Below are 64,665 nucleotides of genomic sequence, written 5' to 3' on the forward strand. Positions count from 1 at the left end.
ATTGATATACTGTAAATATTTATATCAATTTTAGGTGATCTCATTTACACATTTATGTAAAAAAATAACATTGAAAAGACTGAACAGACTAAAAAAATTCTTCATTTCAGGATAGAAAGGCCTTAAAAGCTTTTCCTTTTACCATCTTTTTTTGTTTCTTTGTTTGTTTTTAATTCAGTGCATGTTGTTTTATTACTTATCTTTGCTAAAAAAGTATTGTGTAATCATATTAACATGTAGGGTCACGTCTTTATCTACTTCAATACAGGACACTTTCACCTCCCTATTGCCCAGGGCAATTTTCAGAAGTCAGCACTGTCACACTTTGAATTACAATTACTCAGGCATGCAACACTGTACCCAAATGAAAGTTTTATCATTTTTTGAGACAGATAGAGATTTCTTTTGCTATATAGATTAAAAAATTGCAAACATTTTGAAAAAAAAAACAATTTGTAGTTTCTGTTATAAAATTTTGCAAATAAGTAATCTTTTTTCATAAATTTAGGCCAAAATGTATCTGCTACATTTCTTTGTTAAAAATAACCCAAATGGGTGCATTTATTTAATCTGTGTGAAAGTTATAGAGCCTACAAGCTACAGTACATACAGTATATTTGAACATTGATCAATCCTAATGTATTGACAATTACACCCCAAAACACACTCTGCTATCCCTCCCGAACAAAGGGACACCACATGTATGAGAATTTTTCAAAGCCTAGATGCATAGAGGGGTCCAAAATCCAAAGAGTCTAGGGGTTTTCAAGAAGCATAAATTATGCATCTCATTCCCTGACTACCTATCACATTTTTTAAGGCACTGGAGCACCACGACATTGGAAACACCCACAATATGACCACACTTTGGAAAGCAAACACCCCAAAGAATATTTTCCATGAGACATATTGGGTCCTTTGAACATATCATTTTTGCCACAGGTTTTTGGAAACGCGCAAAGAAAATGAAAACTTGCTTTTTTTTACACAAAGTTGTCAATTTAAAATATATTTCTGACACACAGCTTGGACATAGTCAGAATTACACCCTAAAATACATTCTGCTACTTCTCCTGAGTATGGTATGCTATGGGTTTGTACTCTGAATCTCTATCAGAAAGCGAGCTGCCTATATCTGTCATGCTGAGGTTTTGAAATGCCTTCTCGTGTAAAATTTTTGTGGACATGGCTGGCTCTGGTGACACCATACTGCTGTGATGGTGACAGTGGGACAGATGTGGCTGAATCAGCTACACTGGTGTGCTTGATCAGGACACTAATGAGACTGCACTGGCTGCTCAGGAAACTGATGAGGCTGCACTGGTGTGGCTGGTCAGGACACTGATGAGGCTGTACTGGTGTGGCTGCACTAGTGTGGCTGATCAGGATAATGATGAGCCTGCATTGCCATGGCTGCATTAGCATGGCAGATAAGGACACTGATGAGGCTGCACTGGTGTGGCTGATCAGGACACTGATGAGGTTGGATAGGTGTGGCTGCACTGGCATGGCACATTAGGACACTGATATGGCTGCACTGGCGTGGCTGATCAGGACACTGATGAGGCTGCACTAGCATGGCTGGTCAGGACACTGATGAGGGCGCACTGGTGTAGCTGATCAGGACACTGATGCGAATGCACTGGCATGGCTAATAAGGACAGTGATGAGGCTGCACTGGTGTGGCTTATCAGGACACTAATGAGGCTGCACTGGCGTGGCTGCACTAGTGTGGCTGATCAGGACCCTGATGAGGCTGCATTACATGGCTGCACTGGCGTGGCAGATCAGGACACTGCTGATGAGTCTGCATTGGTGTGGCTGATCAGGGCTCTGATATGGCTGCACTGGTGTGGTAGATTAGGGCTCTGATGTGGCAGCAGTGGTGTGGTAGATTAGGGCTCTGATGTGGCTGCACTGGTGTGGCAGATTAGGGCTCTGACGTGGCAGCACTGGTGTGTGACACTGTAAAAATGACAGTATGTAAACACACTCTGTGCTCCTGCACAAATTGGCTCTCCTTTCTTCACATGCTGTCTCTGTGTGAGGAAAGGAGAGCCGGTAACCGGCAAAGGAATTTTTTTTGTTTACATTGTGACAGCCGTGATTGGACACAGCTGATCACATGGTAAAGGTATGCTGTGATTGGCCCTTTACCCCGATGTGATCCGCTATTTCCAAGGCACACAGCAGTCACAGAGCACTCCCGATGCGCGTACATGGTAGGACATCCAGAGACGCCCTCCCAGAACTTGGGAGCAGCTGTATATTGACTATATGGCAGGCAGCAAGTAGTTAAAGTGTAAGTTCACCTTTAGCAACATTTTAGGAAAAGCCCCCTATGCAATTCCAGATCCCCTAAATAGCATATACCAGTGGTCCTCATTTTCACATGCCACTCCTGCTTGCCATTATATTTGGTGTCATGGGGGACCCTCTCCCAAGAAACTATTTGGCTCTTGATTCCCTCCATTCTACTGTTTACTGATCTCAGCTTCTGCAGCTAGTGAAAGAGAGTGTGTGCAGTTTGAATGGACCTGAACATGAGCTAGGAGGTGTACATGTGTAGCATCCAGCCCACCCTGCAAACAATAGGACAGAGGTAGATCCAGGGGCCAGCATTTTCTGCAGAGAGCCCCCCCCCCACATGGCTGCATATGTAATAGCAAGCAGGAACAGTATTTGAAAATGTGGAGCACTGGTATGTATTATCCAGTCGATCTGGAATTGCATGGGGGGGTGTAAAATGTTGCCAAAGGTGAACTTACTCTTTACGTTTTCCCAGATGATGTAGAGTATAAGACAGGTGAGGTTTAGGTGTCACTTATTAGAGACTGGTGAGAATTGGGTGCCATGTGGTTTCAGGAAAGTGAGGTATTTTTTTTTTATTGAATTGCTGTATTAAATGATACTAATTTGCCATATGCCAAGGGCTCCGTTCATAAGGCAGTAGCTGAAGTTCATAAAGTCACTTTAATTTTCTTCCATAGTTGTTTGTGTGAGAATAGTATGATAAACGACAGGTAACAAATCATTTGCCTTGGCAGTGCAGTACATTGAGCTATATCCTTTACTAAAGTGATTGGTAGAGTGCTGAAGTGCTGGATGCTGCTCCTCTTCTTGGCGGGGACAAACAATTATTTCAGAATACAGGTGCTGTTCTTCAATGTCTTTGTGTGCCACTGAAGGTGAGGAATCACTGTCAGCTTGTTCTGATGTACGTGGATGGTTTAAAGGGTTTGGAAAGTCAATTTCTGAATACAAGTGATGTTCTTTGACAAAAATGCATGATGGAGGAAAAGCTGTTGTATCTTCAGAGATATGGCTTCCAGGTTTGCGTCTTATCCCCTAATAATAAACAAAATATCCTCATGATAAAGAGTTACAATTCTGATTAGTCATAGTTATATTATTGGAAGCAGTGTTAGTCCTCATGCACACTGGACGTTTTTACTGCTACTGTTTTTGGCGTTTTTTTCTACAGCCAATAAACTCCCCAGTATGTTATCCCATGTGTCCATGCACACATAGACTGTAATCAGCGTTTTTTGGCAGAGGCGTTTTTCGGCTGGAAAAACAACCCAGAACTAGTGGGCTTCTAGAGTTTTTTAGCTGTAAAAATGCTGAAAAATGCATCAAAATACGTCAAACCAGAATTTTTGTAAAAAAACACTAAAAATGCAAATGCGAAAAGATACGGCAAAACGCTGCTAAGTGCTAATGCAAAAACACAAAAAAATGCAGAAAAACTCATGATTTTAACGTGACTTTACACAGCTAATGTTACCAGTGTTATTGAAACGCCCAGTGTGCATGGAGCCTTAGAGTAAAAAGAGCTCTGCATAGCTGGACTGCTGACTTACAGGTCCATGGGATTCTGGCATTTCCTTTAAGTTGTTTCCTAAAGAAAACATTGAATAAAGTATTCTGTTCCATAAATTATTTTATTGCATTAGACACATTTATATTACATCGTATTTATCAAGTGAGCTTTTATTGTCACATAGTCTGGACTGGGATTAATGGTTTACAGAAGGAAGATAACATTATTTTATTTATCATTTAAAGGATAATAAAAATAACAAATGTACATTTTTTTGCAGGTAAAAAAAATGTGCATTTACTTTGTTTTGTAGGAGCCTGGATAGCATTTCACCTGTGATCAGCAGATCGTAGGTGCAATGCAGGGCTCCTGCAGACTGTCAGTGTAAGTTGTCTGTTCATACCTCATATGGGCAGGCAGTTACACAATGACAGAAAGAACTACTTAGAACTTTCAACAGCACCCTGAGAGTTAATTGAGAACTACAAGCCGTCAACTGAAAAGGCTGCTGGTACTTGTAGTTCATTTATTCACAGAACTCTGTGAATGAATAACATGGCCATGTGGGCAGAGCCCTGAATGGCCACACTCTTTTCAAATAATGACAGTGGGTGAGGGGAGAAGATCCCCCAGCCCGTTGTCACAGGGAAAGGGGGGGGAATCAGGGAACAGCTTCAGGAGCAGAAACATGTTACATGTTCCACCATACAAACTTGCCAAAGATGAACTTATCCTTTAAGGAAATTACAACAACACTGGATTTATGGCAAAATAAAGAGGTATTCTCTGTACTTACTGTAAGTGTTCTTAGAGCCGATTCACACATGTGCGGTGCGGATTGAAGCTCAGGTTTCACAGCTAATTGATACAGTAATTGTTGAGTGGTTCAGAACAGGTTTAGATCAGGTTCAGGTCAGGATTTTATCTGTTCACACGTGTGGTTTAGAAACGGTTCCCATAGAAGTCAATAGCCTGTAATCCGCTCCTGAACCGGACTGCACTGCTCAGAAATCAAACATGACTCTTTTTCAATCCACACTGAATCCGCACTGCCAGTGCACCGGACATATGTGGACAGGCGCCATAGGAAGCAATGTTATTTCACATGTCATGAGGGTTGGATGCGGTTCAAACTGCATACAATCCGCATATATGTGAACCGGCACTTAATCTGAAAAATAAAAACTAATGCAACCACCACATTAAAAGACTAGTAAGCTGCAATTTATAACATTTTTGTTCTTGGGTTTAGATATCATTTAAGAGTGCCTGGTTGAGAGGTGTAACTAATCTAAAATCATACTTACTTTTCCTTTTTTTTTTGAACAATAGAAATGCTATCATAGAAGTTATAAGGATGATGCTGCATCCTAATATATAATACATCCAGGATAATGCAGGATCTAAACAAAAATATATAAAATCGTATACTAAATAAAACATAATTTTTTTATGCTTACATGTTTATAACATCAACATTCAGGGCATGTGCTGTTAAATACATTTAAATGGTCTATGGTATCTGTTGCAAGCATTGAGATTATTTATTTAGCAAGTATATTTGATAAATTTTGAACCACCTCAAAGAAAGCCTGGACTTTTAAGGCACCCCAAAAAGGTAAAATCTCTTTAGAACTAATTATTCACCATAGTTTATTTGAATCATTATAAAATAGTGAATGCACAAATAAAAAAAACACAAAATTACAAGACCCATAGCAAAATATTGCAGAGTTTAACAATAATCTTTACTGCCTCACCCCAGTGTCACTGGTTAACCAATATTACAAAAGCCAGTACAGTCAAGATTAAATACGTGAGACAAAAATCCTCAGATGTTGAATCCACAATGACTAGAAGGGGGGGTCGAATCTACGTATTTTGCAGCATACAGTGCTGCTTCATCAAGGTACAAGGAGATCTACAACCAACACAGATAATAAGAGATCTACAAGTTGCATAAAATAAGTAAGTTTTGATACATAAAAATCATAATGTAATAACAGATGAGGAAATACAACAACATTGATATCTGGATGAAGTGCAAAGCTCCCGAGAGGTATTTTTTTGGAGAGGGGTATAAGCTTCTTATATTGATGGATATTTTCAATTTGCTAATATATATACTGTATCTATAGGTCGCTGTGCTGCTTGTTCTGCTTGTAGGGTGACAATAAGGATAAGGATCAAATATCATGATCAAAACAGTTCTAAAGTTAAGATTGAATAGAAACATAATCTGTTTTTTCATTGTGTTATGTTAATAATCAATTCACAGTGGACTGTTCTACCACTGTGGCCATGATTTTTCTCGCACTATCTCTCTGACGTCATCACGTACAATGCAAAACCAGTGATCCTGCATTGTATGTGTTAAGGCTGAGGGCACGCCCACGTCCAAGGAGCATAGGAGAATGTAGAAGAGTGCTGGCTGCTCAGGGAAATAAGGTAAGCATTGTGGTAGCCAAGAATTGTATGTTGCATTTCCTCATCTGTTAGTACCAGGGCCATCTTTAATGTGGGGCAAAAGGGGCAGCTGCCCAGGGCCCAGTCATTGTTGTGGGGCCCAAAGCAGCTGCCCCCTGAGCCCACGCTGCCCACCTGAGGTTTTTTTTTTCAGTCTTCCTCCCAGGGGCGGATTGACAACTCATGGGGCCCTCGGGCAATAAGAGATAATGGGGGCCCCTGTGTCTCCACCTACACTCAAGCCAAAGCCATACCCACACAACACCCCACCTACATATTGCAGCTCAGCTGCATAGAAGGGGCATTAAAAATTATTTAAAAAATAATAAAACAATGTCATGGGGTCCCCCCCCCTCCATCCATACCAGGCCCTTCGGGTCTGGTATGGGTTTTGAGGGGAACCCTCACGCCAATATAAAAAAAAATGGTTTTGAGTCCCCCCAAGATCCATACCAGACCCTTATCCCCCCAAAGCACCTCCCCATGTTGAGGGTATGTTTCAGGAGGGGGGCAGCGCTCGCTCGTCCCCCCTTTCCTGACCTGCCAGTCTATATGCTCGGATAAGGGTCTAGTATGGATTTTGGGTGGGACCCCACGCCATTTTTTTTAAATGTTGGCATGGGGGTTCCTCTCAAAATTCATACCAGACCCAAAGGGCTTGGTATGGATGGAAGGGCGGGGGGGAACCCCATGCCATTTTTTAAATTATTTTTTTTAATTGCCGGCAATTCTTTTTTTCTCATTCAGCTGTCAGCCAGGAACCCCGCTGACAACCAAAACATTAACACATGGTTTTCATTACTAAAATACCGCATGACTTGATAAAATAATTCATGCAGTATTTTAGTAGCGTTTTTTGGTGAATTCAAACTTTTTTAAAAAAATTGCTATGCGTTATCCTATCATACTCGGATGCAGTAAAATACCGCTTAGTGAATTGTGCCCAGTGAGCCTCTCACCGGGCCCCCTACTGACCCCGGGATCTCGGTCAATGCCCGAATGGTCAGTCTGCCCCTGCTTCCGCCACCTGCTGCACTGTTACAAGTGACAGGTTGTAAGGAGCTCTCCCGCTCTACACATCGATCTCCATAGGAGAGCAGAGGAGGGAGGGGGTGGGGACTCCACAAAGGCAGAAGCTCCTCCTAACTGGCAGCCTGCACAGGCACACTGTAAGTATTCCTCTGCAGCCCCACTCTGAAAATTGTGTGTGTGTGTGTATGTCTGTCTGTGTGTGTGTATATGTCTTCTGACTGTCTGTGTGTGTGTGTCTCTGAGTGTGTATGTGTCTGAGCGTGTGTACATGTTATGTATCTGTGTGTGTTTCTGAGTGTGTGTGTCTGAGTGTGTGTGTGTCTAAGTGTGTGTATCTGAGTGTGTGTGTGTATGTGTTTGTGTGTGTGTATGTGTGTGTGTCTGAGTGTGTGTTTCTCTGAGTGTGTATGTGTGTGTGCGAATGTGTGTGTCGGTGTGTGAATGTGTGTGACGGTGTGCATATTTATATGTGTATGTGTGTTTCTGAGTGTGTGTGTGTCTCTGTGTGTGTGTGTGTTTTCGGTGGGTGAGTTCTGAAATGAAATCTGTTAGGAAGAGAGCTTTGTACTTGTGGGGGGGGGGGGGGGGAGAACTTGGATGTACACAGCACACCCCTCAATCCTGCACTCTGTACACAGCGCACCCCCTCAATCCTGCACTCCGTACACAGCGCACCCCTGACCCCTGCACTCCATACACAGTGTAAGCCGAACTCCATACACAGTGGTTCCCTCAACCCTGCACTCCATACACAGCGCACCCCTCAATCCTGCACTTCGTACATAGCATTTATATGTGTATGTGTGTTTCTGAGTGTGTGTGTGTCTTTGTGTGTGTGTGTCTGTTTGTGTGTATGTTTTCAATGGGTGAGCTCTGAAATTAAATCTGTTAGGAAGAGAGCTTTGTACTTGTGTGGGGGGGGGGGGGAGAACTTGGATGTACACAGCACACCCCTCAACCCTGCACTCCGTACACTGCGCACCCCTCAATCCTGCACTCCGTACACAGCGCACCCCTCAACCCTGCACTCCATACACAGTGTAACCCGAACTCCGTACACAGTGGATCCCTCAACCCTGCACTCCGTGCACAGCTCACCCCTCAATCCTGCACTTCATACACAGCGCACCCCTCAATCCTTCACTTCGTACATAGCGTTTATATGTGTATGTGTGTTTCTGAGTGTGTGTGTCTCTGTGTGTGTGTCTCTGTTTGTGTGTGTGTTTTCGATGGGTGAGCTCTGAAATTAAATCTGTTAGGAAGAGAGCTTTGTACTTGTGGAGGGGGGGGGGGACTTGGATGTACACAGCACACCCCACAACCCTGCACTCTGTACACAGCGCACCCCTCAATCCTGCACTCCGTACACTGCGCACCCCTCAATCCTGCACTCCATGCACAGTGTAACCCTGAACTCCGTACACAGCGCACCCCTCAACCCTGCACTCCATATATAGCGCACCCCTCAACCCTGTACTCCATACACAGGGCACTCCTCAATCCTGCACTCCGTACACTGCACATCCCTCAATCTTGCATTCCATACACAGTGTAACCCTGAACTCCGTACACAGCTCACCCCTCAATCCTGCACTTCGTACATAGCGCACCCCTCAACCCTGCACTGCATACATAGCACACTCCTCAATCCTGCACTGCATACACAGTGCAACCCTTAACTCCAAACACAGCGCAACCCTGAACTCTGTACACAGCACACCCCTCAACCCTGCACTATGTACAAAGTGCACAAATAAACCCTGCAGTTTGTACGTAGTGCCCCCTTCAACCCTGCACTCTTTATGTACCCTGACAGCCCATCCTCGGAGATGCTGCTCACTTTGGGTGACTGACAACTCATGGGGCCCCCGGGCAATAGGGGATCATGGAGCCCCGGTGTCCTTGCCCAAACTCAAAAAAGCCTATTAAAAAGGTACCAGGGGCATCTCATGGGGCCCCCTACTGACCCCGGGCCCTCGGGCAGTGCCCGAGTTTCCAAATGGTCAGTCCGCCCCTGTTGCCATGCTAAAAATACATTTTCAATAAAGTAACATGAATACAATCATATGTGTAAAGTCCTCCACTAGAACAAAAAGCAAAATTAAATATACATAAAAGTGAAAAACATAAATAAAAAAAGGCCCAGTGTAGCTGTGCAATTTGATACAAAGATCTCTGTGTGTCCACACGTCTTCTAAAAACCAAAGTGCACCATCACTATAAATATAATGGACTCTTACCAGAGCATATGAACTCTTTTCAGGCAAAAAAAAGAGTCGAAAAGGCATGTAGTTAAGCCCAGGTTCACACTGATGTGCTGTGGCACATCACATGTGATTCGCACAGGAACCGCACCACATTCCTGTGCAAATCACATGCGATTTCTGTGCTGTGCAATTTGAGCCATACATTTTGTATGGCCCAAAATAGTGCAGGACCCTTTTTTTTGTCTGTGCCAGAATTGGATCGCATGGTTATTCACACCCATGAAATCCAATTTTGCACATCTCGCAGCGTTTTGCGAACCAATTTTGGGGTTTTGTTAACATGAACGGGGTGTGATCATAATGCGGTGCGGAAATTGCACACAACCCGGTGCAAATTTCACACCACATCAATGTGAACCCGGGCTAAATCATCTAGACTGGATTCCGCCATTCCTTCATATCTCCATAAACATCATCAGCAATAATGATTCAGTTTTACATCTCCTCCACAGTTCTCCTCCAAGTTAATATAATACCACCTCCGATAATATTAGATATCATTCATATCATAAATGATCATAATTTTATTTCAAATCAATTAAATCCACTCACATGTCAATCTATACAATAACACTTATAAAAATATATGCCAGTCCCAGGAGCCGATCAAACTTCCAACAGCAAACCAAACAGCGTGATTACATCACGAGCACAAGCTCCGACTTACGCATTTCATCACAAATGATGATGTCTTTTGTCATCAACACTTTTTTATGTTTTTCATGTTTATGTATATTTAATTTTGCTTTTTGTTCTACTGGAGGACTTTATACATATGATTATATTCATGTCACAGTGAAATCTTTTTTAGCGCGGCAATATATTTCCACCAAACTGTGATGAATGGTACGCACTAAGGAGATTTTAACTCGTTGTGGTGCACGAGTCTTTGTGCTCATTGTATGTTATTTTAGATATGGCAGCCCTCACCAGCTTATATAATCTATTTATGTTCCATTTTTGGTAAATTGGTTCATCTGAGTTCAGCAAAGAGTACAGGAATACAATCAATATGATTGAATGACAATACTAGCAACCCTCATCTGATTATTGTTGGTGTGCCTCTCAGGGAAAGAAGGAAAGAGGGAAAGAAGGAGGGAAAGAAGGAAAGAGGGAAAGAAGGAAGGAAGGAGGGAAAAGGAGGGAAAGAAGGAAGGAGAGAAACAAGAAAGAAAGAAAGAGGGAGAGAAAGAGAGAGAGAGGGGGGGGGGGAGAGAGAGAGAGGGGGGGAGAGAAGGAAAGAGAGAGGACAATAAAAATAAGGAAAGAGAGAGAGAAAAATAAAGAAAGAGAGAGAGAGGGGGAAGAGAGCGAGGGAGAAAGTGGGGAGAGAAAAAAGAAAGAGAGGGGGGATAAAGAGAAAGAAAGAGAGAGAGGGAGGGGGCAGAGAGAGAGAGAGAGGGGGGGGAAGAGAGGGAAAGAAAGAGAGAGAGATGGAGAGAGAGGGGGGAGGGGGGGGGTGAGAGAGATAGAGAGAGAGAGATGGGGGAGAGGGAGGCAGATAGAGAGAGAGAGAGAGAGAGAGAGAGAGAGAGAGAGAGAGAAATAAAGAAAGGAAGAAAGAAAAAGAAAGAAAGAGAGAGAAAGGGAAATACAGAAAGAGAGAGAGAGGAGAGAGGGGGGGGGGAGAGAGAGAGAAAGAGGGAGAGAGAGAGAGGGGGGGGGGAGAGAGAAAGAGGGAGAGAGAGAGGGGGGGGAGAGAGAAAGACACAAGTGTAGCGGGGAGTATGGGCAGCTTTCATTCTCCTCTCCCATCTGTGGTGGGTGGGAAAGTGTCAGCACTGGGGACAGAATATGGGGGAGATCCCCCACAGCAGCTGCAGGGAGATGTAGGGGGAGCACACAGGAGCCCACAGCATGCAGGAGATATATAGGAGGGGCAGCCTGGAAGAGAGGAACCAAGAAATGCACAGTCCAGTTCCTCTATGTGCCATCCGGTGGCCCCAGCCCACCAGACATGTAGTCGGTGTGCCCTATGGCCAGTTCAGTCCTGGTTCATTCTTGTATATCTAGTGCCCCTCTAGTGAATCTGTGCTGCACATACAGTACTTACCTTTTCTTCACTTGCCTGACACTTCTTTTTGCCACTAGGTGTAAAGAGAGACAGCCCTGTACAAGTCCTCAGTCACCTGACTGGGAGCATAAATACAACTGAGGAGCAGTGTTTCCAACCTACCAGATTGAAAATCACTGACGCGACACCCAAATATTACTGGCACTGTTCTGTTAGTCGATCCTGCTCAGATGCTCACACACTGTAGTTCGAAGCAGACATTTTATTAGGTGCTCATAGCTGCCATTAAACATGTGTATATCCCAAGAACTACAACCAAAGAGAGGCAATAATACAGTTGTATCAGTATCTAAGTAGTGAGACCCCTAGAGGCCATACACAGCATATAACATATTGCTACAGGCACAGCCAAGGTTTTACTGGCATTTCCAAAAGTTAAAAAATTACAGTTTTAAGTTCAAATCTCAGTACAAACAAGTACCATATGTAATTAGCAATGTGATTTAAAGATAGATGTTAAGGCAAAAAATTATATTTTTTATGTTATTTTTTTCGATATAGTAAGTAAGTAGCTCAGGGACAGGATTCAGGAGGGCAGGAATTAGAATGGGTAGGCACACACATGAAACTGACTCTCACAGTGACACTGACAGTAGTGTGCAGCAGCACAGATGATGATGACACCTCACTGACATGACACATTCCCTCCTGAGTCACAGTGACAGTCTCTCTCCACACCAGGTGGTCATTCAGTCCACTCCAGTCCAAACAGCACTGACAGTACCGCTCCTGGCTTGCCTTCCTTCCGTCCTGCAGACCTGCATACGAGGCTCTGGCTGCTCCGCCTGGCTCCCTTGCACCATGACATCACATAACACACTCAGGCATTGCCTCGGCCAGACCCTTTCCCCGCCAGTGCCGCCCAATTACACTGTAGCAGGCACTCAGATGGTCTCCCATGCGCAGTTCTGTGCCGAGTGTCACAGCCATATTTTTACTGGCAACCTTAATGCCACTGGCATTTACTGGGAGGAGAAAAGTGCCCATTTTTTACTGGCTGCCAGTAAAAGTACTGATGGTTGGCAACACTGCTGAGGAGCAAATCCTCTGTCACAGTCACATGCTCCTCCAAACCCAGAAGTACCTTCTTTGCTTCTAGTGACCTCTTTTTATTCTGGAACTTTCTGACACTGGTATGAAATGTACTGCAATAGAGGAAATCCATATATCAAAACCTCAAGACAGATATGTTTTTGGATCGCCTTGCTACAATAATGATTGTGAAGATTACTGATAAGAATTAGATTTACATAGCAATATACAGTAATATAAAATTACCTGATATCCTGATATCAATCCACTCACTTCCATATGATAGAACTGATGTTTCATTTATCATTTCCACATATCCACAGGAATAATTGCCCTCATCTTTCTTGGTTTTAAGCACGACTGTAAGTGTTTCTGTGTAGAGTTCTTCTCTGTGTATTTCATTTCCATTCTTGAAATATCGTATATTCTGTACTCTATACTTATCTGGCGCAGAACATGTCATAGTGATCTTATCACCTGTCCTGTATGGATTCCTTGATGGGCTCACAGAGAACGAGGGAGATGGAGGATAAGCTAAAATGTAGATGAACAGTGTGTCAGGTTATATATAGGAAACTGAAGCATAATAGAAAGTAACCAATACCATGATCAAAAGCAGTTCTAAAACTAAAAATAAAAAAAAATGTAATTTGTTTTTTTTATTATGTTCTCTTAAACACTTCAAATCTGGACACTTTTACCCCCTTCCTGTCCAGGCCAATTTTCAGCTTTCAGTGCTATCACACTTTGAATGACAATTGCACGGTCATGCAACACTGTACCCATATGACTTTCTTGGGCATTTTTTGAGACAGATAAAAATTTTTTTTTTTGGTATTTATCCACCACTGGGATTTTTTTTTTTTTTTGCTATATAAATGAAAAAGTCCAAAAATTTTGCAAATAAATAATGTTTCTTCGTAAATCTTGGCCATTATTTATTCAGTTATCTTTTTAGTAAAAAAAAAAAAAAACCCAAATTAGTTAATAACCAAAATTATAATTTTTCACATTTTTTTTTTACATTTTAATTTAAATTTTTTTATATTAATATTTATGATTTTTTTTTTAGTGAATAAAACACATGAAAAAACACTCAACAAGTGATCAAGTAGCGCATAAATCTTATACGTGAAAAGAATATAAAAAATTATTAAAATGAAAAAATATAAACAATTATTAAAATGAAAAAATATAAAAAATTATAACAATTTAAAATCAATGAATAAAATAAAATAAAGTGTATATTCCCCCAAAAATCCAAATAATATTAATTCATCCACCAAATGGTTTTTCAAACTTCTTAAAAGATGACCACCTCGTTAAAAAATTTAAAGAAAGTGTTCCCCTTCTCAGGTGTACACTCACCAGCAGGTGTTGCCTCCCACTCTCATGGTTGGCAAAATTGGCTTAACCACTTCAAGTCTGGACACTTTCACCCCCTTCCTGTCCAGGCCAATTTTCAGCTTTCAGTGCTATCACACTTTGAATGACAATTGCGCGGTCATGCAACACTTGCATTTTTTTTAAACAGATGCAACTTTATTTTGGTATTTATTCACCTGTGGGATTTTTATTTTTTTTTTGCTATATAAATTAAAAAGTCCAAACATTTAAAAAAAAAAGAGTTTTTCTTATAAAATTTTGCAAATATATAATATTTCTTCATAAATCTTGGCCAAAATGTTTTCAGCTATCTATTTATTAAAAAAAAATAGCCCAAATTAGTTTATAACCAAAAATTATAATTTAAAAAAAAATAAAAAAATATATAACATACAATAGAAAAAAAAAGGCACATCTGTAATTTTCATTCCAATAAGGTACAGTTATGTAGAACATAGAAGTTAAGTACATGAGTAAGGTAGGCAGGAAGGTAGGCAGAGCATTAAGGCCACCAACAGAAAGACACCAATTTTGAATGTTCATTGGTCAGACAGTAAATGTCTATGAGTTTTCCAAACATCCAATTTTTTGTCAAATAAGTGCATCCTATCCAATAATATAGTGAATACATTCCATGAGCATCACTGTATCGATTCTTCGTAAAACTGAGGTCAACGGTACAGTGGGCGATCTCCAATAAAGGGCAATGGCCAATAGTGCCGAGACACACATGGTGTGAATCAGCCTCATAGTCCCAGTCTGCATTCCCGATATCTGGGCTTCCAGTAGGCAAGTCTGCATAGACAAATACACTGGGGCATCAGCTACCGCAGAGGACACTACAGAGATCTGGACAGGCCCAAAATATATGTACAAGGTTGCCAGCAAGGCCACAACCCTGGAAGCAAAGGTGGGACTTCTATGGGAACATTATGTGTAGTCTAGAGGGGTTATAATACCAGCGGGTTAATACTTTAAGGGCCGTCTCATTATTATTATTATTATTATACAGTATTTATAAAGCGCCAATAGTTCGCTCAGCGCTGTACATTATAAAGGGGGACAGAACATGTGACAGAACAATACCAATACAATGCAAAACATGAGGGGATCGAGGGCCCTGCTCTTTCAAGCTTACAATCTAGGAGGGAGGGGATGGTGGCACAGGAGGAGATAGCTGTGGGGGATGGAGTGGTAGGAAGAGTGGAGGAGGTCGGCAAGTTAGCAGGGGGCGGGGTAGGCTTCCCTGAAGAGATGGGTTTTCAGGGTGCGCCTAAAGGAGAGGAGAGTAGGTGATAATCTGATGGGTTGGGGCAGGGAGTTCCAGAGGATGGGTGACACCCTGGAGAAGTCCTGGAGGCGGGCATGGGAGGAGGAGACCAGGGAACTAGAGAGAAGGAGGTCTTGTGAGGAGCGGAGTGTGCGTGTTGGGCGGTACTTGGATATTAGGTCAGAGATGTAGTTCGGGGCAGTATGGTGGACAGCTTTGTACGTCAGTGTTAGGATTTTGAATTTGATCCGTTGCGCAATCGGAAGCCAGTGGAGGGATTGGCAGAGGGGGGTGGCGGAAACGGAGCGGTTGGAAAGGTGAATGAGTCTGGCAGCCGTATTCAGGATGGACTGAAGCGGGGATAGCCAACGGCGAGGCAGGCCAGTGAGGAGGGAGTTGCAGTAGTCGAGTCGTGATATGATGAGGGAGTGGATGAGCTGTTTAGTGGTTTCTGGAGTTAGGAACGTGCGGATTTTGGCGATGTTGCGGAGGTGGAGTCTGCACGAGTTAGTTAAAGAGTGGACTTGGGGCTGGAAGGATAGGTTGGAGTCCAAAATGACACCAAGTACTCTGGCCTGCGGGGCGGGTTTGATGGTGGCGTTGTTGGACATGATGGAGAAGTCAATGGGGGGTGGCGTCCGGGCTGGAGGGAAGACAAGAAACTCGGTTTTGGAGAGGTTCAGTTTAAGGAAGTGGAGCGACATCCAGTCTGATATTTCGCTCAACAGGTGTGTGATTCGGGTGGAGACCGAGGGGGTGAGGTGGGGGGTTGAGAGATAGATTTGTGTGTCGTCGGCATAGAGGTGGTAGTTGAAGCCGTGAGAGTGTATGAGTTGGCCAAGGGAGGAGGTGTAGATGGAGAAGAGAAGGGGCCCGAGGACAGAGCCTTGAGGGACCCCAACAGAGAGGGGGAGTGAGAGGGAGGTGGTGGCATTATAGGTAACGCTGAAAGAGCGTTGTGACAGGTAGGATGAGAGCCAGGAGAGAGCAGAATCTCTGAGGCCGAGGGAGTGTAGTTTTTTGAGGAGGAGGGGGTGGTCGACTGTGTCGAAGGCCGCAGAGAGGTCAAGGAGTAGGAGCACTGAATAGTGGCCATTAGCTTTGGCGGTTAGCAGGTCGTTGGAGAGTTTGAGTAAGGCAGTTTCGGTGGAGTGTAGGGGACGGAAGCCGGACTGTAGGGGATCGAGGAGGTTGTTGTCGTTGAGGTGAGAGCATAGGCGGGTGTAGACTAGGCGCTCGAGGAGTTTAGATGTAAATGGGAGCAGGGAGATGGGTCTGAGGTTGTTCGGGTCATTGGGGTCCAGGGAGGGCTTTTTAAGACAGAGAGAGATCTAGAGCTCTTACGTATGTTATCCACCATGGACTCCCAGTCCTCTACAGAGATCAGAATCAGCTTCCCATTTTTGTCTATATAAAGGGGGCGAGGGAAAGATAGTTGCCAAAAAAAGGTGATACAAATCTGAGCTAAGACCCCTACCTCTAGGAGAGTCACGGCTGAAACGTTCGAAAAACGACTGATAAAGGACGGATGAAGTAAATGAGGACGTTTATTACGCCAAATAAAACTGCTAATCATCCGTTGAAAACGATCAAGGAATGCTTTCGAGACCGAGATTGGGAGTGCTCGGAATAAATAAAGTAATTTCGGATAACATTAATATTCACTGTTGTGACTCTGCCTAAAAATGAGATAGGATATCCATGCCAGATCTTTAACAAAGTAGATAGGCATGGCATGGTGGGAAATTAGCTGCAAATAATCTCGAGTATCTAGGTGTAAAATGGATACCCAGGTATGAAATCTGGGCTGTGGCCCAGCAAAATGGGAAAGAGGTATGGAGGGATGCACTCAGGGATTCAATGACATTAATAGGTATGACAATTGATTTAGTGAAATTTACAGTAAGACCCGATATGGATACAAAATCATTCAATAATGTGCATAAATTAGGCAATGATACTAATGGGTTAGTAAGGAAAAGCATAACATCATCTGCATACATACATAATTTAAATTGTGAGACCAAAAGTGGGTATACTGAAATGTCTGGGTGTGTTCTTACAGCACTTGCCAAGGGTTCCAAAACTAGTGCAAATAGTAAGGGTGAAAGCGGGCAACCCTGTTGGGTACCTCTGCCCAGTGTAAAAAAGTCAGAATTGCAGCCTGGGAGTCTAATTCTTGTTTGGGGGGAGGCATACAGAGCATGTACACCCAACAGAAATTTGTCACTGAAGCCCATCCTCTGCAACAGTGAAAATAAATATGGCCAGAGGACACTATCAAAGGCCTTATTGATGTCCAGGCTCAACAACAACACTTCTTTAGAGTGCAGGTTAGCATCCTGAATAACATTAATGTGAGGCGTATATTGTCTGTGATAGGTCTATCCAGGACAAATCCCGATTGGTCAGGTGAGAGCAAAGAGGAGATTATAGGGGCCAATTTATCTGCCAAAATACGGCTAAATATCTTAAGATCATTGTTCCTCACTGAGATAGGTCTATAGTTTTGAGGTAGAAGATAATCTTTTAAGGGTTTAGGTAACAGGGACATGTTAGCCAAAAGCATCTCCTCAGGAAACCTGCCACCCTGCAAAATATCATTGAACAATGACATCAGAGAAGGGGCCAACATAGGAGCAAAATGCTTATAATAACTAGCCGTAAACCCATCTGCGCCCGGTGCTGTGGAAGTTTGCAGTGCGCTAATATTTCCTCCAGAGTGCATGGAGCATTGAGGGACGATATCTGAGAGGGTGTGAGAGCAGGGAGGGGTAAAGAATCAAGAAACGAGCCGTCAAGGGGAGTGGAAGTCGTTTGTGGGGGAGCTAATAGGTTGGAGTAGAATTCTTTAAAAAGTCCCAGTACTTCATGAGGCAGAGGAGATGTTACCATTTTTAGTTCACAACTTATAGATATGAGGGGCCGTATCAGGGGCGGACTGACAACTCATGGGGCCCCCGGGCAATTAGGGATCATGGGGCCCCTGTGTCCTTGCCCACACTCAAAACACACCCAAAAAAGCCTATAAAAGGTACCAGGGGCATTTTATGGGGCTCCTTACTGACCCCGGGCCCTCGGGCAGTGCCCGAGTGCTCGAATGGTTAGTCCACCCCTGGCCATATAGAATGATTAAGTTTCCATGCAAACATAGTTGATGCTGAGTTGCTATGTAATAAAAACGTAGCCCTAGACCAGCGCAAAGCCTTTTCAGTTTTCTTGGATAGTAAGGTGTTCAATTCTAAGCGCTTTTGCGATATCATTGTTTTATTCAGGAGTGATGGATTGCTTACATGAGTTCTATGATGGGTTTCCAATTCCCTAGTAAGTTTCTGAATTTGTTTCCAATGCTTCCTATTCCTAGTTGACGCAATAGAGTTAAGGTGTCCTCGCAGAAGCACCTTGTGAGCCACCCATAAAGTAGCTGGGGAGGTATCAGGAGTTGTGTTCAGCTGAACACAAAAGAATAGAAGTAGGGTCCTAAGAACCCTTATAGTTAAAGAGATCATAACAAACCATGGATCAGGAAGGCTAACTGCCTCACCTGAAAAGACAGAGAAACAAAACATTAAAGGGCCAACTGGGCCCAAACCCCGTCGCCGTAAAACATGGGGTGCAGAGCGGCCACTCCACATCAGGGCAGTGACCTTTGCGGCCATGCTCGGCAACAGGGTGGTTTTACGCATCAAGGAGTACTATAGGATCTGCATGGGGGCTGTGAGTTAAGGGTCTGAGGGCTCATTAAAAACTTTTGCACATCCTAATAGCTAAGGGATAAGACAAAATTAACAGGCATATATAAATATTATGAGTCTTCCGCATGTCTCAGCATCTTATCAAAATAATGAATAATAATCAAAAGAGCAAAATCCTTTCACCCTGGTTCTTGTCTGACTCTCCTTCTTTCCCATCGTGGAGATGGAGTGTTCTAGATAGGGGATATTCGAGGGGTAGATGGTGGGTGTTGAGGTGAGGGAGCGTCCGCCAGACCCAACTTTGCCAGGATTTCTAGCCCCTCCAGAGGAGTTGTGGCTGTATATGTGCTGCCATTGTGTGGAACTATCAGCTTAAAGGGAAAACCCCATTTGTAACTGTGATGGGTGCGGCGTCAGACCCCAGCCCTTCTCACCAAACTCGTGACCGAAGGACTAGCCAATCTAAAACCGCGCTGTCACGTGCGTAACAATGCCACACCCAGCTGCACCCTGCACACTGATGTTCCAGATAATTGGACCACGATCGACGTACTGGCAGCCTGAATGCGATTGTTACTGGGTCAGGTTAATTACGCAATTAACCCTTCACACTGCCACCACCTCCTTTATATACAGAGAAAGAGGAAACTCGGCAATACACTAGGATGATTGGTTAACCGTCAGTATCCCGCTATCTCTACAGACCGGTTATACAGAGGGTTAAATATTCATAGTAGCGTTCTTCAGCGGCAGGGACTCGTAAGTTACATTCAAGAGCTATAGAGACAGTTCAACACTTTCAGAAAGTAAGATTTATTACCAAAAGGTCAAAGAGTGCAGTAAAAATATTTACAGAAAGAAGATTTAACCAATATATATATTTAAATATACAGAACACAACAGCACAGCAAACAGATAACAGAAAGAAGTTTAGGTAAATAAGTACTTGCCAAATAAATGCCTGGGATTAAGCAGTTTCAAGTCTGATGAGCTAAAAGGGATTTCTGGTCTTGCACTTAGTTGAGATGGTACAACAAGACTCTTGGTCAGCTAGATGGTACAGAGCCGACAGTCCTCACTTCTCTGACTAAACACAAAAAAAAACAGCTTCTTTTTTCTACTCAAAACTTCTTCCCACAGCGGCCAAGCCAAGCCTTATTTGGCCAAGAATTGTTAGACAGGGACTCAGCATCATACGCTGGTTGCATTCCTGAGGGAGGGGGATTGAGGGGATGACTTTAAGACTTCTTGACACAGTGAGAGCTGTGCCTGAATACCAGATCTGCTACACCTCCCCCTCTCAGGTGACTGCATATTAGTTTAAGAAAATTACCAAAATGCAAAAGTTTGGAGCAAAATGGAGAACTTCACCTCTCCCTGTGTGCATGATTGTGACAGTAATGAATTCGGGCCAAGAAAAGAGCAGATGTAATTTCCTGCATTTTCTGACGTTTCTCCAATGTGGCCGGAGAGACATCAGGGAAAATTTGCAGAGTTTAGCCTTCAATGGAGATCACAGGGGTGTTGCGAGCAGCTCTGGGTATATCTTCTTTTATCAGGAAATCTTTCATACACAGGACAATGTCACAAGGTGGTTTATCATTAGGAGGCTTTGGACACAGAGCTCTATGTATCGCATGCAAAGGATCTAGTGTCGTGGTGCGGAAGGAGGGATTTGAACAATTTGATTGTAGCCTGTGAAAGATCTGTTACCATCTCCAGGACTCCCCGAATGCGCAGATTGTTCCTACGATTACGATTATCAAGATCTTTGACCTGCGCCTACAGCTGTGTAAAGGCCGTTTGTAGATGGTAATGATCTCTGGAGAGCTCGCCATAGGCCAAGCTGAGCTTGTCATGTTTTGTTTCTAAAAGATCTGTTCTAGAACCCAGCGCAGCTATTTCTTGAGAAAGGATGTTGTACTTTTATGAAGCTCTGACTGGAATTTATCGACCAGTTTAGTATACATAGTCTCTAAACAGGATTCCAAGCCCCCCTTTGTAAGCTGCTGTGCATACTCGCTGTCCTGTGTAGATGGATGAGCTGCGGTATCCTGCGTGAGGCAGGATGGGGATGCTCGGTCGGTATGATCTTGGGACATGCTGCAAGCTTCCTGCGTCTTCAGCAAGTATATTGTAAGGGATTTCTGAGCAATTTCGCCCTGGGGTGATCAGCTGAAGAATATATTGCCAAGGGAGTGAATAGCCCCAGGAGACCAGTTCAGCCCGATGCAGCGACTAGGCGCCTTTTAAATAGTAACGGTCTCTGCAGGACAGCACTTACGCCCGGCATTATCTTTATATTGTAGAAAAAGGTATCACAACGAAGAGGGGAGAGGTAGATGTAGGCCTTAATTATATTTGATAAACCATATAAGAATGGAAGGCCTGATCAGCTCAGGTGCAGGCCCCAGAAGAGAAGCAGCCTCTGTCGCAGTACCAGAAGGGATGCAGGGGCCGTCACCACCCAGGCCTTAATGCCAGAGTCCTATGGGGGGGTTGTGGAACACTCTCACCCTCCAGGTGCTTGTCAGTTGTAATATGCCTTGGGTCTGGCTGTCACAGCCCAGAGAAGGCCCTAGGCCCTGTGGGGGCTGGACCACCCCAAGTAGGAGCATCTGGGCTCTGTATGAGTAGACCCCAGCCCACTGTGGTCCTTGGAGGTCAATTGGGGAAGAAGGCTGCCTCTGAGAGCCTCCCCCAATCACCAGCACGCCAGGCAAGGTCCAGGAACGGAGTGGCGGTGCCTCGGCTTGCTCCGACGGCTGGAAAGTCCAAGGCTTACTAGGCCGCAGTAGGTTGCGGGATCGCAGTGCTCCGTGGAGGGGCCAGAGCCACTCAGCTCGCCTCCTCTGTCAGTAGGAAGAGGCAGCGGGACCTCCGATTACTATGTTTAATCCGCTGCCGCCAGCATGGCTGCGGATTAGCAGAAGAGGCGACAGAGCTCCGGATTATGCGGCTGCTCCGGTCGCAATCATTTCTCCTTCTCTCTGACTGCATTATTGCATCCATTGAGAAATACTGTGAAGGCTGTGATTGGTCACAGCTTGTCACATGGTACAAGGCTGTTGTGAATAGCCTTGTGCCATGTGACCTCTGTGATCATTCAGATTTCACACGTAGTAAGCAATGATGTCAGGAAGTGACCAATCAAGGATCACATGAATCAGGACCTCACACAGAGGTCCCATACAGCATTCGGTGTTGCGCCGAGTCCGGAGGACACTGCGGGCACTGGATCAGGGTGCCGTATGCTCCCAGGGAGCACACATAGGCTGTGAATACGGGCACCTTGCTCATGCACTGCTCCCGTCCAGCCGTTTATGTACATGGGCCGAATGGGAAGTGGTTAATAATCCATTCACATTGGACTAGTCTACCATTGTGGTATATTATCTATATTCCTCCCTCAACTCCCTCTCACTAGCCTTTTGATGTTATCACGTACAATGCAGGGCCAATGGTCCTGCACTGTATGTGTGAACATTCACGTCACAGAGGGTAGAAGAGTAGAATTTTTTACAATTTTATATTTGATTATTTTTTTAAATTTTTTTGTATAGGAGAGAAAGAAGAAAGAGCTACTTGGGGAAAAAAAGTATTGTGCTTTTTCTTATTGCCCTAAGCAAAACAAGCATTTAATCCTTGCACTGCAAGGTTCATTTTTATGCTGAAACAGCTTTGAAGAACATAAGAATACTAGCATACTAAAAGGTGTCTAACACAGTACATAAAATGTTTTCTTGTTGAAGTCTAATGCTTCATAGTCCAAAAAAAAATCATAAGCCATAAATCAGAACAATATAATGGGATATGAAGATTTTCAATATCTGAAGTTTCTGGACATTTTTTTGGTTAATGTTGCTTAACAATTATTATTGAAAATTCTGCTATATAGAGGAAGGGGTGCGAGAGGTGTTAAAAAAGGATTGGATCCAGGGGGGCGCTTGTGAGCAGCGGAATGATGGCCGCATTGTGGGCCCACTCCTCGGCCGCTGGGTACATCGGCCCATTTCCTCTCTCTCGGGGGGGTGTCACTTACCTTCCCTCCAGCTTCTCCTGATCCCGTGCCCTCCGCTGCCCCGATGGGAAAGAAGATGGGAGCCGCCCACACCTCCAGATGACCGGATGGGCCCCCAAGAGACATCATCATTAAATTCACTTACTATCACACTAAGACAGTAACAGTTGAGTACTGACGTGATACTTTTTTTTATTTGCACTAACATACAATTTTGAGAACAAGCTTTCGGAGAATGTCCCATTCTTCAAGGTCCAGGCAGTACTACTTCACAAAGTTTTAGCAGAATGTTAAAAGAGATGTTGAAAGGGGGAGAAAAAAAAACCAGAAAGAAACACACACAAACAAATGTACACAGCAATGGTTATAAAACTAAGATTAGACTAGAGATAAGACACAGCAAAAGCAAAGACTGGGGGGGACAACAACACTCACAGAGGGGGTCATAAAACTGTTGGATAATGAGTAAGGGGACTTCTACATGCTTCCCAAAATCCACAAGCCAGGAAATCCAGGTAGACCCATCATAACAGGTATGAATACACTCATAGAACAAATCTCAGGCTTTGTAGAAAACATTTTAAAACTGTTAGTCAAGAATATTGCTAGTTTCCTGCAAGACACAACTGACTTTTTGAACAAGATCAACAACATACAGCAATTACCATCTAATACACTTCTAGTGACTATGGATGTAGTGTCCCTGTATAGTAATATCCCTCACAAGGATGGATTAGCTGCATGTCACAGATCCTTATCATCCTCACCAAACAACAAATACACTGCTGAGGATGTTACACAGCTCATTGAATTCATACTTACACACAACTACTTTGCTTTCAATAAAGACATCTATCTTCAATGTATGGGCACTGCGATGGGAAGTAAAATGGCACCCCAATATGCCAATTTATTTATGGCTGACCTGGAGGAGAAATTCCTGAACAGCATGGAACAAAAACCATACAGATACTATTGCTATATTGATGATATTTTCATCATATGGACAGAAGGTGAAGAAAACCTAAAACAATTTTACTCATTGATCAACACTTTTCATCCATCAATCAAACTAAAAATGGAATACTCAAACACACGTCAACTTCCTAGACACCACAGTATACATCAGGGATGATACGCTTCACACCTCAATATACAGGAAACCTACTGACAGATGCAACTACCTCCACAGTTCTAGCTTCCACCCCCAACACACGAAACGTACCATCATACACAGTCAAGCCATTAGATACCACTGAATATGTTCTGACCCAAGAGACAGAGATAAACATCTTGGTACACTAGCAGACTCCTTCCATAAGAAAGGTTACAAGGACAAAAATATCAACACCAGCATAAACACAGCCTTGAGAACTCGAAGAGAAAATCTACTTCAGTACAAAGAGAAAAAAACAAACAACCGTGTACCTCCAGTAACCACATACAACCCAGCACTAGAAGGAATAAGAAAAATAATCAAAGATTTACAACCCATCATAACAGAGGAAGGAACTTTGAAAGAAATATTTCAGCATTCCCTAATACTGGCTTTCAGACAACCCCCCATCCTCAGAAATAAACTAATCAGTAAGAAACTTTCTTCTGATTATGAGGTCACAAATATTGGAAGCAACTCCTGCAATAAAAAACGCTGCAAACTGTGCAACCAAATCAATCCATCAAAAAGTGTCAGACACTCAAAAAGGATCTTCACTATCTCTGGATCATACAGCTGCACCTCTAGTAATGTTGTGTACATTATCCAGTGCAGAAAGTGTAGCAAAGGATCTTACGTTGGCGAAACAGGACAGAAGTTGCAAACAAGAATGAATTTGCACAGACATACCATCAAGGAACATAAAGAAGATGACTTCTGCACACCTGTGGGACACCATTTCGCACAACCGGACTACACAATGGGAGACCTCAATATTTTAGTTCTTAAAGGAAATTTCAAAACTATTCAGGAAAGGAAAACGTTTGAACTAAGAATGATAATTCTATTTGATACAAGAGATAACAGCCTTAATTTGGACGTGGGATTCCTCACTCATTATCCAACAGTTTTACGACCCCCTCTGTGAGTGTTGCCCCCCCCTTCCAGTCTTTGCTTTTGCTGTGTCTTATCTCTAGTCTAATCCTAATTTTATAACCATTGCTGTCTACATTTGTTTGTGTGTGTTTCTTTCTGTTTTTTTTTTCTCCCCCTTTCAACATCTCTTTTAACATTCTGCTAAAACTTTGTGAAGTAGTACTGCCTGGACCTTGAAGAAGGGGACATACCCCAAAAGCTTGTTCTCAAAATTGTATGTTAGTGCAAATAAAAAAAGTATCACGTCAGTACTCAATTGTTTCTGTCGCAAGTGCACTAATATGGCTACAATCACCTATCACACTAAGGAAACTATCCTCCTGGCGGCCAGAAACAACCCAGATCTCAGATTGCAGGGGCATCGCTACCAGCTCTTCGCGGACCTCTCCCAGACCACTCTTCCGAAGCACCGCCAGTTGAAGCCCTTCACTTCGGTCCTGGTGAACCGCAGAATTAAATATGCCTGAGGATTTCCATTCTGCCTCACCTTCAACTACCAGGGCCGCAGCCACTCTGTTGCCACGCTGGAGGAAGCCCACTCTCTCCTGGAATCTTTACACCTTCTTCCGCCAGGAGGCGCTACTCAGAGCCCAGCCCATTCTTCTGGATCTCCAGTAAGGCCGCTTCCTCTGGGCCGCCTCTGGGAGAGGTTGTCCAACAGGAAGAGGGCCCTCCCTCAGACCCCTCTATAATCTAGTCCATCCTGCTCCTCTCCGGGCTGAAGCTGATCTTGGACCCCCCACGTTGTGTCTCACCGTTGGACTTTTTTGACGGGACCGTGAGTTTAGCCCTTAAGGCATCCCCAGTTTGTTAGTGTTCCAGGATTGGGCCTGGTTCAGCCTGCTCCCTTGGGTTCCATCCTTGAGTAGGGGGGGTCACCTCCTGGACTTGAGGCCTATGACTTTTTGCCGTTGCGGCCTACTACGGGTCCTGGTGACGTTGTTCGGGTTCACGTTAGTGGAATGGGCTGATAGTTCCCTCGGGCTCCGAGGTGGGAGGTTGGCCCGGGTGGGCCCTAGTTGGGTACCAGGATGTTGGTCTTACTTGGAGGTTGGTGGGGGACCACTTGGACTGCGTTGTGGGGTTCCATGGCAACCTGTAGTCATCCTCCTGGAGGGGGTTAACCCCCAAGTTTAGCTTGGCCTCCAATGGGGATGTTGTGTTTATTGCCTTTTTTGTCCACCAAGGGTTTATGTTTTTGATGTTTTCATTTGCAGCCATGTGTCCAGTGGTAGAGCCACCCCCAACTGGTATCCTTCAAGTGTAGGATGCACATCACCATTGGTGTGATACGATTGTACTATTGTACATACTCCTTGTGTCGTCTTCTTCTTTCCTTTTCTTTTTTTCTTTTCTTTTCTGTTTTTTCTCTCTTTGCTTTATGCAGGGTTTCAGGGCGCCATGGTCCGACAGCCATTGGGAGTGGAAATCGTTGGCTGACTTATGTTTTTTCTGCTGAGCATGCTATGCTGATACCTCCATGGCCTCACCCTTTTTGAAAGTACATTCACAAAATGTTCAAGGCTTCAATTCGCCTCAAAAGCGGGCTAAAGTTTTGCATCACCTCAAATCGCAAAAAATTAATGTGGTGTGTTTGCAGGATACCAGGTTTTCTCAGTCCTCTGCTCCACGGTATCTTTCGCCCCATTATCCCACTTTTTACATTGCCTTGGCTTCTGAGAAACGCTGGGGTGTATTGATAGCTTTTAAACGCAATCTCTCCTTTGTCTGTGCTCGGAATATAGCGGACCCCACGGGCAGGTATTTGCTCCTACAGGGCACCCTCTGAGACTAGGAGGTTACTTTTATCTCTTACTAAGTGCCCAATCAGCATAAATTTTTTTCTCATCTTCGCACTATCGTTTCCCGACACTCCAAGGGTCTTCTTTTTTTGGGAGATTCAAATGTCACTTTGGATTCCGCTTTAGATAGACGCTATGCCCGGGGGGCAGCCCCTTCTCATGACTTAGTGCTAGAGGAACATATGCACTCTCTCTTGCAGATGGCAGGGCTGGTATACGTCTGGAGGGAACTTCACCCAACTGAGCGCGACTTTACATTCTATTCCAATCCTCATGACAGTTTTTGTAGAATTGACCATATATCCATGCATGTCCAGCAGCTTCCTTTGGTCAGGTGAATATCTATTCCCTCCTTGCCCTTGTCGGACCATGATCCCTTGGTACTCCTCCTTGCCCTCTCTGGGTCGGTATGGCGCCTCTTTCACTGGCGTATTAATGAATCTCTATTGACAACTCAGGTTACCTGCCAGCAAATAGAATCTTTATTACATGCATACTTTACGGAAAACTCGGGATCGACAGTGCCCCTGTGGGAGGCGCATAAAGCTACGTTGCGGAGTCATGTTATACAGCTGGTGGCGGTTCGGAAGCAGGAGAGCCGACTTTTGGATTTGCATTCTCTACTGGCCTCTGCGGATGCTCGTTGTAAGTCATTTCCATCCGCGGCCCATAAACGCACACGGGACACTCTGGCTGCAGAGTTGGACCTACTTGCTTCTTCGGAGGCGGAACGGGCCTTGCGTTGGACCAAACATAAATTTTATTCCTGTGCTAATAAGCTGGGTCCGATGCTGGCCAGTAAACTCAATTCTGTGGGGAAACCCCACAAACCGTTCTGATTGCGACTTCCCGCGGGTGGCTGTACTTCTAATCCCCAGCAGATTGTTTCCTGTTTCGCAGACTTCCTTCTGTGCCTTTACGCTAAAACAGATCCTTTCCCTGTGGCTCAGGCAGAAGCTTTCTTCCAAGATCTCCAACTTCCTGGATTATCTGAGGCAGCGCAGATGGCCCTCAATACCGGTGTCACCATATCAGAAGTGCTTCAAGCTATCAAATCTCTACGGTCCACTGCAGCCCCAGGTCCCGATGGCTTTTCAGGTCTTTATTATAAGAAATTTGCAACCCTGTTGGCGCCCTTCTTGGCTGATTATTTTAATGAGTTACGACAAGGCTCTTTGCCCTCTCCGGACGCTCTTAGAGCTCATATCTCTATGATTCCTAAGATGACAGATGATGTGTAGGAACCGCAAGCCTTTCAGCCCATTTCTCTTCCTAATGAAGACCTGAAGATATTCGGCAAGACCCTTAGTCTTCGTATCAATAAATATCTGCGTAGTCTGGTCCACAGTGACCAGGTAGGTTTCGTTCCTGGGAGGCAGGCGGGTGATAACGTTTTTAAGGTGGTCCATCTTATACACTTTCTACAACAGTGGAAAATCCTGGGATTCTTACTGTCCTTAGACATATATAAAGCCTTTGATTCTCTATCCTGGGAATATCTGCGGTTTGTGCTGTCTCGTTAGGGTTTTGGGGATTCTATTCTTTCTTGGATTCAAGCCTTGTATTCTTCCCTTTCGGGTTCCGTTAAATAAGCTATGTATTTTTCAGATCCCTTTCCTATTTGGCAAGGGACGAGACAGGGCTGCCCCCTGTCCCCAGCGCTCTTTATCCTGGCACTTGAGCCACTGGCTTTAGTGCTCCGGCCGATTGTAATATATCGGGTGTTCCATAAGCAGGGCAGGAGTTTAAGTTGACGATGCCATCTTGACCCTCACTAATCCCCTGATGATGCTTCCAAATTTGCAACAGGTTCTTGTGTGCTTCGCCTTGATTTCGGGTCTCCGTATTAATTTGGATAAGACTGTCACTCTCAATATTACTTTGGCTTCAGATTTGGTTTTGCGCCTACAATCCCACTTCCCTTACAAATGGGCTTCCTCTTCTCTTGAATACCTAGGCATTCGCTTGACCCCCACCTATGACTCGTTGTTTGCTGCAAATTATTATCCATTGCTTCGCTCTGTGTCCTCTCTTATGCACTCCTGGCAATTTCCGCACCTGTCTTGGATAGGACGGGTTAATTCAGTGAAAATGACCATCTTGCCGAATTTGTTATACTATTTTCGCACCCTCCCAATACGAGTTCCTCCCCATTTCCTTCAGTTGATTCAGGCGAAGATTATGCATTTTATTTGGGCCAATAAGCGTCCCAGAGTCTCCAGAAATGTGCTTTTTGTTCATAGACTCCAAGGTGGTCTTGGGGTGCCTAATGTAGCTAAGTATTTTCAGGCAAGCCAGATTGCCCCGCTGTCTATGTTGCACGCTTCCCCTGACGTTCCTCTCTGGGTCCTGCTGGAGCTACCTAATTGTGCCCCTATTGCAAAATCGACGCTTCTATAGCTTACCCCCGCCCTACACCCTATGACACTCAGTCCGATTTTGCTCCATGGTCTACAAGTGTGGGACTCGGTACGTTACTCCAATGGCCTGATGTCACCTTTCCTACCTTTGCTCCTCATTGTTAACAACCCTCTTTTCCCACCAGGTTTAGATCAACCAAGGGTGTTTTCTTGGTGGGTGGCCAATGGTGTTTCGCAGGTGCGCCATTTTTTGACTTCTCGGTCCTTCCCCACCTGGAATTCTCTTTGGGAGTCACGGGATGTCCCTCCGGAGGAATTTTTTCGTTACCTTCAATTGCGGCATTGGCTGACCTCACTGTGGGGCACCTCCGCTTTCCCGTATCGGAAATCTGCCTTTAAACAGCTTTGCCAACACTGTCCAGGTGCCCCGGGCCTTATTTCCCTTCTTTATGCAGCTTTGAACAGACGCTCGATGCATATTTCTCTCTCATATGTTGCTCAAAGGGAGCACGACCTGGGGGCAGTCATGGATTTGGAGGACTAGAATAGGGCCTGGTCGTTTATAGCTAAATGTTCCTTTAATACGACCACGCCTCCAGGTGGCATATAAAGTATTGTTTCGCCGGCATTGGGTTCCGGCTCGTTTGGCCCAGGAAAACCCTGCCTGCAGTGATCGATGCTTTCGGGGTTTTGGCCATCATGGTGATGTATTGCATATCTGGTGGTCATGCCAGAGACTGGTTGGTTTTTGGTCTCATGTGTTTGGCCTCCTTTTCACCTTGTTCCATTTCCCCATACGACGGGATGCTCAGAACGCTTTGCTTCATTGTCCCATACCGGGCCTCTTGACTCACCAGCAGAAGTTGGCTTCCTATTTGTTTTTGTCAGCCACTAGAACAATTGCTCAAGCATGGAAGTGCCTGCTTGTCTCTCTTCAGGTGGTGCGGGACTGTATGACCACTATGATGCTTAATGAACAGATGTTGAGTATTTGTAATGACTCCCAACGGAAATTTTTGAAAACATGGGAGCCGTGGTTGCAATATGCCCTTCACACGCTCCCCCCCGGCTAGTCTGAGGTTGTGAGGTTGCTCGTTATTGGCGTTCCCAAACCCCTGCTCATGGCCTTGTCATCATTTTCCTTTTGTACTCTTTTTCTATTTCTGTTTGTTTTTGGTGTGGTGGTGGATAGCTGCCTTAGGTTTGAGTTATTGCCGATGTTATACCAATGTTTTTGTCATTTATGTGCCATTGATAGCCCCTGCGTGGGCACACCTTTTGCTCTGTTGGTGTTAGAGCACTGTTTTATTATTTTTTTATGTGCAATTGATGGCCTCTGCTTGGGCGTGTCTTGTTGCTCCTGTTTTTTTTTAAATGTTTTTTAAACTAATAAAAATCATTGAAATACAAAAAAGGATTGGATCCAAGAATAGAACAATAATTGCAATCATTGAAAGGTCTCTGTCTCCAAGAAATTGTAGTTCATTTGTCCAATGACTGATTGTTTTTGGAGCTATGCACAAAAATACCAGCTTCAATATCTATTCAGTAGCTTCAGTAATGCAGATTCTAGCAATTATGGCACAAAAGCTGTTTGTATCAGATGTATAGTAGCTAGCTACCAAAAAAAACCATTGTAAGTGATCTGCTAATGATCTCTGCTGCAAAGTTGCTTGTTGACCATGGCCCCCAGGCTTTGTTCACACCAGCTGCAATTAGAAATGCAAGCTGTATTATGCTTACTTGAAAACTTATTGTAATGCATTAGATATGTATTTTGATGCATTTATTGAATGTTTCTGTTCAGATTGTTTAAAGAGAAAGCTGCAGGTCAATGCAACCAAAACTGTAGTATGTGTATTTTTAAAATGAGCTGCAATTGGTATATTTTTATTATTATTATACAGGATTTATATAGCTCCAACAGTTTGCGCAGCACTTTACAATATAAGGGAGACAGTACAATTACAATACATTTCAGTACAGAAGGAATAGGAGGGCCCTGCTCGTGGAGCTTACAATCTAAAGGAAGGGGGAGGTGATACAAAAGGTGATAGCTGCTGGGGATGATCTGGTGGAGGTGATTCAAGTACAGTTCTTAGGTGGAGGTGGGGTAGGCCTCTCTGAAGAAGTGAGTTTTCAAAGATCGCCTAAAGGCAGACAGGGTGGGGGCTGACTGGACATGCTGTGGTAGGGAGTTCCAGAGGATGGGAGAGGCTCTGGATAAGTTCTGGAGGCGAGCGTGGGAAGAGGTGAAGAGGGAGCTAGAGAGGAGGATATCATGGGAGGAGCGGAGAGGGCAATTTGGGCGGTATCTGTGGATGAGGTTGGCGATATAGCTAGGGGCAGTGTTGTGGATGGCTTTGTAAGCTGTGGTTACTATTTTGAATTTTACACATTGGGTTAGTGGAAGCCAGTGAAGGGATTGGCAGAGAGGGGCAGCAGTCACTGATCGGTTGGTAAGGTGTATGAGTCTAGCAGCAGCATTCATAATAGACTGAAGGGGGGATAGCCTGTGTAACGGTAGACCAGTGAGGAGGGAGTTGCAGTAATCGAGGCGGGATATAACCAAGGCGTGGATAAGTTGTTTTGTGGTGTCATTGGTCAGGAAGGGGCAGATTTTGGAAATGTTCCGGAGGTTGAGGCGGCAGGCTTTAGCCAGTGAGTGGATGTGGGGCCCAAAGGAGAGGTCAGAGTCTAGGATTTCGCCTAGCACCCTGGCATGAGGGGAAGGACCAAAGTTTGTGCTGTTGATCTTAATGGTAAAGTCATGAGTGGGGGACGGGGGAGGAGGAAATATTACAAGCTCAGTTTTTGAAAGATTGAGTTTAAGGTAGTGATGTGACATCCATGCTGATGTCAGGGCTCCCAGGTATGACCAGAGGTGTGTGACTGATGCAGGGAAACGCAGACTTCAGATATGTGATAAACAATACAATTTATTAACACTAACCATACAAACATAAACGCAGTGCAATACTAAACATAATACAGTGCAAACAAACCCAACCAATCACCCACAGATAACAGTACATACAAGCAAGCGTCGTCAGGCAGGCCGGGTCAATATCAATTGGGCAGGTAGGTACAGGGGGAGCAAGCAGAGAATGGTCGGGGTCACAGGCCAGGTTCAGCAGGTAGCAATCAGCGTAGTACAGAGGGTCAGGCAGAGGGATGGTCAGGGTCACAAGCCAGGGATCAAAACAGGTAACAAGCAGCGTAGTACAGAGGGTCAGGCAGAGGGACAGAAACAGGATGCAGGACAGATACAGGGCCCAGGACAAACACAACACCAAGGCAGAGTCTGTGGGTCTGGCCATCCCTTAAATACCCCAGCATCATCAGTTCCAGGTGTTAGCTGGCTGAAAGGTTGAGTCTCTGATTGCTGGGAGCACCCGCTGGCCAGCCCTGGTACTGCAGATCAAAAGGCAGGTGAGTCCCACCATTGCTGGCCAGTCCATTCCTGACAGCTGATATGTTGCTTAGTAGATTTGTGATACGTGAGGAGATTGAGGGGGTGAGCTGGGGAGTGGAGAGATAGATCTGGGTGTCATCAGCATAGAGGCGGTATTGGAAGCCATGGGAGGTTATCAGTTTGCCCAGGGAGGAGGTATAGAGAGAGAAAAGGAGGAGCCCAAGAACGGAACCTTGGGGTACCCCAACAGAAAGAGGAAGCGGAGGAGAAGGAGTTCTATGTGACACTTAAAGTGCGCTGAGAAAGGTAAGAGGAGAACCAGGAGAGAGCAGAGTCACGGAGGCCGATGGAGTGGAGTTTACTGAGGAGGAGCGGGTGGTCGACTGTGTCAAAAGCAGCGGAAAGGCCAAGGAGTATGAGTATGGAGTAAGCGCCATTGGTTTTAGAAGTGAGTAGGTCATTAGTGAGTTTTAGTAGGGCACTTTCTGTGGAATGTTGTGGGCGGAAGCCAGACTGTCGGGAATCAAGAAGGTTTGTTGTCGGTGAGGTAGCAGTTCATACGGTGAAAAAGGTGCTCGTGAACCTTGGAGGCAAATGGGAGCAGGGAGATAGGTCTTAAGTTATTCAAACAGGTGGGGTCCAGCGAGGGTTTTTTGAGGATGGGGGTAACCAGTGCATGTTTGAGTGGGGAGGGAAAGGTGCCCATGGAGAGTGAGAGGTTGAAGATGTGGGTTAGAGAGTTTAGGACAGAGGCTGCAACAGACGTGAGGGGACAGGATCCAGGGGACAGGTGGTGAAGTAGGCCTTGGAAAGGAATTTGGTAACTTACTTGATGGTAACAGGGTCGAAGGAGGAGAGTGTTGAGTTTGGTGTTGGGCCTGGTATGTTGGTTAGAGGAGGAAGCTTGACTGTAACATACAGCTAAACACAATTAATCTTCATGTGTTGGAGCCTGCATGGCTTTACAGGTGGAGTGAATTGCCAGAAAATATGAAATTTCCAGAGAAAGAGAGCACAGCAGCAACATGCCAGTGAATCCTTGAATGTGGCTATTCAGAGGGAGGGAAATGAGTCACTGTTATTGTGTGTATTGTGGGAACTCGCTTCAAGTGGTAGAGCTCTTCTTCAAAGCACACAGCAACTCGCATCTGTTTAAGGGCCTTTTTGCCCAATTTTATTTACAAGAAAGTTCAAATAAACAAGAATGCTTCCCACGCAGGGGTATCCATCATCAAGCAAATTAATAGTATTCAGCCTCCTGGCTTGTACGCAGTTTTAAGTCTGCCTCCTGCAGACTCTTCCCAAAATATGGCACCAGCACACAGCTAGTCTGGCTTCTACCTGACTCCAAGGCAGAGACCTCCCGTCTGCCAGGGTGGAGCCCTCCTGACTCCGTTTGCCAGGGTGGAGCCCAGAATCATGGCCTGGCCTCCCCTAAAAGGCCTGCACACACCTGGGCAATCAGCACGCTGGCTGCTCCCAAAATATGGGCCCAGGATTGGAGATTTCATCCCTCCCAAATCTCTAAGAAATCTCCAGACTACAGGTCCCAAAACAGGCTTTACCAACCAAAGAGGAAACTGATAAACCAGTTTCCTCTGCATTAGGAGATCTGCCTGGAGCCCCTCAACCTCTATGGTTGAGAATCCTGGGTCTCCATCGTGCTTTCCACCGTGGCAGGATACCGCACTGCCACAGTATACATTTTAGTTTGGGCTATTGAAAACTGTAAACAACTTACTAAAAACAGGAGGTACGGAGGAACTTGAAAGTCTCTTAAGGGGCCCAAAGCTTGACTTGCTGGCTGAAAATAAGAATACCATATATTCATATATACATATTTATATGCAAGATGTAGTGTTTACCTGGTTCCTCTAGTCTCCCTTAGGGTCTGTGTCTATGGGCTTCCGTTCATTTCTAGTGGGTTTTACATTAATATATAAGTCTATAGGGATGCAAATCCCGCTTGAAGCAGGTGAAATGTAGGTCAGAAGGAAGTCCAAAAGCGCTTAAAACCAAAAACTGTTGAGAATAAATGAGACTTTTAAGGTATGGAAGTAGTCTGCGTGATTGGAAAAATGTTAACTGAAAAATCGATTTTATTCAGTACAAAAAAATTATTCAAAAAAGGTAACAAACACCTACAAAATTCTATATATAAAACATACCTGAAGAACCCAACATGATGCTCATATGGATATCGCCTGTACTAAAAAGGACATTATTATGCTTGTGAAATAAATACACATTTACACATGTACATCAGAATGTATTAGACTCAAGATCCTGCAAAGCATTTTGTGGACATTTCTAGTTCTTATGGAGGATTTTTAAACAGTCTGAATTTATGATGTGTGTTGAAGCACGGTATCTGCACTCCCAACAAGTAAGTAAAGTGAAAGGGGGACCCCAGGAGCTACCAGGCTGGGTACCTGGGAACCTGACATCGTCATCTGACGTGACCTTCTAGTGTGTATGTGGCTGTGTCCAGACATTGTATGTTATGACAACATCATTTTTTTTGGAAGGTGGAGGATATATTTAACCTTTGCTTTAACTTTCAATAAACTGGTCACTTTAACCTCCTTAGCAGTTTTCCCGAGTGTACCTCGGGGTAAAATTTGAGTACCAAGAGTGGTAACCCCGAGCTACACTCGGGCTTACCATGCGGCGTTGCTCAGGGGGTCCCTGCAGCACTTACCTTGTCCTTCGCTCCCGCGATGTGTCCCCTGCAGCGTCCCCGGCCATCTCCTCTGGCCGATGCCGGCTTCCGTGTTCCGGTCCCTGTGACGTCGGGACGTACGGGCGCCGGAACCGGCGGCAAATTTGAAATTGTTTAAAAATTTCATTTTTGCTGTCATTGCTGTTTCAATGCATTTCATATATATATTTTGTCCCTACTGCTTTGTCCTGTGTCCTGCCTGCATTTTGCACTGTTCTTTCTGCCTGGAAACTTAGAAAAGTCCATGGTGTTCAAAAAGCGTCCCTTTACGTCAAAAGCGGTTTTAGAACAGCTAGAGAACAGCGATAGTAAATCAGAACCACTTGCAGAATTGAGTGATAATGAATCGTGGGGAAATTTGTCATCAGACACTGAAAACGATTTTGCGACTTTGCTCAGCGATGTGCGAATTTGCCTCTGTATTTCAAATTTCAGTGTTTTTGGTTTGATTATATTATTGAATTAAATTTATTATTATTATATTATTATTTTTTATGATTATTTATTAAATTATAATTTATGATTTCGTGTTTCAAGTTTTTTCATATGCGGAATGTTTACTAGACTCTTGTTCGTACAGATTTCAGTGAGTTATTCCTAAAAATTACAGCCTACAATAAAAAACTACATATTTCCATGCAAAAAAATGGTACCGCTTTCAGCACAAAAAATCGGAAAGAATCATACCGCCGAGGAGGTTAAATACACTGTGTGGTTCTCGGTAACCCCGGTAAGGAATAGGACGTCTATGTCCTTACCCCCAATTTTGGTGCTGGGTATCTCGGAACACCTAGCATAGCTTTCCTGGTAGCCAATAGAAAAGTTGGTGCCTAAGAACGATCAACCATAAATTCATATCAAAATCACATAATATATAGGATATGGAAAACACCAAACTGAAAATGGCTACTAGACTGGTTAGTGCCACACTTATAGTGGCGATGCTCCCAAAAAAATGTTTTATGTAAAGGTTCACATTCCACATAGAAGTATGTAAATGGTGGTTATTTTGTCAATACTGTATATAGGGATGTCATCAGATCTTACATTTCTCTCATTAGAGATAGAATTAAGACATACTTTAAACAGCAGCCAAATAGGATTTAGCAACTATGCCTTTCACTGTTGGTAGCATGAACTGAGACTTAGTTGCTTCAGGCAAGCCCTCCAACCTGATATTATTCCACCGATTTGTCGTTATCCAAATCATCATGGAGCAAAAAAAAGGGTATGATGTGGGCCTTGTGGGAGTCCAGGTGCTGCTCCTGTGTTGTAATGGTGTCATAGAAAGAAAAACGGGGAACGGAGCTCAAAACGGTAGCCCTGTTCCAGGTTTCTTAAAAAGGCTTCCATCTCTGTTCTGGTAGTCATAGCTCTTATGTATTCCTGTATGTCTTATTCTTTATCTCCGTGGCTATCAGAAGGAGAGGAGTGTACTGACTGAGAGGACAGTCCCCTACCTGTACCCAACACTTGCAGAACTGGGCTCACAATTGGAGGAGAATGGGCACAAGATGGAGCAGTGCCACTAGAAGAAAAGGGTTTGGTCGCCATCTTGGTGAAGGAGTAAGATAAGTGGGTCCAATCTCCTGGGGTGAAAAAGTCCTGAATGCAATGGCAGGAAGCAGTGTTGGGTGGAAAGTTGGAAGAACTGTAGCTTTTATTACCCATGTAGAGTGGGGAAGGTAGAGCTAGTTGCGAAAAGAGGAAAGTTTTCCATGAATCTTGGCAGGAGCTCAGCTAACTGACGATTGCTCCCTCAATGCACCGGCCACGCCGACAGGGTCAGCAACAGCTGGTTGTGATCATTGCGCTTTCTTCTTCAGCCATATAGTATTTTCTTGAAATAATGTGTAATGTAATTTTACAGATTAGCATATCCTGTATTAAATTATTCAATGCAAAATGGGAAAAAACATTTTTTTTTTATGTACAACTCTACTCACCATTAAGTAATAAGAAATGTAACAGCAGGCTGGACATTTTGAACATTTTCCTGCCGAAAAAAAAAATTAAATTTTTAGGCAGTAAGCAGTACCAAATATATTGTGTGTTATAAATTAATCTTTGGGGGCCTTCCTGGCACTCTTGTCATATTATACAAGTATGCTCAGCATATTATCCAATCATCGTGGTGCCAGTATATGACATGCTTTTGTTTGGGTTACATGACTAAAGATGTGAGTTGTCAAAAAGCCAGAATAAAGATATTAAATTCTATTACATGTTGGTGGCAAATGGTGCCAAATGCTCCCACCCCTGTTTAGGGATGGTGGTTCCAGTTATATATACTGTGCTTGGCCTCTTTCACACAAACCAGTTGGCCTCTTCAAAATTAAAAATGTGCACCTTTATGTCCTCAAAAAGATTCTGCCTTTTCATGTGTAGGATGACTGTTGATTTCTGATCCATCAAGTTCGCTCTCCTATGTTAGTACATTTTTTTAAATTAAATGAATTCTTGATTGCCCTATGTTTATCCCGTTGCGCCTAGATGGATGTTGACGTCCATTATATTTTCCAACTGTTTATCCTGTTATGCCTAGATGGATATTTGATGTCCATTATATTCTCCAACTGTTTTGGACATTATAGGCCAATTAGATCTTTAGACAGAATATACCTTTATATCCTTCTGCAATTTTCAACAGGTAAAACCGCTTAAGTTCATTTTAATTACTCATCACCTTTTGACCTCCTCTTTGAAATTAAATTAGTTTCTGATCTCTCTGTCTATCCTATTATGTCTAGATGGATGTTTGATGTCCATTGTTTCCTCTCCTATGGTTTTGGATGTATAGGTCAATTAGATCCTTGTTAAGTTATACCTACAGTTGCAAGAAAAAGTATGTGAACCCCTTGGGATTACGTGGAGTTTTGCATGAATTGGGCATAAAATGTGCTCTGAACGTCATCTAAGTCACAACAATAGAAGAACACAGTCTGCTGAACATAATACTACACAAACATTAGATGTTGCCATGGTTTAATTGCACATAACATGTAAACATTCACAGTGCAGGGAGGAAAAAGTATGTGAGGCCCTAGCTTAATGACTTCACCCAGAGCTAATTGGAGCCAGGAGTGAGCCAACCTTGACTCCAATCAGTGTGATGATATTGGATGTGTTGCTGACAGCTGTCCTGCCCTTAAAAAACACACACCTGTTTTGGGTTTACTGGTTTCAAGAAGCACTGTCTAATGTGAACCATGCCTCGCAGAAAAGAGCTCTCAGAAGACCTATGATCAAGAATTGTTGACTTGCATGAAGCTGGAAAGGGTTACAAAAGTATCTCCAAAAGCCTTGATGTTCATGTGTCCACAGTAAGACAGACTGTCTACAAATGGAGAAAGTTTAGCACTGTTGCTACTCTCCCTAGGCGTGGTCGTCCTGTAAAAATGACTGCAAGAGCACAGCGCAGAATGCTGCATGAGGTGAAGAAGAATCCCAGAGTGTCAGCTAAAGACCTACAGAAATCTCTGGCACATGCTAACATTTTTGTTGACACATCTACAATAAGGAAAACATTAAACAAGAATGGAGTACATGGGAGGACACCACGGAGGAAGCCATTGCTGTCCAAAAAGAATATTGCAGCACGTTTGAAGTTTGCAAAAGAGCACCTGGATGTTCCACAGCACTACTGGCAAAATATACTGTGGACAGATGAAACCTAGATTGAGTTGTTTGGGAAGAACACACAACACTATGTGTGGAGAAAAAAAGGCACAGCACACCAACATCAAAACCTCATCCCCACTGTAAAACATGGTGGAGGGAGCATCATGGTTTGGGGCTGCTTTGCTGCCTCAGGGCCTAGACGGATTGTTGTCATTGATGGGAAAATGAATTCCAGAGTTTATCAAGACATTTTGCAGGAAAACGTACGACCATCTGTCCGCCAACTGAAGCTCCGCAGAGGATGGGTGATGCAACAGGACAATGACCCAAAGCATACAAGTAATTCAACAAAACAATGGCTGCAACAGCACAGAATACGCCTTCTGGAGTGGCCCAGTCAGAGTCCTGACCTCAACCCGATTGAAATGCTGTGGCATGACCTTAAGAAAGCGATTCACACCAGACATCCCAAGAATATTTCTACACTGAAACAGTTTTGTGAAGAGGAGTGGTCCAAAATGACTCCAGATCGTTGTGCAGGTCTGATCTGCAACTACAGGAAACATTTGGTTGAGGTTATTGCTGCCAAAGGAGGTCAACCAGTTATTAAGTCCAAAGGTTCACATACTTTTTCCTCCCTGCACTGTGAATGTTTACATGTTATGTGCAATTAAACCATGGCAACATCTAATGTTTGTGTAGTATTATGTTCAGCAGACTGTGTTCTTCTATTGTGACTTAGATGACGTTCAGAGCACATTTTATGCCCAATTCATGCAAAACTCCACGTAATCCCAAGGGGTTCACATACTTTTACTTGCAACTGTATATATCCTTCTAAAACATTCAACAGGTAAAACTGCCTAAGTTAACCTCAACCTAACGAATTATGATCTATTCCTCATATCTTCTGTTTAATTTATTTAGTTTCTTGTTTTTTATGTCTATCCTATTATGCCTAGATGGATATTTGATGCCCACTATATCCTTTACAAGTGTTTTGGACGTGTAGGCCAATTAAGATCTTTGATAGGTTATTTCCTTTTAGCTCTGTGAGCTTTCACATCCAGGGTGAGCTATTGAGTCCCATATATATACTTGATTAAATACATTGTATTGGATATATTAAAGTTGTTTGGTAATTGTATAATTCTTTTTGATATATCTTTAGTTGAAATCTCTTCAAAAATCTCCCCTGAACAAGCCCATGAGGGTGAAACATGTAGGGAGTAACTACAATTATATAATCAAGTTTGAATCTCAGTTCCACTCTTACTGAAATTGTACTGAAATTGTACTGAAATTGTTTTTATGTTTCTGTATTTTTTCCTTTTTTTGTTTTTAAAAAATATGAAATAAAAATTATATAACTTTTTAATATGTTTGGTATTCATGTTCATGCTCCCTGAAAGTCCCATCTTCTTTATTGAATATTCGCTATGTTAGTACATTTGTTTATTGAGCAGTTGCTTTGTCTCCATATGTAGGTCTTTGCATTCTTCATTACACTGAAATTCATATTCCTGGGTATCCTGGCAGAATGGCATTTGGGTTATGGAAATGGAGCAACTTGGTTTCACAACATTCACAAATGCCATTATGTTTTTGGATGCTGAGGAATGTAATGAATGTAATGGACAGATGGCACACATGTAAGAAAGCTCTGCATCAGAGTCCTTGGATGTGTCCAGTATAAAGCCATAAAGCTTGTGCAGCCACCACTAAGGGCCGAAAGATGGATCACTCTGCAGACACTCTGAAACCACTAAGAGGTAATAGCAGGCCTCTCTCACATCTGTAAACTCGCAAAACACCCTGATGTCCTCAGTGGTGGCTGCACAAGGTTTATACTGGACACATCACAAGACTCTGATGTTGAGCTTTTTTTTACATGTGCACTCTCTGTATTCACACTTGTGAGTGCAACATTTGCTGTCTGTTTTTATGTGCACTATCTGTGCTATGTAGCTTTTGTTTGCACCCTTGTTTAACCTCTTTTGTTACAGAATGCTTATTGGATTCCCAGTCCAGCTTTTAGCGGCAGCAAGGGCACTTAGCAAATGACAGTGTTTTTATGTTTAGTACAGTTATAACTCTGGGATGATCTTAAATGATATGCTGTGATTTTAATATAGAGGATATACACTTTGCTTATACTTTTTTGCACTTTTAGTTTAAAAATAATTTTTTTTTCATATACTGAAGGTTTATTTTAGAGCTGGAAAAAGTGGCCTATAATTAGGGTACCCAGCTCCTTTTATTATTTTTAGGAATGTAATAAAGAATTAAAAGACCTGTACAACAGAAAGATAAAACAACTTCATGGGTGTGCGGAGTCAAAGAAAAGTGCACCACTCCATTCCTCCAAGTGTTCCCCACATGTGCTCGGATTAGGTGCTAGTGTGATGGATATGGTAAAATGCCTATTTGGTTTCCTATTGAATATATATATATATATATATATATATATATACATTTTTCTACACATTTTTATACATATTTACTTTTATTCTTTAATACTATTTCCTTCTTCATATTTATAAATGTTTAGTATGAATACATATGTTGTGTGAATATTTTCTGCCTGCTGGGCTTTGTGGTACTTTAAGATATCCTTGCTTAAGAAATGTTTGCTCACACGCACCGACCCCCTCCCATCGTGCCAACTTGAGACAAAGGCATGTTTTTCTTTCTATAAGATAAGACTTGGAAGAAGATCACACCTATACCATGACGGAGATTGTTTTCGTGTGGAAATGACCAATCAAAGACTAATATAATGCTTATGCTGTTCTCACATGACTCTTGCATCATTTTGCATATATAAGCTCACTTTCTCATTATAATAAGCTAGAAGTGTTCATAGACTGAACTTGTGTGTCAGCGTGAGTCTCTTCCAGTGTGCGCACATTCCAAAGCTAGAATGATAAATTAGGACAGGAGCAGATAAGCACTGGACAATTTAGTCCTCAACTAAATCACTAGCTTGCAGTTCAACAAGCTACACATAGCTCAGTATAATTCAAAGGAAAATCTGCACACTGATGATGTGTTCACAGGCAAAACTTTAATACGCCAACAAGCTTCAGCACATTGTCCTGCCTTCAGGACAACCCCTTTGACATGTTTCACCTAATTAGCTTAATTATAGAACCATTGGGTTGGTCCTGAGGATGAGAACATGTGCTGAAACGTGTTGGCTGATATACATTTTGCCTATGAACATATCATTAGTTTGCAACTTTTCCTTTGGATTTTACTGAACGGCTTGGGATTTTGACTCTCATTAGAACTAAAGAGGCTGCTTTGATCAGCAGCAAACTGTCTTCAAATCAATAGAACAAGTCTATCTGAATCTGACTAATTAGTATTATGATGATAGTGAGGTCTGATAACCCCTGCTATTTCCCCACCCCCTTGTGACATCATCGGCCCAGCATGCCCCAGTCAGTGACGTCATAAGGGGGTGTGACCATCCGGTGGAGGAAGTCGGCGGAGCTGTCATTTGGCAGGACCCTTAGTCGGGAGCTGACCTTTTTTTTGCTGGGTTGGTGTCCGGCATTCATCATAATTGATATTGGATCTACACCGGGGGGAAGAAAGGATCAAAGGGCCTTTTTACACAATGTAGAGGATTAACCCCTTAGGTAACAAGGTAACAAGCATGCTTTACTGAATATACAGACTGATTTTACTGTTGTGTGTTTAGTAACACTTTAACTCCTGTTTTATGTGGTGTTTATCAAGCTTTTTATGCTTTATGTGCTAAATACCGCATAGAGCAATAGTGAATTGACATTTTCAGAATTGCATGTGGTATTTGGGAAAACATCTAAATACCGCATGCAATCTGTTTTTGTGAATGGAGCCCACTGTCTGGCATAGTTTTTTTCTTTTGTTTTCAATGGCTTATAAAGAAGATACAACAACCCAACAGTGATTAAACCACTTTCATCTTTTTCTTACAACATACAATAACAAGAAGCTGATACCAATTTGCCAGCTTTTTAAAAGTGAATCTATTGCTAAATCTTGAAAAACTGACACTTCTGGGAGTTTTGCTTTCCTTTCACCACCCCTTTCATCACTACAGGACAGAATACTAACATAGGGGTTGGCAGCAAAAAACAGTGTTCTGAACAGCCTGGATCTAGGAATGAAGTGCAGCACAAGCTTCTTTTAAATGTCTGTACTGAGGACTGTAGTTGGCTTAAGTGGTAAGAAATCTAAATATATCTGGATGTTGAGGAGATCTAGCTTAAAGCCAAATTCTAGCTGAACCTTTTTTGGTTTTGAATGGAGAGGGAAGGCTGTTAGTTTATATTGCTTTAATTCTGTCATTGCAACAGACACATGGAGAAGGAGACAATTCCCTTTTTTTCAATCAGTTTATTTTCACTTTCTACTGAGATACTGAAGTTATGCTGCACAATTTACCTCTGGCCAGCAGGGGGAGAGCTAAAGCCAAGCAAGCCCATAGACTTCTATGCAGAGAGCTGAGAATCCTGGGGATTGTAGTTTGGTATGGCAGCCATATAATGGGACCCATAAACTCTTTAGACTGCAAATCCCATAGACACTGTGCAGTAGGAGTGCAGAGAGGTTTTTTGTTAAATTGACTAAGGAAAGTTCTTCCTCTTGGCACCAAAGAGAGAGAGTTAAAGAGAGAGTCTCTCTTGGGCTATCCACCCAATATTGACAGTGCTAGCAGAGGCTGAGCCACTGAAAGCAGAACACCAAGTGCACCAAACCCATCTATAAACTATATCAGCCTTTATCGGAATCTGGAAGCCCCCTTTAACAAGGGGGTCCCCAGATCCCGCCCCCCATGTGAATGAGAATGGGGTACATGGTATCACTACTCATTTACAAAAAAAATGTGTAATGTAAAAAAAACAGTAGGCAGTCTTTGACAAGTCACAAGGGGGCAGGGTCACCCAGTTGATGTCAACGAGTGGCCCAGCCAGTTAGCTATTTAAGAGCTGTCAGGCCAGCAGAGCTGTCAGACGGCGGGAGCCAACGTCATGAGCAGAGACTTTTTTTCTTTTATCGGGTCAGCGGCGCCTGCAGCAGGCATCACGATTAATGTTGGATCTACTATGGGGGATATTTTTTATTTTTTATTTATTTCTGTTGTTTTAATAAATACTTGTCAAAGACTGTCTACTGTAATTTTTTACACTACACTTTTTTTTTTTGTGAATGAGTAGCGGTACCATGTATCCCATACTCATTCACATGGCGGGGGCAAGATCTGTCAGCCCCCTTGTTAAATGCTTCCAGATTCCGATAAGATCTCTGCCCGCAGACCCCCACAACCACTGGCCAGGGTTGCAGGGAAAACATGGGGACAAGTACCCCCCTATGTTGAGGGTATGTGGCCTGGTATGGTTCAAAAAAAGGGGGGGTGCTCGCTCTTCCCCCCTTTCTTGACCTGTTGGGTTGCATGCTCAGATAGGGTCTGGTATAGATTTAGATAGTAAGACAAACTGTCTACAAATGGAGAAAGTTTAGCACTGTTGCTACTCTCCCTAGGTGCGGTCGTCCTGTAAAAATGACTGCAAGAGCACAGCGCAGAATGCTGCATGAGGTAAAGAAGAGTCCCAGAGTGTCAGCTAAAGACCTACAGAAATCTCTGGCACATGCTAACATTTTTGTTGTTACATCTACAATAAGGAAAACATTAAACAAGAATGGAGTACATGGGAGGACACCACGGAGGAAGCCATTGCTGTCCAAAAAGAATATTGCAGCACGTTTGAAGTTTGCAAAAGAGCACCTGGATGTTCCACAGCACTACTGGCAAAATATACTGTGGACAGATGAAACCAAGATTGAGTTGTTTGGAAAGAACACACAACACTATGTGTGGAGAAAAAAAGGCACAGCACACCAACATCAAAACCTCATCCCCACTGTAAAACATGGCAGAGGGAGCATCATGGTTTGGGGCTGCTTTGCTGCCTCAGGGCCTAGACGGATTGTTGTCATTGATGGGAAAATGAATTCCAGAGTTTATCAAGACATTTTGCAGGAAAACGTACGACCATCTGTCCGCCAACTGAAGCTCCGCAGAGGATGGGTGATGCAACAGGACAATGACCCAAAGCATACAAGTAATTCAAGAAAACAATGGCTGCAACAGCACAGAATATGCCTTCTGGAGTGGCCCAGTCAGAGTCCTGACCTCAACCCGATTGAAATGCTGTGGCATGACCTTAAGAGAGCGATTCACACCAGACATCCCAAGAATATTGCTACACTGAAACAGTTTTGTGAAGAGGAGTGGTCCAAAATTACTCCAGATCATTGTGCAGGTCTGATCTGCAACTAAGGTTCACATACTTTTTCCTCCCTGCACTGTGAATGTTTACATGTTATGTGCAATTAAACCATGGCAACATCTAATGTTTGTGTAGTATTATGTTCAGCAGACTGTGTTCTTCTATTGTTGTGACTTAGATGACGTTCAGAGCACATTTTATGCCCAATTCATGCAAAACTCCACGTAATCCCAAGGGGTTCACATTGTTTTTCTTGCAACTGTATAGGTTGGTAAGGACGTGGTGGCCACCCACTCCTTAACAACCCATGACAGTTACTGCCAGATACCTGTAAATACCGCGTGCCTGGACTACTACTTAATTACTGCATGCATTTAATTATTTATTTCCTTTAGTGAATTGACTTTAAGGTCTTGTTATGCAGTATTTACTGAGCGTTTGTGCTATTTTTGGTAAATACTGCACAATGCAGTAGCGAATTGACATTTTCAGTATCTCATACGATGTGTGGTCCCGTGGCTGACATAACGCATGCATTAACCTTTAGTGAATTGTTCCCAGTATGTGTGACATATATGTATGTGTATCTTATGCATATACAGTATGCTACAATTAAGGGTGTATGTATAAAATAAATCACAAAGCTATTCATCCTGTGAAATACATAATTAGTTTTGTGTGAATGGGGACAAAATCAAATGTCAAGAGGGTTTTTTACCTCCAGGTCGAATGTGTGAATCAGGAATATACTTGCCACTAAATGGAGCTGAAGATCATAGTAAATTAATTATTTATATATATACCCCTTAGTGTCTCAAAAAGAATCTTCAGCCAATATGCTTACCTAGTATCCTGTGTAATAGTATTTGTTTTTAACAGGTTGTTTTATAGACTGTTTTTAAATAATATACCTATAGAATATTTAATTCATATATAATTTTTACTAACATTACTAAATAATACCACATAACTGAGTAAATAATAAGCTATTTCATAACATCTTTACACTCATAGTAATATTATTTAGATCATTATTCTAAAATACAGTTGGGAGGGGGGCTGTTTACATGTTCTGGCTGCAGCAAATCTAACATGCTATGTTGAGTTGACAGGCAGCACCACTTGACAAGCACGGACATTCAACTCACTAGAGCCATGCCACAACTGCAATCCAAAAGCTAGGCTCCTATCTGTAGCACATGAATCCCATAGCAAATCTCCTTTCAACAAAAAAAACTAAGCAAAACAACAGGAACTCAGGAAGCTGCAGGATCACCACCTGAATGGAAGCTTTTCAGAAAATAGGCTAGTGTGAACCTAGCCTAGTCAATCAACCCCACTGTATACAAAGTACATGTGTTATAAATAAACTACTGCACAGCCCAATAGCTTAGTAAGAAAGATGTAGAGCTGTCACCTGTGTGCCATTTTTCGTCTTCACTCTTTTGATTCTCTTTCGTAAGTGAGAAAGGTTCATACAAGGAAGAACTGAGAAATACTAGCAGACACTTTTAAGTATGAGTATGTGGTTATAGTTTCTGTATTGCAATTCTTTTAAAATGTAGACCATGCCACAAACACAGTGTATGGTATGTCACCATTGCTTTTCCGCTGTATGTAGATTTTATCTATTTTTAGAAATGGAAAAACTGCTCAAAAAGTAAGAATTGTTTGGACATTCTTGCACCCACTAGGGCAAAAGTATCCCTCACTGACACCAATGAGTGGGGCACAAGTATCTGATTAAAGGGGAGCATCCTCCCTACACTTTATCAAACTGCAATGTAATAAACTTACATCTCCCACTATCCTCTTTATCATGCACTCTTCCTGATTTCTCCTATTTCTCATCCTTTTGCATCCTGCTCCCATGCCACCATTTTTAAAATTTACATAATCAATGGCTGGATTCTTTTTCCAGTTTCCCTTTGCTGGCGCACCGATGAAGTGTGCACGAAATCTTGTGAATGCGCCTTAGTGGGTTTTTTTTCCTTTCTTGTGTGACAGAGGAAAAGGTAAAAAAATAACATATATGTTGAAAAAATGTGGATGATTTTGGAACCGCATTCTTAGTAGAAGGTAACAGTGGAATGTGTATTTGAAGGGGGAAGAAGGTTGGTTTTAAGGCGTACGTATCCACCAATAACAGCAATGATTGGGGCACAAGTGTCCCCCACTGACACCAATGATTGGGGCACATTGTATCCCCCACTAGCATATATGATTGAGGCACAAGAGTTTCTCTACTGACACTAACGATTGGGAAATAATCTTTCACCCTCTTTCAGCAATGACTGCACCATTTTCCCACCTGAAAACTGTAGACACCATAGCATTTTTCCATTTACCACTTAGACCGGGACATTTTTCCTCCTAATTACAACTGATATGGGGGTATTATATTACTCACTAATGTCCTTGTGTCAGTGGTGTCACTGAAAGGAAGAACTGTCCCTGCATCGGCAGTCTCAGTGAAAAGACAACAACATGTAGAACTGTACAACTCCAGGAGATTAGCAATTCCCCTCCCCTTTCATCTTATATACCTGTATGAATGGAGCAACTGGGAGAAAAGGGGAGCATAGTTGGGCTCTCTACATAAGTTTTCTTAACTCCTGCTGGACCGGACGATTGTGGTTGGGGGGGGAGGGGTGGGTGGCATCAAAGGAGGAAGATTTCTGCTAAACAATGACATGGTACCACTGAAGGTAAGTAATGTCCTTTGTGATGATTTTTTATTTGTTTTAGGTGAACCTAGACTTTAACAACTTTGACACTATATCAACTTTTAATTTTTTGCACACATGTCAAAATCTGCATTTTTGGCTATAAAATTACTTAAAACATTCAAAATATTATATCTTTTCTGAAAGCAGAGGCTTTGTTGAATAAAAACATATTGGTTGCAATTGTTTATGTTGCACGATATTTACAGGACTGATGATCAAACGCATATTTTCAGAAAAAATATAATAACATTCATTATATTGCAAACAGTCAATATAGCAGCCATTTTTTTTTTGTAAAATATAAAACATGAGGTTGTGTCGAGTAAATAGATACTAAACAGGTCAAGTCTTAAAACTGTGTGCACCTGTTATAGCGTGAAAAACTAAACTACAAATCTCCATAGGCGATGCTTTAAAAGCTATTACAGCCCATCTGTTTAGAGTTAATTGTGAACACAGATTTGTTCGGTTAGCTGACTCTCTGGCTGTATCAGCCAGGGAATAACAACTCAAAAACCACTTCTAGCTTCATTCAGCGCAGAGAAGCTTGGGGAATGTATGTTCCTCTTTCGCCTCTCTCTCAGCTTCTTGAAGCAAGTAATGTGCTCCGGTAAAAGCAGAAGAGCCTGGACACTACGCATTGGGCAATCCTGGCACAGGGTGGGGGACCGCATTGTGAAAGTGGTTGGACAGCTAATCTGTCATTTCACAATCTGAAAATGGGCACAAGCTGGTGTGCTTAAAGGATGAGTTCACCTTTCATAACATGTCACACCCATATTCAGGGTGTAACATGTTATAATCAGACCAGCCCCTGCACCCTCCTCGATCACTGTTGTGATAGCTAGCAGGGGGTCTTCTCCCCGCTAGCTGTCACAATTTTAAAGAAACGTGGCCGTGCGGGACCCAGCCCTCCTGGCCGCATCACTCATTCACAGTATTCAGTGAATGGGAAAACTACAAGTTCCTACAGCCTTTGCGGCTGTCAGCTTGTAGTTCTCAATGAACTACTGTGATGCTCCACAAACAATAAATAATAAAAACACATTTTTTTACCTGCAGAAAAAAGTGAATTTGTTATTTTTGTTAAAAAGTGAACTTATCCTTTAATCCTTCAATCTTTGGATGTACTATGTACAGTATCTCACGGAAGTGAGTACACCCCTCCCATTTTTGTAAATATTTTATTATATCTTTTCATGTGACAACACTGAAGAAATGACACTTTGCTACAATGTAAAGTAGTGAGTGTACAGCTTGTATAACAGTGCAAACTTGCTGTCCCCTCAAAATAACTCAACACACAGACATTAATGTCTAAACCGCTGGCAACAACAGTGAGTACACCCCTAAATGAAAATGTCCAAATTGGGCCCAATTAGCCATTTTCCCTCCCTGGTGCCATGTGACTCGTTAGTGTAACAAGGTCTCAGGTGTGAATGGGGAGCAGGTGTGTTACATTTGGTGTTATTGCTCTCACTCTCTCATACTGGTCAATGAAAGTTCAACATGGTACCTCATGGCAAAGAACACTCTGAGGATCTGAAAAAAGAATTATATAGATACTGAAGTGTGGGGTCTTGTGAGCTACTATGGTGTATGCAAAAATATTTAAATATTACCAATGCTGTGTGGTAGAATCAATACAATAATGAAAATGAAGTTATAAAATTTGTGTAAAGAAATATGTGAAAATTAGTGGTTCGCTTACACTCTACACATACTCATACCATTGCGTCATAGAAAATAAAAATGAAATTTTATGGGTTCAGATGTTCATTTAGATTAATATTATCTCAGCCCCTAGGCGGAATACCCCTTCCTTAATACGTACATCCTTAATACGTACATCGTGCTTGTAATAACACTAATTCAAGTTTAAAAAAAAAAAAAAAAATATATATATATATTTATAACTCTATATTATATTTAGTTATTTATAGAGGTACACAAGAGTTTTTGTTTTATAAAAGTTTTAATTTAATTATTGAGATTATAGTCATTACGTTTTAAAAAAACACACACATGATATTGTAAATAGGCATATAACTTAGCATTAGTATTTAGCCAGTATTAGGTAGCATTATTGAGCTCTTTACATGCTTGCACACCCAAAGGTTTTAATTTAGATAATTGATCAAATGTGGGTGTTACAAGCCAATCGCAGTGAAGGTGAGGGTGTAAAATTAGGATCCTTGGTGTGAGTGATCAGCGTTCTCTATATAAATCAATGGGCGTCGTGTCGTCCAATCAATTCACCATGATGAAGCCATGTGACTTGGTGGTGTAACGCGTAGGGGAGGGGCTGTGACGTCACAACGCTTAAAGCAACATACAGCAAGTATTTAACAATATTGGAAAACTTTACTGTGGATTAAAATTTCAACATTTCAATGCTGTTTTAACTTGTAATACATGTGAGTGCACTACTATATTTAATAAATTATGTTTTAAAGAGGATAAGGCACTATATTTTGTATTACTTTCTATGGCCATTATACCTGGAGAAAATTTCCTAAGGAAGTGGGAAGAGGGATATTCCCGTCCATCTATCCGGCTCCAGGAAAATCCATAAGGAAGCAAGGAGACCCCCTGCTAGAAAGAGGGAACACTCTGTCCATCCATCCATCCCAGGGAAAGAGGGATCATCCCATCCATTCACCACTTAGCCCCATTAAATGAACACAAGCCTTTTATGACCTCACTTAACGGTCTGGTCATATACACCAGGTGAGAGCACAACTGTTCAAGGTGTATAACATTTTTTATGATTGGTGAACTGCACAGTTATTATTTTGTATCACAGCACTGGAAGAAGTGTCAAAGTCACGGATTTAATAACGACATGTTTGCAGCAGTAATATAATTGCAGAGATAACGTTATGCACTCTTTCGAAGCTGGACTGTTATTTATTTATTATTTATTTATTCACACTTTTTTGAAATTGGTAGTGGAGCGCGACACCACTTCTGATTTAATTTATATGAAAAAAATGATTTTTGCTCTACGTAAAGATGGCCTAGGCTATAAGAAGATTGCCAAGACCCTGAAACTGAGCTGCAGTTCGGTGGCCAAGACCAAACAGCGGTTTAACAGAACAGGTTCCACTCAGAAGAGGCCTCGCCATGGTCGGCCAAACAAGTTGAGTTGAGAACGTGCTCAGCATCATATCCAGAGGTTGTCTTTGGGAAATAGATGTATGAGTGCTGCCAGCATTTCTGCAGAGGTTGAAGGGGTGGGGGGTCAGCCTGTCAGTGCTCAGACCATACTCCACACACTGCATCAAATTGGTCTGCATGACTGTCATTAGAGATGAGCGAATTATTCAAAAATTCGATTCGACTGATTCGGCGAATTCGTGGAAAAAATTTGATTCGAGTCGAATATATTCGCTGCGAATTTAACTTATAAAAGGGTGTTTCTAGGCTTCAGAGAGCCTTTATATTAGTGCAGAACACTGTACCTTTAATTTAAATGCCCGTGGAGTCTGCTGGGGAAGAGAAATAATACTGTCAGTCAGTATGACATGCAGATGAGTGCCGTCGATCTTAGAATCACCGCACACTTCACTCATTTGGGCAGTCACGGGGCCAAAACCAGAGTGTGGAGCCACAGTGTGGCGGTGGAGTCAGCAGCAATGGGAGGCCATACAGCACCCTATGACAAAATGGAACCCACCAGCAGTGTGAGGAGATCTGAAAGTGGCACATGGCAGAGTGTGGCGATGGAGACAGCAGCAATGGGAGGCCGTACAGGAACCCATGACACACTCTGGACCTGGCAGCAGCATGAGAAGGCGGTACAGGGGCCCATGACAGATTACGGGCCTGGCAGCAGCATGAGGAGTCGGTACGGGGGCCCATGGCAGATTACGGGCCTGGCAGCAGCAATGGGAGGCCGTACAGGGACCCATGACACACTGTGGACCTGGCAGCAGCATGAGGAGGCGGTACAGGGGCCCATGACAGATTACGGGCCTGGCAGCAGCATGAGGAGTCGGTACGGGGGCCCATGGCAGATTACGGGCCTGGCAGCAGCAATGGGAGGCCGTACAGGGACCCATGACACACTCTGGACCTGGCAGCAGCATGAGGAGGCGGTACAGGGGCCCATGGCAGATTACGGGCCTGGCAGCAGCATGAGGAGTCGGTACGGGGGCCCATGACACACTCTGGACCTGGCAGCAGCATGAGGAGGCGGTACAGGGGCCCATGACAGATTACGAACCTGGCAGCAGCATGAGGAGTCGGTACGGGGGCCCATGGCAGATTACGGGCCTGGCAGCAGCATGAGGAGGCGGTACAGGGACCCATGACACACTGTGGACCTGGCAGCAGCATGAGGAGGCGGTACAGGGGCCCATGGCAGATTACGGTCCTGGCAGCAGCAATGGGAGGCCATACAGCTCCCTATGACAAAATGGAACCCACCAGCAGTGTGAGGAGACCTGAAAGTGGCACATGGCAGAGTGTGACGATGGAGACAGCAGCAATGGGAGGCGGTACAGGGACCCATGACACACTGTGGACCTGGCAGCAGCATGAGGAGGCGGTACGGGGGCCCATGGCAGATTAGGGGCCTGGCAGCAGCAATGGGAGGCCCGTAATCTGCCAGCACCCTATGACAAAATGGAACCCAGCAGCAGTGTGAGGAGACCTGAAAGTGGCACATGGCAGAGTGTGGCGATGGAGACAGCAGCAATGGGAGGCCGTACAGGGACCCATGACACACTGTGGACCTGGCAGCAGCATGAGGAGGCGGTACAGGGGCCCATGACAGATTACAGGCCTGGCAGCAGCATGAGGAGTCGGTACGGGGGCCCATGGCAGATTACGGGCCTGGCAGCAGCAATGGGAGGCCGTACAGGGACCCATGACACACTCTGGACCTGCCAGCAGCATGAGGAGGCGGTACAGGGGCCCATGGCAGATTACGGGCCTGGCCGCAGCAATGGGAGGCCCGTAATCTGCCAGCACCCTATGACAAAATGGAACCCAGCAGCAGTGTGAGGAGACCTGAAAGTGGCACATGGCAGAGTGTGGCGATGGAGACAGCAGCAATGGGAGGCGGTACAGGGACCCATGACACACTCTGGACCTGGCAGCAGCATGAGGAGGCGGTACAGGGGCCCATGGCAGATTAGGGGCCTGGCAGCAGCAATGGGAGGCCCGTAATCTGCCAGCACCCTATGACAAAATGGAACCCAGCAGCAGTGTGAGGAGACCTGAAAGTGGCACATGGCAGAGTGTGGCGATGGAGACAGCAGCAATGGGAGGTCGTACAGGGACCCATGACACACTGTGGACCTGGCAGCAGCATGAGGAGGCGGTACAGGGGCCCATGACAGATTACGGGCCTGGCAGCAGCATGAGGAGTCGGTACGGGGGCCCATGGCAGATTACGGGCCTGGCAGCAGCAATGGGAGGCCGTACAGGGACCCATGACACACTCTGGACCTGGCAGCAGCATGAGGAGGCGGTACAGGGGCCCATGGCAGATTACGGGCCTGGCCGCAGCAATGGGAGGCCCGTAATCTGCCAGCACCCTATGACAAAATGGAACCCAGCAGCAGTGTGAGGAGACCTGAAAGTGGCACATGGCAGAGTGTGGCGATGGAGACAGCAGCAATGGGAGGCGGTACAGGGACCCATGACACACTCTGGACCTGGCAGCAGCATGAGGAGGCGGTACAGGGGCCCATGGCAGATTAGGGGCCTGGCAGCAGCAATGGGAGGCCCGTAATCTGCCAGCACCCTATGACAAAATGGAACCCAGCAGCAGTGTGAGGAGACCTGAAAGTGGCACATGGCAGAGTGTGGCGATGGAGACAGCAGCAATGGGAGGCCGTACAGGGACACATGACACACTGTGGACCTGGCAGCAGCATGAGGAGGCGGTACGGGGGCCCATGGCATATTAGGGGCCTGGCCGCAGCAATGGGAGGCCCGTAATCTGCCAGCACCCTATGACAAAATGGAACCCAGCAGCAGTGTGAGGAGACCTGAAAGTGGCACATGGCACATGGGTACGGGGGCCCATGGCAGATTAGGGGCCTGGCAGCAGCAATGGGAGGCCCGTAATCTGCCAGCACCCTATGACAAAATGGAACCCAGCAGCAGTGTGAGGAGACCTGAAAGTGGCACATGGCAGAGTGTGGCGATGGAGACAGCAGCAATGGGAGGCCGTACAGGGACCCATGACACACTGTGGACCTGGCAGCAGCATGAGGAGGCGGTACAGGGGCCCATGGCAGATTAGGGGCCTGGCCGCAGCAATGGGAGGCCCGTAATCTGCCAGCACCCTATGACAAAATGGAACCCAGCAGCAGTGTGAGGAGACCTGAAAGTGGCACATGGCAGAGTGTGGCGATGGAGACAGCAGCAATGGGAGGCCGTACAGGGACCCATGACACACTGTGGACCTGGCAGCAGCATGAGGAGGCGGTACAGGGGCCCATGGCAGATTAGGGGCCTGGCAGCAGCAATGGGAGGCCCGTAATCTGCCAGCACCCTATGACAAAATGGAACCCAGCAGCAGTGTGAGGAGACCTGAAAGTGGCACATGGCAGAGTGTGGCGATGGAGACAGCAGCAATGGGAGGCCGTACAGGGACCCATGACACACTGTGGACCTGGCAGCAGCATGAGGAGGCGGTACAGGGGCCCATGGCAGATTAGAGGTCTGGCCGCAGCAATGGGAGGCCCGTAATCTGCCAGCACCCTATGACAAAATGGAACCCAGCAGCAGTGTGAGGAGACCTGAAAGTGGCACATGGCAGAGTGTGGCGATGGAGACAGCAGCAATGGGAGGCCGTACAGGGACCCATGACACACTCTGGACCTGCCAGCAGCATGAGGAGGCGGTACAGGGGCCCATGGCAGATTAGGGGCCTGGTCGCAGCAATGGGAGGCCCGTAATCTGCCAGCACCCTATGACAAAATGGAACCCAGCAGCAGTGTGAGGAGACCTGAAAGTGGCACATGGCAGAGTGTGGCGATGGAGACAGCAGCAATGGGAGGCCGTACAGGGACCCATGACACACTGTGGACCTGGCAGCAGCATGAGGAGGCGGTACAGGGGCCCATGGCAGATTAGGGGCCTGGTCGCAGCAATGGGAGGCCCGTAATCTGCCAGCACCCTATGACAAAATGGAACCCAGCAGCAGTGTGAGGAGACCTGAAAGTGGCACATGCCAGAGTGTGGCGATGGAGACAGCAGCAATGGGAGGCCGTACAGGGACCCATGACACACTGTGGACCTGGCAGCAGCATGAGGAGGCGGTACAGGGGCCCATGGCAGATTAGGGGCCTGGCAGCAGCAATGGGAGGCCTGTAATCTGCCAGCATCCTATGACAAAATGAAACCCAGCAGCAGTGTGAGGAGACCTGAAAGTGGCACATGGCAGAGTGTGGCGATGGAGACAGCAGTAATGGGAGGCCGTACAGGGACCCATGACACACTGTGGACCTGGCAGCAGCATGAGGAGGCGGTACAGAAACCCATGGCAGATTAGGGGCCTGGCCGCAGCAATGGGAGGCCCGTAATCTGCCAGCACCCTATGACAAAATGGAACCCAGCAGCAGTGTGAGGAGACCTGAAAGTGGCACATGGCAGAGTGTGGCGATGGAGACAGCAGCAATGGGAGGCCATACAGGGACCCATGACACACTCTGGACCTGGCAGCAGCATGAGGAGGCGGTACAGGGGCCCATGGCAGATTAGGGGCCTGGCAGCAGCAACGGGAGGTCCGTAATCTGCCAGCACCCTATGACAAAATGGAACCCAGCAGCAGTGTGAGGAGACCTGAAAGTGGCACATGGCAGAGTGTGGCGATGGAGACAGCAGCAATGGGAGGCCGTACAGGGACCCATGACACACTGTGGACCTGGCAGCAGCATGAGGAGGCGGTACAGGGGCCCATGGCAGATTAGGGGCCTGGCAGCAGCAATGGGAGGCCCGTAATCTGTCAGCACCCTATGACAAAATGGAACCCACCAGCAGTGTGAGGAGACCTGAAAGTGGCACATGGCAGAGTGTGGCGATAGAGACAGCAGCAATGGGAGGCCGTACAGGGACCCATGACACACTGTGGACCTGGCAGCAGCATGAGGAGGCGGTACAGGGGCCCATGGCAGATTAGGGGCCTGGCCGCAGCAATGGGAGGCCCGTAATCTGCCAGCACCCTATGACAAAATGGAACCCAGCAGCAGTGTGAGGAGACCTGAAAGTGGCACATGGCAGAGTGTGGCGATGGAGACAGCAGCAATGGGAGGCCGTACAGGGACCCATGACACACTCTGGACCTGGCAGCAGCATGAGGAGGCGGTACAGGGGCCCATGGCAGATTACAGGCCTGGCAGCAGCAATGGGAGGCCCGTAATCTGCCAGCACCCTATGACAAAATGGACAGCACCAGCAGTGTGAGGAGACCTGAAAGTGGCACATGGCACTTTGGGCACATGGCCACGCTTGACTTTCTGGCCACATAGTCGACATACGGCTACGTTTACTTCCTCGGGCGGCTTGACGAAAAATTGCCACACCGCCGAGTAGGAAACTTTGCCCCCGCTACTCCTCACTGGCTGACTGCTACTTCCTCCGTGCACACCGGCACCACTACTGGCCGTGGTGGTAGGCTGCAGTGGAGCTGGTGCTCTACTCCATGGCCGTTTGCCTCCACTTACACTGCTGCGACCCTGCTGCCTCCTGGGCAACCCACCGACTGTTTTGCTCGCTGCCAAGCTGGCACCCTCTTCTCCTGATGATGCGGAAGCAATAGCCTGATGACGACGAGGCTGCCAAGTGCGATCAGCCTCTTCATCATCAATTAGGGTCTCCGCCTCACTACTAGCCCCCTCGGCTGCGTGTGGGTCAGGAGACAGACCTGTCTCTAGACCGGCTACCGAGCCACTCTCCCCGCCAGTACTTCTTCGCCTGGCTGCTGAAGAGGCGGATGTCTCCCCCCGTTCCTGACCGCCCTCTGTTAGCTCTTCCTCACTGTACAGTGGGGCTGAGCCCACAGCATGCGATACTTCGCTTGGTGAGGGAACAGCAAACGACAGGGGCAGGTAGAGGACACGTGATTTCAGTGGGCTTGCTCCCGGGCCATGCCAACTAACGGTTGTTTCTGACGTACACACTGACCGTTGGCTGTAGGTGTCAGAGGTGATCTGGGAAGAGGAAGACGACCGAGCCAACCAATCGATGACGGCAGGGTTGTCGGTGGAGACACGACCGCTGGATGACACCGGGAGCACTGGCCTCTGGCTGCGACTAGTGCTGCCTCGACCCCTTCCTCTGCTGCCACGTCTGCTCGCTCCTAAAACATTGCCTCCTCTGCCACTCCTCTGCGTGTTGTCTGACATACTCTTTAATTCAACGATTCTGTGTCCCTGAGTAACAATTCTGTGTCCCTCAGTAACAATTCTGTGTCCCTCAGTAACAATTCTGTGTCCCTCAGTAACAATTCTGTGTCTGTCCCTGAGTAACAATTCTGTGTCCCTGAGTAACAATTCTGTGTCCCTGAGTAACAATTCTGTGTCCCTCAGTAACAATTATGTGTCTGTCCCTGAGTAACAATTCTGTGTCCCTCAGTAACAATTCTGTGTCCCTGAGTAACAATTCTGCGTCCCTGAGTAACAATTCTGTGTCCCTCAGTAACAATTCTGTGTCCCTGAGTAACAATTCTGTGTCCCTCAGTAACAATTCTGTGTCCCTCAGTAACAATTCTGTGTCCCTGAGTAACAATTCTGTGTCCCTGAGTAACAATTCTGTGTCCCTCAGTAACAATTCTGTGTCCCTCAGTAACAATTCTGTGTCTGTCCCTGAGTAACAATTCTGTGTCTGTCCCTGAGTAACAATTCTGTGTCCCTCAGTAACAATTCTGTGTCCCTCAGTAACAATTCTGTGTCTGTCCCTGAGTAACAATTCTGTGTCCCTGAGTAACAATTCTGTGTCCCTGAGTAACAATTGTGTCCCTGAGTAACAATTCAGTGTCCCTCAGTAACAATTCTGTGTCTGTCCCTGAGTAACAATTCTGTGTCCCTCAGTAACAATTCTGTGTCCCTCAGTAACAATTCTGTGTCTGTCCCTGAGTAACAATTCTGTGTCCCTGAGTAACAATTCTGTGTCCCTCAGTAACAATTCTGTGTCCCTCAGTAACAATTATGTGTCTGTCCTTGAGTAACAATTCTGTGTCCCTGAGTAACAATTCTGTGTCCCTCAGTAACAATTCTGTGTCCCTCAGTAACAATTCTGTGTCTGTCCCTGAGTAACAATTCTGTGTCCCTGAGTAACAATTCTGTGTCCCTCAGTAACAATTCTGTGTCCCTCAGTAACAATTCTGTGTCCCTCAGTAACAATTCTGTGTCTGTCCCTGAGTAACAATTCTGTGTCCCTCAGTAACAATTCTGTGTCCCTCAGTAACAATTCTGTGTCTGTCCCTGAGTAACAATTCTGTGTCCCTGAGTAACAATTCTGTGTCCCTCAGTAACAATTCTGTGTCCCTCAGTAACAATTCTGTGTCTGTCCCTGAGTAACAATTCTGTGTCCCTGAGTAACAATTCTGTGTCCCTCAGTAACAATTCTGTGTCCCTCAGTAACAATTATGTGTCTGTCCCTGAGTAACAATTCTGTGTCCCTGAGTAACAATTCTGTGTCCCTGAGTAACAGTTCTGTGTCCCTCAGTAACAATTCTGTGTCCCTCAGTAACAATTCTGTGTCCCTCAGTAACAATTCTGTGTCCCTCAGTAACAATTCTGTGTCTGTCCCTGAGTAACAATTCTGTGTCCCTGAGTAACAATTCTGTGTCCCTCAGTAACAATTCTGTGTCCCTCAGTAACAATTCTGTGTCCCTCAGTAACAATTCTATGTCTGTCCCTGAGTAACAATTCTGTGTCTGTCCCTGAGTAACAATTCTGTGTCCCTGAGTAACAATTCTGTGTCCCTCAGTAACAATTCTGTGTCCCTCAGTAACAATTCTGTGTCTGTCCCTGAGTAACAATTCTGTGTCCCTCAGTAACAATTCTGTGTCTGTCCCTCAGTAACAATTCTGTGTCTTTCCCTGAGTAACAATTCTGTGTCCCTGAGTAACAATTCTGTGTCCCTCAGTAACAATTCTGTGTCCCTCAGTAACAATTCTTTGTCTGTCCCTGAGTAACAATTCTGTGTCCCTGAGTAACAATTCTGTGTCCCTGAGTAACAACTCTGTGTCCCTCAGTAACAATTCTGTGTCCCTCAGTAACAATTCTGTGTCCCTCAGTAACAATTCTGTGTCTGTCCCTCAGTAACAATTCTGTGTCTGTCCCTGAGTAACAATTCTGTGTCTGTCCCTGAGTAACAATTCTGTGTCTGTCCCTGAGTAACAATTCTGTGTCCCTAAGTAACGGTTCTGTGTCCCTAAGTAACGGTTCTTTGTCCCTAAGTAACGGTTTTGTGTCCCTAAGTAACGATTGTGTGTCCCTAAGTAACGGTTCTGTGTCCCTAAGTAACGGTTCTGTGTCCCTATGTAACGGTTCTGTGGCCCTAAGTAACGGTTCTGTGTCGCTAAGTAACGGTTCTGTGTCCCTAAGTAACGGTTCTGTTTCCCTAAGTAACGATTCTGTGGCCCTAAGTAACGGTTCTGTGTCCCTAAGTAACGGTTCTGTGTCCCTAAGTAACGGTTCTGTGTCCCTAAGTAACGATTCTGTTACACAGACAGGTCTGCCTCTCTTGAATGACTGGAGGCTAATGGAGAATTCTAAAATGGCCGCAATTTATAGCTCGACCATTACACAGTGCTGGCTGGCTGGCTGCTGATTGACTAATGCGATCACATGTCATGAATGAATGCATTATGGGTCAGCGCGCCTTGTCTGCGCGCCTTCCCAGAGATCCCCGCTCCGTCGCCACACATGTCGCCGCCATTTTAGGAAAAATTTCGATTCGCGCATCCGAAGTCTGCTAATTTTCGGATTCGGCGTGCGAAATTTTCCTAATATTCGAAACGAATTCCACTTCGCCAAGTTCGATTCGCTCATCTCTAACTGTCATCCCAAAAAGAAGCCTCTTCTAAAGATGATGCACAAGAAAGCCCTCAAACAGTTTGCTGAAGACAAGCAATGGATTACTGGAACCATGTCCTGTGGTCTGATGAGACCAAGATAAACTTATTTCTACTCACCAAGATGGCGACCGGAGCGGCCGCATGATCGCAAGCTCTGGCACCACCCGCTGAATCCACCGCCATCCGGGCGGTAGCGGGCTTGCTCCGAACCTGCTGACACCCAGGAGGAGCGCTGGGCGCTCTGAGGGGAAGCCACCGGCACAGGGGGGGGAGAGCCCCTGCCTTCTGCTCCTGCTCCCTCCTAACCTGCCTCCTGTACTGAGAGGGGAAGCCACCAGCACAGAGAGGGTAAGCCACCGCCACTGGAACTGCTTCTCTGCTCCCCACCGTGTGCTACACAGCTGCACCCCGTGCCCCTACCACCGCACAGCCCTGAGCTCCCCACCGTGTGCTACACAGCCGCCCCATGCCCCTGCCACTGCACAGCCCTGAGCTCCATCCAATCCAGCTGAGGGGGGCCTGCCACACAGCCTACCGCATGTTCAGATGCCGGGCCCTACAACACCTACAGACGCCAGGCCCTATAGCACCCACAGATGCCGGCCTACAGCACCCACAGACGCCGGCCTACAGCACCCACAGACGCCGGCCTACAGCACTCACAGACGCCGGCCCACAGCACCTACAGTCGCCGGCCTACAGCACCTACAGGCGACAGCCTACAGCACCTACAGACGTCGGCCTACAGCACCTACAGACGCCGCCTTACAGCACCTACAGATGCCGGGCCCTACAGCACCTACAGACGCCGGGCCCTACAGCACCTACAGACGCCGGGCCCTACAGCACCTACAGACGCCGGCCTACAGCACCTACAGACCGCCGTGACTAGCCAGCAGATGACCCAGCCACCCATCACTCTCCTTCTCTTCCCACAGATGAACCCGGCCTACGAGACCCGACCCAACCTTTCACGGTGTGGCCTGACCCGGCCCTGAGGCCTTCCTGCCTACCCCCGTGAGTAGCGAGACCTGCCACAGCCTACCAAGACGCGGCCCGACCCTGACCCGAGGCCCCTCCATCCACCCCCGTAGTAGACTTGGCGAGCGACCCTACCCCCGGTGAATGGTCCTGCCTCGGTGAGGCCTACCATCCCTGACCTCCTGTGCCCACTGGACGATCAACCCTATCCTGACCTGCAGCCCACCTGACGACCCCCTCATAACCCTCCAACCTGGGACTCACGCAGACTGGAACTTGCTACCTGCAAATTACCGAACTGATCTTCATCCACCCAGATCCTACTCACTAGTACTCCTGCTACAAGAAGCTACTTCAACGGGATCTGCCACTGCACGACAGACTTTCCGCACCAATACGCCCTGAGGTGAAACCTTTCACCTCCCTCACTTGACCAGCACTCCGCTCACCCTCCTAATATGCCACCTGTACTCCTCCTCCTCATACTCCTCTCCTCCATTCCCAAAATCTTCTCCCTCTACCCCCCTACTCCCCCAAAACAACTGTACATCGCACCCTGGCAGAATGCCCACACCAAAAATCTTAAACGACGCAGTCGCACGCTGGAGCGATTATGGCGCAAAACCAGATCCTCTCAAGCATTCACCCTTTACAAATCCACCTTCCTCACCTACACCTCCTCCCTCCACGCCGCATAAACAAGCCTACTTCGTAACCCTCATCAATACCCTCTCCACCTGTCCTCGCCGGCTCTTCTCCACTTTCAACTCCCTATTCTCTCCCCCCCCACCTCCACCCAGTACCTCACTAACCGCCCACGAGATTGCCAACCACTTCCAAAACAAGATCGACAAAATCCGTAAAGACATCCCCAATGCTTAGTCTAGCTCCCCACCTAGCCTCCCTCCCACGATAACCCCCTCAACTCTCCCCTCCTCTGACCTTGCTACCGCCCTGACCCCCACCATGCCTAACATCCCGCACACTAAAACCTCCCCAACACTCCACTCCTTCAGCCTTGCTACCACTGAAGAGGTCACTAAGGTCTTCTCAGAAGCCTGCCTCACCACTTCCCCCCTTGACCCTGTCTCCACACAACTCCTCCGGTCTCCCTCCTCCTCCATCCTACGCTTCCTCACCCACATCTTCAATCTCTCCCTCTCTACTGGCACATTCCCCTCCCCCCTAAAGCACGCGCACATCACTCCCATACTCAAAAAACCCTCCCTGGACCCCACCGACCTGAGCAACCTTAGACCTATCTCCCTGCTGCCATTTTCATCCAAACTCCTTGAGCGCTTAGTCTACAATCGCCTAAGCTCCCACCTCAATGACAACAACCTCCTTGATCCACTACAGTCTGGCTTCCATCCCCTACAGTCCACCGAAACCGCCCTACTCAAAATCACTAATGACCTGCTAACCGCCAAAGCTAATGGCCACTACTCAGTCCTCCTACTCCACGACCTCTTCGCGGCCTTCGACACAGTTGACCACCCCCTCCTCCTTAATAAACTATACTCCCTTGGCATCAGAGACTCTGCTCTCTCCTGGTTCTCCTCCTATCTATCCCAACGCTCCTTCAGTGTTTCCTATAATGCTGTCACCTCCCCCTCTCTGTTGGGGTCCCCCAAGGCTCTGTCCTCGGGCCCCTCCTGTTCTCCATCTACACCTCCTCCCTTGGCCAACTGATACACTCCCACAGCTTCAACTACCACCTCTACGCTGATGACACGCAAATCTACCTCTCTATCCCTCGCCTCACCCCTTCAGTCTCCACCCAAATCACCTGCCTACTGAACAACATATCAGACTGGATGTGACTCCACTTCCTCAAATTAAACCTTTCCAAGGCCGAGCTCCTAATTTTCCCCCAGGCCCGCGCCCCCACCCACCTTCTCCATTACGACCAACAACGCCACCATCAGTCCCACCCCGCAAGCCAAAGTCCTAGGTGTCACTCTAGACTCAAATCTGTCTGTCAGGGCCTGGACTTGAACCTGGGACTTCTGCTGTGTCAGACAGTAACTCTTCTCACTGAGCTACCTGGGATGCTGGACAACACTCTGCCTAATCTATTGGATAATCCTGCCTTGTGCCTTTGATTTCTCTTGAACCTTGAACTCCTTGCTCCTCTCATGAACTTCCTTATAAAAGCCATGTCCATACACTTCCTCCTTGCCAGATTATTGTGCCTTCCCAGCCAATATCCCGCTTACTGTTCCTGCTGCTGTCTACATCTTCATTACCAACCTTTGGCTTGCTACTGACTACGATTCTGCCTCATCCTATCTACTACCATTTGTGACCGACCCTTGGCTTGGGACTGACTCCGCTTCTGTTTGATCCCTAATCTGTTTGATCCGCTTTTGGTTTCCAGCTTGCTCATTCCCTGGTGGCCTGATCCTGAGATCTGTGACCTGGTATTAGCACGCAGCCAAATCCATCTCCACCATTAGGAGCTCTGGGGAAAACCGGCTAATACTTAGACCCCGCACCTCAGGTGAGCCTGCGTCATTCCCAGGGTGATCCACTGGTGTACCAACCCTGCTGGTTTCAGGTAAGCCTTGCACTGCTGTAGCAACTGGTCTCTGAACCTGACCTCACACCGTGACACTGTCCTTCCAACCCCATGTCCAATCGCTGGCAAACTCATGCAGGCTCCACCTCCGCAACATCTCCAAAATACGTACGTTCCTAACCCCAGACACTACTAAACAACTCATTCACTCCCTTATTATCTCACGACTTGACTACTGCAACTCCCTTCCTACTGGCCTACCTCATCACAGACTATCCCCACTTCAGTCTATCCTGAACTCAGCGGCCAGACTCATCCACCTTACCAACCGCTCCGTATCTGCCACCCTCCTCTGCCATTCCCTTCATTGGCTTCCGATTGCCCAATGCATTAAATTCAAACTACTAATATTGACGTACAAAGCCATTCATAACGCTGCCCCAAACTACCTCACCTTCCTGATACCCAAATACCACCCAACCTGTACTCTTCGCTCTTCACAAGACCTCCTACTTTCTAGTTCCCTGGTCTCCTCCTCCCACACCCGACTGCTGGACTTCTCCAGGATTTCCCCCATCCTCTGGAACTCACTAACCCAATCCATCAGACTGTCACCTACCCTCCTCAACTTTAGGCGCACCCTGAAAACCCATCTCTTCAGGGAAGCCTTCCCCACCCTCACCTAACAGCCGATCTCCTCCACTCCTCCCACCACTCCATCCCCCACAGCCATTTCCTCCTGTACCACTATCCCCTCCCTCCTAGATTATAAGAGCAGGGCCCTCGAACCTCTCGTATATTGTTTTGTTACTGTATTGTCTCATTTACTGTCCCCCACTGTATTGTACAGCGCTGAGCAAACTTTTTGGCGCTATATAAACACTGTATAATAATAATAATATTTGGTTCAGATGGTGTCTAGCGTGTGTGGTGGCAACCAGGTGAGGAGTCCAAAGACAAATGTGTCTTGCCTACAGTCAAGCATGGTGGTGGGAGTATCATGGTCTGCGACTGCATGAGTGCTGTCTG

At 45.3% G+C, this 64,665-nt stretch overlaps 1 protein-coding gene across 1 annotated transcript; it reads right to left on the minus strand.

The window, feature by feature from the left end:
* Positions 1-528: 528 nt before the first annotated feature.
* LOC149454878 (uncharacterized) lies at positions 529-37,448 on the minus strand. The gene is made up of 6 exons (XM_089686956.1): positions 37,404-37,448; positions 34,477-34,539; positions 12,941-13,228; positions 5,131-5,226; positions 3,864-3,901; positions 529-3,348 (listed from the first exon to the last, which is right to left on the minus strand). The coding sequence occupies exons 1-6, from the start codon at positions 37,438-37,440 to the stop codon at positions 2,974-2,976; spliced, it is 897 nt and encodes a 298-aa protein (XP_089543082.1). The 5' UTR covers positions 37,441-37,448; the 3' UTR covers positions 529-2,973.
* Between the last annotated feature and the right edge of the window lie 27,217 nt (positions 37,449-64,665).

This window comes from Staurois parvus, unplaced genomic scaffold (assembly GCF_062004578.1).
Source record: "Staurois parvus isolate SC_StPar_1 unplaced genomic scaffold, SC_StPar_1.0 ptg000415l, whole genome shotgun sequence".
NCBI lineage: Eukaryota > Metazoa > Chordata > Amphibia > Anura > Ranidae > Staurois > Staurois parvus.

Coding starts and splice junctions, on each gene's coding strand:
- LOC149454878 (XM_089686956.1), bottom strand. CDS start 37,440: ATGTCCAGCCTGCTGTTACATTTCTTATTACTTAATG. Junction 34,540..37,403: donor ACATTTCTTATTACTTAATG/GTGAGTAGAGTT, acceptor TCTTATTTTCAG/CCAGCAAGTCAAGCTTTGGG. Junction 3,902..5,130: donor GTTCAAAAAAAAAAGGAAAA/GTAAGTATGATT, acceptor TGTTTTCTTTAG/GAAACAACTTAAAGGAAATG.